Below are 54,549 nucleotides of genomic sequence, written 5' to 3' on the forward strand. Positions count from 1 at the left end.
GATATCAGTTTGGGAGTGTGACTAAGTTAGAGGTGGAATGGCTATCACCTAGAGATCCTGAACTTGGAGTTGAAAGTGGTAACTTAAGAGACTGGGTCATTTCAGCTCTAGGGAGAGTTAAGCCTCATTTTCCTTTGTACCAAAGATAGTGAAAATTATGTTCAATGGGAGAATTTTTGTTTTTAGGAGGATTAGGTGTGAAAAAATAGTGCACATTCATGTTGGACAGCCAGTGATGGATTGTAGTGGACATTTACCATGTACGTGGTGGATTCTTAGGGTCTTTTGAGCACCTTTCCTGTATTAGAGGAATTCCCAGTTATGATTCTTGCCTTCCTAAGGTAGAATCCACAACCTCCTTCCTCAGATTCTTTTGCATCTAGGGCCCAATCATGTGACCGAGACTCTGCCAATCAGATGAATGGGTATAAAATTTGATTTAGGAGGGGGGTAACATGAGGGAGGAGACATCGTGTGGGATTAACTTTTTGAGTGAGGGTGAGTGGTAGAAAGTCTGGCTTGGGGGGAAGAATTAGTTATGGTTCAGTTGTCTGGTGTTTCCTACAATGCTTGGGTCAAGCCAACAGTCCTATGGTGGAGTTGGGACATTGTTTCTGGCTAGGTAGCCTCCGAATCCAATTCTACAACATCTTAGGAAGCAGATATTGACACTATAGAAGGGAGACTTTACTAATAATGAACTGTTACAACATGAATGTGTGGTCAGGGGAGGTGATTTCCCCATTGATGGAGATATTCAAGTAGAGGTTGGATGGAGTCTTGTTTAAGATTCACACTTAGTGGAAAGGAAAGAGTGGACTTGATGTAAAAGCAATGGCATTTTAATTGTGGCAGTGATTCTTCAGCTACTAAATGCAGAGGGATCATCCCTTCTCTGAATTCCTGAAACATTTATTATCTGTGCTGTTATTCACTTTGACATTTAAGTCATGAGGCTGGCTTTGCAGTTAGACGGGGTGAGCTTGAATCTTGCTTCTGCCACTTAACGATCTGTTGACCTTAGGAGAGTTCCTTAGGTTCTCAGCCTTAGTTACTGCATCTGTAAAATACGAAGAATAATATGAAGCAGGTTTTTTTTTTTTTTGAGAATTAAATGTGGTGCTAAATATAAAATGCCACATGGTTGGTCCTTAATAAATGCTGGTTTGTTCTTTTAATGGTGTCATACCTTGTGCTGCCATATAACAGTTTGATGCATATATGATGCATATGTCCTCAATGAGGCTATATATTTATTTGTGTAAAGAATAAATATTACACTTCATTTGAATTCCCCTAAACACCTTACAGATGAGTCAGATTTACAGACTTCAGTTATGGTATGTTTTGCACAGCATCTTGTTTCTATTCCTTCAACTTCAGGCTGCCAGGTTGTTTCTTAACCTTGTTCTTTGAGTAATGGCTTGTCTTTTTCAATTGAGCACATGTCTTAAAAGTGGTTTTACCCTTAGTTTGCCATGTAGGGATTTAGCACCTATAAAGTTTCATATATGTTGAAGTCTCTTTTAAGAAATACAACACATAAAGGAGAATTGGCAGGGGCTTGTGCCACCTTGCATTAGATTGAGATAGCAGTACAGTGGAGCCGAAACAGCACATGGGCCGCATTTTCCTGAAGCGGACTGGAGCTCACTCACTCTGTGCTTTCCCTTACAATAAGCTCTATATGCTTCTGTAGTTGATGTTTCCAAATGAGTATGTTTTCCTAAATTTAAAGTCTAAATTTAACAACTTACATTCAACATCTGTAAAGTAATTTGCAAGGATATAAGCTGATTCGTTTTACGATATTCTTTCTTTTCCCCCTTTGGACTTTCTTTTATTATGCTAAAATAGTGGTGCTTTTAGGATTTACATTATTGTACTCTCCAATACAAAGTATGCAGTGTGTTAAAGTATACAGTACACCATTTTCATACATGTACAACATTGGTGGATGAAAAATGTCTCTTAGCAGTAATATTGGATTGTAGCCTCTGGTTTTATCAGCTGCATACTCCAGGACTATTATATAAGTAAAAATCTCTCTTGTGATACTGGAAAGTGATTAGAATGTGCAAACTGTTGTAGTAGCTTTCATCCGCCTTTTAAAGGGTGCCACCACGGAAAGTCCATTTAAGATGTTGGTAGGTTTAACAAAGTTGGAATGCTGGCACTGTTGAATTGAGCAGCAGTTCTTCAGACCTGGCTCAGAGCTACAATGCATTTAGTATATTAAAGCAGCTCACGTGACGACTTTTTGCGGGCCTTCCCAGGCACTGGAGTTTTTCTGTTAATTCGCCGCACTAGGTCATAAAAGATCTCATTAACATTTATTTATTTATTTATTTATTTTTAAACATCTTTATTGGGGTATAATTGCTTTACAATGGTGTGTTAGTTTCTGCTTTACAACAAAGTGAATCAGCTATACATATACATATGTTCCCATATGTCTTCCCTCTTGCGTCTCCCTCCCTCCCACTCTCCCCATCCCACCCTTCCAGGCTGTCACAAAGCACCGAGCTAATATCCCTGTGCCTTGCAGCTGCTTCCCCCCAGCTATCTACCTTACTACGTTTGTTAGTGTGTATATGTCCATGACTCTCTCTCGCCCTGTCAAAACTCACCCTTCCCCCTCCCCATATCCTTAAGTCCGTTCTCCAGTAGGTCTGCGTCTTTATTCCTATCTTACTCCTAGGTTCTTCATGACATTTTTTTCCCTTAAATTCCGTATATATGTGTTAGCATACGGTATTTGTCTTTTTCTTTCTGACTTACTTCACTCTGTATGACAGATTCTAGGTCTATCCATCTCATTACAAATAGCTCAATTTCATTTCTTTTTAAGGCTGAGTAATATTCCATTGTGTATATGTGCCACATCTTCTTTATCCATTCATCCGATGATGGGCGTTTAGGTTGTTTCCATGTCCTGGCTATTGTAAATAGAGCTGCAATGAACATTTTGGTACATGACTCTCTTTGAATTTTGGTTTTCTCAGGGTATATGCCAAGTAGTGGGATTGCTGGGTCATATGGTAATTCTATTTGTAGTTTTTTAAGGAACCTCCATACTGTTCTCCACAGTGGCTGAACCAATTCACATTCCCACCAGCAGTGCAAGAGTGTCCCCTTTTCTCCACACCCTCTCCAGCATTTATTGTTTCTTGATTTTTTGATGATGGCCATTCTGACTGGTGTGAGATGATATCTCATTGTAGTTTTGATTTGCATTTCTCTAATGATTAATGATGTTGAGCATTCTTTCATGTGTTTGTTGGCATTCTGTATATCTTCTTTGGAGAAATGTCTATTTAGGTCTTCTGCCCATTTTTGGATGGGGTTGTTTGTTTTTTTGTTATTGAGCTGCATGAGCTGCTTGTAAATTTTGGAGATTAATCCTTTGTCAGTTGCTTCATTTGCAAATGTTTTCTCCCATTCTGAGGGTTGTCTTTTGGTCTTGGTTATGGTTTCCTTTGCTGTGCAAAAGCTTTGAAGTTTCATTAGGTCCCATTTGTTTATTTTTGTTTTTATTTCCATTACTCTAGGAGGTGGGTCAGAAAGGATCTTGCTGTGATTTATGTCATAGAGTGTTCTTCCTATGTTTTCTTCTAAGAGTTTGATAGTTTCTGGCCTTACATTTAGGTCTTTAATCCATTTTGAGCTTATTTTTGTGTATGGTGTTAGGGAGTGATCTAATCTCATACTTTTACATGTACCTGTCCAGTTTTCCCAGCACCATTTATTGAAGAGGCTGTCCTTTCTCCACTGTACATTCCTGCCTCCTTTATCAAAGATAAGGTGTCCATATGTGCGTGGGTTTATCTCTGGGCTTTCTATCCTGTTCCACTGATCTATCTTTCTGTTTTTGTGCCAGTACCATACTGTCTTGATTACTGTTGCTTTGTAGTATAGTCTGAAGTCAGGGAGCCTTATTCCTCCAGCTCCTTTTTTCGTTCTAAAGATTGCTTTGGCTATTCGGGGTCTTTTGTGTTTCCATACAAATTGCGAAATTTTTTGTTCTAGTTCTGTGAAAAATGCCAGTGGTAGTTTGATAGGGATTGCATTGAATCTGTAGATTGCTTTGGGTAGTAGAGTCATTTTCACAATGTTGATTCTTCCCATCCAAGAACATGGTATATCTCTCCATCTATTTGTATCATCTTTAATTTCTTTCATCAGTGTCTTATAATTTTCTGCATACAGGTCTTTCGTATCCTTAGGTAGGTTTATTCCTAGATATTTTATTCTTTTTGTTGCAATGGTAAATGGGAGTGTTTTCTTGATTTCACTTTCAGATTTTTCATCATTAGTATATAGGAATGCCAGAGATTTCTGTGCATTAATTTTGTATCCTGCTACTTTACCAAATTCATTGATTAGCTCTAGTAGTTTTCTGGTAGCATCTTTAGGATTCTCTATGTATAGTATCATGTCATGTGCAAACAGTGACAGCTTTACTTCTTCTTTTCCGATTTGGATTCCTTTTATTTCCTTTTTCTTCTCTGATTGCTGTGGCTAAAACTTCCAAAACTATGTTGAATAAGAGTGGTGAGAGTGGGCAACCTTGTCTTGTTCCTGATCTTAGTGGAAATGCTTTCAGTTTTTCACCATTGAGGATGATGTTTGCTGTGGGCTTGTCATATATGGCTTTTATTATGTTTAGGAAAGTTCCCTCTATGCCTACTTTCTGGAGGGTTTTTATCATAAATGGGTGTTGAATTTTGTCGAAAGCTTTCTCTGCATCTATTGAGATGATCATATGGTTTTTCTCCTTCAATTTGTTAATATGGTTTATCACATTGATAGATTTGCGTATATTGAAGAATCCTTGCATTCCTGGAATAAACCCCACTTGATCATGGTGTATGATCCTTTTAATGTGCTGTTGGATTCTGTTTGCTAGTATTTTGTTGAGGATTTTTGCATCTATGTTCATCAGTGATATTGGCCTGTAGTTTTCTTTCTTTGTGACATCCTTGTCTGGTTTTGGTATCAATGTGATGGTGGCTTCGTAGAAGGAATTTGGGAGTGTTCCTCCCTCTGCTATATTTTGGAAGAGTTTGAGAAGGATAGGTGTTAGCTCTTCTCTAAACGTTTGATAGAATTCACCTGTGAAGCCATCTGGTCCTGGGCTTTTGTTTGTTGGAAGGTTTTTAATCACAGTTTCAATTTCACTGCTTGTGATTGGTCTGTTCATATTTTCTATTTCTTCCTGATTCAGTCTTGGCAGGTTGTGCATTTCTAAGAATTTGTCCATTTCTTCCAGATTGTCCATTTTATTGGCATAGAGTTGCTTGTAGTAATCTCTCATGATTTTTTTTATTTCTGCAGTGTCAGTTGTTACTTCTCCTTTTTCATTTCTAATTCTATTGATTTGAGTCTTCTCCCTTTTTTTCTTGATGAGTCTGGCTAGTGGTTTATCTATTTTGTTTATCTTCTCAAAGAACCAGCTTTTAGTTTTATTGATCTTTGCTATTGTTTCCTTCATTTCTTTTTCATTTATTTCTGATCTGATTTTTTTTTTTTTTTTTTTTTTTTTTGCGGTACGCGGGCCTCTCACTGTTGTGGCCTCTCCCGTTGCAGAGCACAGGCTCCGGACGCGCAGGCTCAGCGGCCATGGCTCACGGGCTCAGCCGCTTCGAGGCATGTGGGATCTTCCCGGACCGGGGCACGAACCCGTGTCCCCTGCATCGGCAGGCGGACTCTCAACCACTGCGCCACCAGGGAAGCCCTCTGATCTGATTTTTATGATTTCTTTCCTTCTGCTAGCCTTGGGGTTTTTTTGTTCTTCTTTCTCTAATTGCTTGAGGTGCAAGGTTAGGTTGTTTATTCGAGATGTTTCCTGCTTCTTAAGGTGGGCTTGTATTGCTATAAACTTCCCCCTTAGAACTGCTTTTGCTGCATCCCATAGGTTTTGGGTCGTTGTGTCTCCATTGTCATTTGTTTCTAGGTATTTTTTTATTTCCTCTTTGATTTCTTCAGTGATCACTTCATTATTAAGTAGTGTATTGTTTAGCCTCCATGTGTTTGTATTTTTTACAGATCTTTTCCCGTAATTGATATCTAGTCTCATGGCGTTGTGGTCGGAAAAGATACTTGATACAATTTCAGTTTTCTTAAATTTACCAAGGCTTGATTTGTGACCCAAGATATGATCTATCCTGGAGAATGTTCCATGAGAACTTGAGAAAAATGTGTATTCTGTTGTTTTTGGATGGAGTGTCCTATAAATATCAATTAAGTCCATCTTGTTTAATGTATCATTTAAAGCTTGTGTTTCCTTATTTATTTTCATTTTGGATGATCTGTCCATGGGTGAAAGTGGGGTGTTAAAGTCCCCTACTATGAATGTGTCACTGTTGATCTCCCCTTTTATGGTTGTTAGTATTTGCCTTACGTATTGAGGTGCTCCTATGTTGGGTGCATAAATATTTACAATTGTTATATCTTCTTCTTGGATCGATCCCTTGATCATTATGTAGTGTCCTTCTTTGTCCCTTTTAATAGTCCTTATTTTAAAGTCTATTTTGTCTGATATGAGAATTGCTACTCCAGCTTTCTTTTGGTTTCCATTTGCATGGAATATCTTTTTCCATCCCCTTACTTTCAGTCTGTATGTGTCTCTAGTTCTGAAGTGGGTCTCTTGTAGACAGCATATATAAGGGTCTTGTTTTTGTATCCATTCAGCCAATCTGTGTCTTTTGGTGGGAGCATTTAGTCCATTTACATTTAAGGTAATTATTGATATGTATGTTCCTATTTCCATTTTATATATTGTTTTGGGTTCGCTACTATAGGTCATTTCCTTCTCTTGTGTTTCGTGTCTAGAGAAGTTCCTTTAGCATTTGTTGTAAAGCTGGTTTGGTGGTGCTGAACTCTCTCAGCTTTTGCTTGTCTGTAAAGGTTTTAATTTCTCCATCAAATGTGAATGAGATCCTTGCTGGGTAGAGTAGTCTTGGTTTCAGGCTATTCTCCTTCATCACTTTCAGTATGTCCTGCCACTCCCTTCTGGCTTGTAGGGTTTCTGCTGAGAGATCAGCTGTTAACCTTATGGGGATTCCCTTGTGTGTTATTTGTTGTTTTTCCCTTGCTGCTTTTAATATGCTTTCTTTGTATTTAATTTTTGACAGTTTGATTAATATGTGTCTTGGCGTGTTTCTCCTTGTATTTATCCTGTATGGGACCCTCTGTGCTTCCTGGACTTGATTAACTATTTCCTTTCCCATATTAGGGAAGTTTTCAACTATAATCTCTTCAAATATTTTCTCAGTCCCTTTCTTTCTTTCTTCTTCTTCTGGAACCCCTATAATTCGAATGTTGGTGCGTTTCATGTTGTCCCAGAGGTCTCTGAGACTGTCCTCAGTTCTTTTCATTCTTTTTTCTTTATTCTGCTCTGCAGTAGTTATTTCCACTACTTTATCTTCCAGGTCACTTATCCGTTCTTCTGCCTCAGTTATTCTGCTATTGATCCTATCTAGAGTGATTTTAATTTCATTTATTGCATTGTTCATCGTTGCTTGTTTCATCTTTAGTTCTTGTAGGTCCTTGTTAACTGTTTCTTGCATTTTGTCCATTCTACTTCCAAGATTTCGGATCATCCTTACTATCATTATTCTGAATTCTTTTTCAGGTAGATTGCCTATTTCCTCTTCATTTGTTAGGTCTGGTGGGTTTTTATCTTGCTCCTTCATCTGCTGTGTGTTTTTCTGTCTTCTCATTTTGCTTATCTTACTGTGTTTGGGGTCTCCTTTTTGCAGGCTGCAGGTTCGTAGTTCCCGTTGTTTTTGATGTCTGTCTCCAGTGGCTAAGGTTGTTTCAGTGGGTTGTGTAGGCTTCCTGGTGGAGGGGACTAGTGCCTGTGTTGTGCTGGATGAGGCTGGATCTTGTCTCTCTAGTGGGCAGGTTCACGTCTGGTGGTGTGTTTTGGGGTGTCTGTGGCCTTATTATGATTTTAGGCAGCCTCTCTGCTAATGGGTGGGGTTGTGTTCCTGTTTTGCTAGTTGTTTGGCATAGGTTGTCCAGCACTGTGGCTTGCTGGTCGTTGAGTGAAGCTGGGTGCTGGTGTTAAGATGGAGGTCTCTGGGAGATTTCCGCTGTTTAATATTATGTGGAGCTGGGAGGTCTCTTGTTGACCAGTGACCTGAAGTTGGCTCTCCTACCTCAGAGGCAGAGCCCTGACTCCTGGCTGGAGCACCAAGAGCCTTTCATCCACACGGGTCAGAATAAAAGGGAGAAAAAGTAGAGAGAATTATTAGAAGTATGAGGAAAGAAAGAAGGAAAGGAGGAAAGGAAGGAAGGAAGAAAGAAGCAAAGAAGGAAAGAAAGGAGGGAGGGAGGGAGGGAGGGAGGAAGGAAGGAAGGAGGGAAAGAAGGAAAAAAAGACAGAAAGAAAGATGATACAGTAAAAATAAAATAAAGTATAATATAGTTATTGAATTTAAAAATATTTAGAAAAAAAAAAAAAAGGGACGGATAGAACCTTAGGACAAATGTTGGAAGCAAAGCTATACAGAGAAAATCTTACACAGAAGCATACACATACACCTTCACAAAAAGAGGTAAAGGGGGAAAAATCATAAATCCTGCTCCCTGAGACCACCTCCTCAATTTGGGGTGATTCGTTGTCTAAAGGAGGGAGGGAAGGAAGGAAAGAAAGAAAAAACGAAGGTAAAGTATAATAAAGTTATTACAATTAAACTTAATTATTAAGAAAAAGAATTTTTAAAAAAAAGTCATGGACGGATAGAGCCCTAGGACAAATGGTGGAAGCTAGAGTATACAGACTAGATGTCACACAGGAGCATACACGTACACCTTCACAAAAAGAGGAAAAGGGAGAAAAATCATAGATTTCGCTCCTAAATTCCACCTCTTCAATTTGGGATCATTCCTTGTCTATTCAGGTATTCCACAGATGCAGGGTATATCAAGTTGATTGTGGAGCTTTAATCCGCTGCTTCTGTGGCTGCTGGGAGAGATTTCCCTTTCTCTTCTTTGTTTTCACAGCTCACAGGAGCTCAGCTTTGGATTGGCCCTGCCTCTGCGTGTAGGTCGCTGGAGGGCGTCTGTTTTTTCGCTCAGACAGGACGGGGTTAAAGGAGCCGCTGATTCGGGGCCTCCGGCTCACTCAGGCCGGGGGTTGGGGGATGGGGGAAGGAGGGGCACTGCGTGCGGGGCCGGCCTGCGGCGGCAGAGGCAGCGTGACGTTGCACCAGCCTGAGGCCCGCCGTGCGCTGTCCCGGGGAAGTTGTCCCTGGATCCCGGGAACCTGGCAGTGGCGGGCTGCACAGGCTCCGCGGAAGAGGGGTGTGGAGAGTGACCTGTGCTCGCACACAGGCCCCTTGGTGGCGGCAGCAGCAGCCTTAGCGTCTCCCGCCCGTCTCTGGGGTCCGCGGTTTTAGCCGCGGCTCGCGCCCGTCTCTGGGGTTTGCGCTTTCAGCCGCGGCTCGCGCCCGTCTCGGGGGCTCGCGCCCTCAGCCGCGGCTCGCGCCCGTCTCTGGGGTTCGCGCTTTTAGCCGCGGCTCGCGCCCGTCTCTGGAGTTCCTTTAAGCAGCGCTCTTAAACCCCTCTCCTCGCGCACCAGGAAACAAAGAGGGAAGAAAAAGTCTCTTGCCTCTTCGGCCGGTGCAGGCTTTTCCCCGAACTCCCTCCCGGCTAGTCGTGGTGCACTAACCCCTTCAGGCTATGTTCAAGCCGCCAACCCCAGTCCTCTCCCTGAGCTCCGTCCAAAACCAAAACCCGAGCCTCAGCTCGCAGACCCGCCCGCCCCGGCGGGTGAGCAGACAAGCCTCTCGGGTTGGTGAGTGCTGGTCGGCACCGATCGTCTGTGCAGGAATCTCCCCGCTTTGCCCTCCGCACCCGTCGCTGTGCACTACTCCGCGGTCCCGAAACTCCCCCCTCTGCCTCCCGCAGTCTCCGCCCGCGGAGGGGCTTCCTAGTGTGTGGAAACTTTTCCTCCTTCACAGCTCCCTCCCACTGGTGCAGGTGCCGTCCTTATACTTTTGTCTCTGTTTTTTCTTTTGCCCTACCCAGTTACGTGGGGAGTTTCTTGCCTTTTGGGAGGTCTGAGGTCTTCTGCCAGCCTTCAGTAGGAGTTCTGTAGGAGTTGTTCCACGTGTGGATGTATTTCTGGTGTATCCGTGGGGAGGAAGGCGATCTCCGCGTCTTACTCTTCCGCCATCTTCAAGGTCCCCCCTCAACATTTATTTTTGATTTTGCAGAGGATTCTAAGAATGCACAGTTGTTTCATTGTCTTGCTAAATTTTGACCTTGCTCCTTTCCTACAACTCTTTCATCTTCCAAGTCACACTTATTACCAGCCAGAATCATTGGAACATCATCAGTGTCTTTAACTCAAAGAATCTGTTCTCTCAGATTTTGTAAATCATTAAATGTGGACTGTGCTGTGACGGAATAAACTAATGCAAAGCCTTGTCCGTTTTTCAATCCCTCATTGCTGTACATTGTTCCGTTCCTGCAGTATCCAAGATTTCAAGCATACACTGTTGTGCATCTACTTCGACTTGCTTTCTATAAGAATCTTCTATCGTAGGATCATATTCTTCAACAAAAATTCCTTGAACAAATTGTACAGTCAGAGCAGATTTTCCAACTCCTCCCGAGCCAAGAACGACTAGCTTTATACTCACACATGGTGCAAACTTGTAAAATCTAGTACCTGTCGCGCTGTCACCGGGTCCCCGCAGCCAGCGTCGCCTCGTGCTCCCTCCGGCTCGCTGCTACCAGCCCCACGGCGGTCCTGCTGCTACCCGCTGGCGCTGCTCCGGCTGGCTTACACGCCTGACTGGGCGAGGTTTGGCGGTGTCGCCTTGACATCAAGCGTTCAGCCTCGGGGCGCGCGGGTGCGCCTGTTTTACTATATTCTTGCTTTAACTCCTAACACACTAGTTCCTTTTAGAATTCCTGCACTCTGCACATTTGTTTTTTTTAAAGTAGACAGAGTATCCAGGTGAATGATGAATAGAGAGGTCCTCTGAGATGACCCCAAGTTTTGGATCGGGAGAAAGATATGTCATAGTTGTGTGTCCTTATTTCTGTCCCAGCCTCTTCAGCAAGAAACCCCCAAATCATGCTTTTTTGGAGTTTCTTTCTGATATTTCTCTTTTCCATTCAACATTCCTGCAATAGGCTCTTATTTGAGGAGGGAAAGTTGGAGGGTGCCCCTTCTCATGAGTTTGGGCAAAGATCTTTTACCTGGACAGTTTCTCCTATAGACTCTGTGATGCTACCACTCAATGTTCACACTGTCAGTCAGACAGGCCCACTTCATGGGCCATCACCTTCTGCATCTCAAAATTAACACTGTAGCTATGATGATCTGATCTTTTTTGCATGGGCTGTAGGGGAGACTGGTGAGGCAACAACTGTTACTTCCAATCCAGGAATCCACATGATTTTTAAAAATCTATGGTTGTTGCCAGTGGTAGAATCAGCACTTTCAGGTTCAGTGCTGCTCGTCACAGTCTACACCCCTGCTTTACACGGGTCATACTATCAGGGAATAGTTCCTGGATTGGGAGAGACTTGTCTTCTAGGTGGTCCTAGAATGGCCTGTTATTCTCCTTCTACTGGGATTGTTGTACTCTGTTGAGGGCTTATAAGGATGTCTCCTTTGTCTAGTCATTTCTCCACATCCTACATTCTTGGTTGCAAGGATATTCTTTTGTTTCTAGAATGGCAAATGCTGTCCAGCTGCAGATATGATTTTGGTAAGGCAGTTGGGAAAGTGTGAAGGGGCAAGTTATGTGAGACGAATGAGACAGATAGTGTACATTTTCCACAGTCAGAGGGTTGGACCAACCCTCCACGTGTCATTTAGGGATTTTTTTCAGTAGAGCTCTGTCTAACCACGTTTGGGGAAGGGTAGAGGGAGGAAATCAGGACCACGGACAGCGTTAATGCTTCTTTTCCTGGGGACCAAAGCCAGGTTGTTCAGAGAGAAGAGAAAATGAATGGGTTGGCATCTGGAGGAAGTGTGGTGGGTGGTCAGGGAGAGATGTATACATAACCTTGTATCTCAATTGTATATTACTGTGAATTACCGCTAGGAAAATCTCTCTCTGAATCTCTCTCTTTCCCCCTCTTCCTTTCTTTCTTCCTCTCTCTTTTACTCTCCCTCTCTCTCCTTCCTTCCATTACTTCCTTTCTCCATCCTCAACCTGAAGTTCTTTTACACAAGGGTTGAGTGTAGGGAGATGTGACTATAAAAGGATAGCGTGAGGGAGTTTGGGGAGGTGCTGAGTCTGTTGAGTATTTCAATATTGGTGGCAGTTACATGAATCTATATGTGTGTTAAAATTCATAGCACTATATACCAAAATAAGTCATGTTGATTTAAAAATAAATATTTCTTACCATAGTTCACTGTCGCCACTGTTCCTCAGATGAGGAAACTGGGCTTAAAGAGGCACAAAGTCAGAAAATGGGAGAGCATGGATTCAAACACAGGCTCATCTAATTTTTTTTTTTTTTTTTGCGGTACGCGGGCCTCTCACTGTTGTGGCCTCTCCCGCCGCGGAGCACAGGCGCCAGACGCGCAGGCTCAGCAGCCATGGCTTACGGGCCCAGCCACTCCACGGCATGTGGGATCTTCCCGGACCGGGGCACGAACCCTTGTCCCCTGCATCGGCAGGCGGACTCTCAACCACTGTGCCACCAGGGAAGCCCAGGCTCATCTAATTTTAAAGTTCAAAATCTTTGCACTCTTTTTTTTGGGGGGGTGGCTGTTGCTGCACGCGGGCTTTCTCTAGTTGCGGCGAGTGGGGGCTACTCTTGGTTGCAGTGCACGGGCTTCTCATTGCGGTGGCTTCTCGTTGCGGAGCACAGGCTCTAGGCGCGCGGGCTTCAGTAGTTGCAGCACGTGGGCTTCTGTAGTTGCGGCATGCGGGCTCAGTAGTTGCGGCTCACAGGCTCCGTAGTTGCGGTGCGTGGGCTCAGCAGTTGTGGCTCGTGGGCTCTAGAGCGCAGACTCAGTAGTTGTGGCACACGGGCTTAGTTGCTCCATGGCATGTGGGGTCTTCCTGGACCAGGGATAGAACCCGTGTCCCCTGCATTGGCAGGTGGATTCTTAACCACTGCGCCACCAGGGAAGTCCAAAATCTTTGCACTCTTTATTGCTGCATGCCTTGAATGTTCAAATGAATAGTCCAGAAAGCATAGGCAGGATCTGTTATCCGTCACTATAGTTTTGCCTTTTTGGGAATGCCATATAAATGGAGTCATACAATGTGTGACTTACTGAGGCTGGCTTCTTAAACTCAACATGATGCCTTTAAGGTTCATCCAAGTTGTTGCATGAGCAATAGTTTGCTTCTGTTTATTGCTGAGTAGTATTGCATTGTATGCATGCATCACAGGTTGTTTATCCATTCACCTGTTGAAAGACATTTGGTTTGTTTCCAGATTTTTATAATTATGAATAGAGCTGCTATTAACATTTGTGTACAGGTTTTAGCGTGAACTTAAGTTTTCATTTCTAGAAGGTAAACATCTAGGGGTAGGGTTCTAGGTCGTATAATAAGTATATATTTAATTTAGTAAGAAACTGCTAAACTATTTTCTAAAGTGACTGTATTTTGCATTTCCCCCAGCAATGTGTGAGAGTTCTAGTTGGTCTGCATCCATGCAAGCCCTTGGTACTTTTATTTTTAGCCATTCTAATAGATGTGTAGTGGTCGTTCATTGTGTTTTTAATTTGCAATTTCCTAATGACTACTGAAGTTGACATCTTTTCATGTGCTTATTTTCCACCTGTAAATCCTCTTTGGTGAGATGTCTATGTCTTTTGCCCATATTTTAATGGAGTTGGGTTTGTCAGTACTTAATATATTCTGGATACAAGTAATTTGTCAGCTTTGTGATTTGTAAATCACACCCAGGGGTCTTTCCTGACTCACTCTGAGGCAAGTTTCCAGCAGGGTGGCAGTTTCTTACAGGGAAAGGTCTTAGAGATGGAGCAGACCATGGGGTGGGCTCAGGAGCAGGGAGCAGTGGATTATGAGGACAAGGCAAAGAGTAAAGTCCTGGGCCTGTTATTCTAATTATAGTAAAAAAAATTTTTTTTTCTCAAGCAAGCTGGAGTTACACCCTATAAATGTGGTTTTAATGACCTCTTCACCCCACTCATCATAGATCCTTTCCTTGATGATGTTTGAATGGCAAAGCTTTTTATGAATTTAAAGCCTACTCAATATAAATCACTTATTAAAATAAATAGCAATTTTTGGAGAAAACCTTAAATTCCCAAAACTCTGCCTTGACTCCCGTATAAGACTCCAAAAGTCACTATAACAAAGTACCACTAACGAGATGATTTAAAACAACAGAAATTTATCCTCTCACAGTTCTGGCGGCTAGTCTGAGATCAAGGTGTTGGCAGGATTGGTTCCTCTGAGGGCTGTGAGGAAGAATCTGTCCCACACCTCTCCCGTATATTTTGTTTACACCTGTCAATCCTTGGTGTTCCTTGGCTCATAGATGCATCACTCAATCTCTGCCTCTGTCTTCACATGGCCTTCTCCTCGTGTGTCTCTCTCCTCTTCTCTTTTTTTTTTTTTGGCTGTGCCATGCGGCTTGTGGGGTCTTAGTTCCCTGACCAGGGATTGAACCCGGGCCCTTGGCAGTGTAAGTGCTGAGTTCTAACCACTGGACAGCCAGGGAATTCCCTCTTTCCTCTTCTTTTTTTAAAAAAAATTAACTAATTTGGCTGCATCAGGTCTTTGTTGTGGCGCGTGGGATCTTCACTGCAGTACGTGGGCTTCTCTAGTTGCGGCGTGTGGGCTCCATAGCACAGGGGCTCAGTAGTTGCGACACGCGGGCTTAGTTGCCCCGCGGCATGTGGGATCTTAGTTCCCTGACCAGGGATCAAATCCACGTCCCCTGCATTGGAAGGCAGATTCTTTTTTTTGCGGTACGTGGGCCTCTCACTGCTGTGGCCTCTCCCATTGTGGAGCATAGGCTCCGGACGCGCAGGCCCAGCGGCCATGGCTCACAGGCCCAGCCGCTCTGCAGCATGCGGGATCCTCCCAGACTGGGGCACGAACCCGTGTCCCCTGCATCGGCAGGCGGACTCTCAAACATTGCGCCACCAGGGAAGCCCTGGAAGGTGGATTCTTAACCACTGGACCACCAGGGAAGTCCCCCCCTCTCCTCTTCTTATAAGGACAGCTATATGGATTAAGGGCCCATCCTACTCCAGTATGACCTCATCTTAAGTAATTACATTTGCAATGACTCTATTTCCATATAAGGTCACATTCTGTGGTACTGGGGGTTAGGACTTCATTATATAGTTTCTAAAGGATGCAGTACAACCATAACTATTCCTTCATTATATCCACATGCCAAGCCACTACACAGGGTATGACTATGTGAGGGTAAAAGTTGTCAGAGGAGCTGTGGGTGTGGGAGACACAATCACCAGGTTCCTGGGGAAGGGATGAACATTGGGGTGGGGTGGGAAGAGCAGATATTTTCCCGTTGGGCTTTATGACCTCGGCCCCGACAACTGTGACCCCAGGAGGAACTGGCTCTGCAGCACTTCCCTATGTGCTGGCATCAGCTGTACGGAGGCCCTCTTCCCATGAGTTTGAGCAAAGCCCTCTTATCTAGACCATTTCTCCTTCTGACCCTGTGATGCTGAGACTCTCTTATTGCTCTCAGTGTTGGTTAGGCAGGCCCACTCCTTGGACCCTACCCTCTGCATCACAGAATAAACATTGCAGTGATGCTGATGTGCTTATCTTTTTTTGGGAGGCTGGGCCAGCAACTGCTATTTCCATGTCAGGGGTCCATGTGATGCTTGTTTGGTCTGCACTGCTGGCCAAGCTAGAGTCAGTGCTTGTCAGCCCCTTGGGGTCCAGTTCATCCTGTGGGTTCAGTCCAGCTCCTTGCAGTCTCCACCAGCCCTACCACTTCTTGGGGGCCAGGCTGGCAGGGTAGGCTGACTGTTCTCCCCATGTCTCCAGTTGTCCAGCTTCCTGGAAAGAAGGGCTGCCCTGTGGATGTGCTGTCCTCAGGGTCTGGGGGTCAACAATGGTGGGGCCCGAGCTACAGCTCAGTATGTGTGCTGGTTTCCCAAGCGAACATTAACCATAGGGCTTCTGCTCCTTGTATTTCACATTTAAAAACTCTTATTTAATTACATAAATATAAAACAAGAGTTAGGGCGTAAAAATTGTTTATTACCATTCCAGCATAAGTTCTTTCATTTCTGAGATCCTGCCAAGATTTTTCTTTTTTAAAAAAGTTTATGTACATATATCTGTTTTCTACATAGGGTTAGTGTTTATGTTTATCACGATTTCTTTATCTTACATCTACATTGACCAGTGGCAGAGCTGGAAGCCCAGGTCTGTGGGCTGACAGGCAGTGGGGAAGATGGATATGGGTCCCTGGTCTGGGCCAGGTGTAGCAGCTCCTTCTTGCACAGGCCAGGCCTATCGTCTTAGGCCTCTTCGGGACCATGGTGAAATCTGTATGAGGGCCCTTTAATGGCAGGCTTCTGAGAGTTAGCTGGAGTTCATGCTCCATTTGCCTTGTATTCGGGTATGCATGGCTGTGAGTGCACTCATCCATCTCAGATGCTGGCAGGTACGGCATTCAGAGCATTGCAGTTCACTTGCAGGAGGAAATTTTGGAGAACTTGACCTAACTCAGATTTCTCTTTTGGAAGACTGGAGACACCGTGTCATTTCCAAAGGAAGATGACAGTTGAATTGGGTGACTCTGATGTAGTTCAGGGGCCAGACTCACTCTGACATTCTAGGGGAACTTTCTTTTGGACTGGCATGGCCCTACTTCGTGGTGACTGTTGCAGTTGACAGACCCGTCCTGAAGACTTCCAGGGCTCATCCCTCCCCGCTGTCCTGAGCTCTTGTACTTGGGAAATTTTCCTCTTTTTCACTTGACAGATGCTCCTCTGGCTGCAGACACATTATTGAGAGGGATGGTGATGATGGGGCAGAGGTGGGTGTAAGAATGCAAGGTATCAACAGCCCAAGCCTGGGACCGTCTCCAGAAATAGTCATGGAGAGTTTGCTATGGCACATCAGTGCCCTGAATTGTAGTGGCTGAGGCACAAGGTTTGTGGGAAGAGAAGGGAGAGGAGGAGAAGGAGGGAGGAACAGAAGAAGGAGGAAGAGGTGGTGGTGGAGGAAGAAGGTAAGTCAGTGCTAGTATTACTCTGGATGTTAAATCCTGTTGTGCAGGTGAAAATGTTTTCTTTAATAATTCTTAACACCACACAATGGACAAGGGAATTGGTAGGAAAGATTATGAATTAGCAAGAAGGGAGCCCAGTGCTGGTGTTCATTCAAGCTAGAAAGGCGGAGCTGGACTCCTCCTTGCAGAGCAGAGCAGCTCTGGAGGAGAGAGGAGAGTCCCACAGACACACTGGAGGCTGCATCCTTATTGAAGTTTGCTGGGGATACAACCAGCAGGGGCTTTGTTGTTCTTGGAGAGCCTTCATGGGCACAGGCAGGGCCAGGCTCCTGTGGAATGCAGGGACTACCAGGGAGGGCTCTGGCTTTGGGGTTCTCCTGCAGACTGGCCAGGCTTCTGTGGCTAACTGCCATTTAGGACTTCGTTAATCCAGGACACATATGGGGAGATTCGAGTGAAGACACCAGGAGGCTTTGTGTCTGTACTTCCATAAGACTCAGTACCTGGGCCACTCCAGCACACAGAAGGGGGCCCCCAGAATTGCCCTGTGGGTTAGAGAAAGCAGATCCTGAGCAGCAGGCATTCTTCTCTCCTTTCTGTCACGTCATCCTGGTTCTCTCAGCACCCCAGTCAAGATACCCCAGAATCTGGCTAGGGATCCTGGCTCCTCACGGAGTCCTTAGACAGGGGTTTCATGTCTTCATTCTCTCTCTGGCATAGAACCACAACTCTAGTCCTGTCCCTTCCATCTTCTTCACTTCTCTCCTGGAGCCCTGTACGGCAGGATAGATGGGAGGGTTAGAAGCAGGACATGGCTATGGAAGGATGGCACCCAGAAGGAGGAGTCCAGTTCCACAGTCCTAGAAACCATGAACTCAGACATGTTCACTGTACTTGGGACTTCCTGACCCCATCCCCACCCAGGAGGACGCTGTCTCCCAAGTACTGAGTTGGGAGATGGAAGTGTAGGTATGTGGTTACCTTGTATGCTGATCTTCTCTTCCTGGGATTGCCTCTACAGATTTGGAGGTTATGACTGGGCAAAAGAAAGTGGTTGCAGGTCTTGTCATCCAGGAGTCTCAGCTTCACCTCCCTCAGAGTATGTGAGACTGGCTCTGTCACCCTTGTCTTCCCCCAGCCAGCTGCCTGGCTCATCCTCCTGGGTGGAATGAAGGTAGATGGGTAGGCAGGGGGATTGTCCCTGCGGTGTGGGTCAGCTCGGCTCTTGTTCGTAGCTGTGAGGGAGGAAGAGCAGGTGGATTGCCAGTCCCAGGGAGAGTGGAGGGAGTGGTGTGGTAGAAGGTCCTCAGGCAGGGCCTAGAGCTTCTCCCCAATGGGGTGGTGATGACATGGAGTGGAGGGGGCCCCAAGGAAATGGGTTGGCATAGAATGAGAAATGCACAGCTCAGGAGAATGGGTAAAGGAGGGGGCTGAGAAGTGAAAGAAAGATGGCACCTTCAGTAACATGTCACTGAGGTTGGTGAAAAAGCTGTTCTTCGACCTCCAGCTACTGCCATGTGGATTCTTTCTATTTCATGTCATGAGCTCCAAGAGTGACCCTAACATGCCTGCAGAGAGGGAGGAGAGAGGCAGGAAAAGGTGCTGGTCTCTGGAGAAGGGACCATTGTGAGCAAAGAGACCCCAGGCCCACTTGTTCCCCAGTGCAGGGCCACCTGAGGAACTCAGATCTTGCTCAGGGCAGAAGTTCCCCCCAGAGACCATAGCCGTTTCAGGAAGGCCCAGGCCCAGGCCGCTACATGGACTGCGAGAGCTCTGCCAGCACCAGGATAAGGCGGCAGGGTTGGCCTGCCTTGACCCGGGCTGCCCTGAATGATGCCCTGGCCTCTGGAAGTGGACATGACAAATGAAACTGGCCTGGTTCCTCCCAGTGTACATTGCTGATCATCCTGAGATGAGCAGGCACAAGAATCCCTGCTTTGGTGTGTATAACTCTGGTTCTTACAGCTCCTCACGTGAGAAGAGAGCTATTCAAAGTTTTCTTACCTTCCTTAACAGTGAGCACCTGTCAGCACAAATTCTTTTTTTTTTTTTAAGATTTTATTTTATTTATTTGGCTGCATTGGGTCTTTGCTGCTGTATGTGGGTTTTCTCTAGTTGCAGCGAGCAGGGGCTACTCTTCGTTGTGGTGCGTGGGCTTCTCATTGTGGTGGCTTCTCTTGTTGTGGAGCACAGGCTCTAGGAGCATGGGCTTCAGTAGTTGCGGCACTTGGGCTCGGTAGTTGTGGCATGCGGGCCCTAGAGTGTGCAGGCCTCAGTAGTTGCGGAACGTGGGCTCAGTAGTTGTGACTTGCAGGCTCTAAAGTGCAGGCTCAGTAGTTATGGCGCACAGGCTTAGTTGCTCCGCGGCACGTGGGATCTTCCCAGACCAGGGATTGAATCCGTGTCTCCTGCATTGTCAGACGGATTCTTAAGCACTGCACCACCAGGGAAGTCCCAGCACAAATTCTTTTTTTAAAAAAAATAAATTTATTTATTTATTTTTGGCTGCATTGGATCTTCGTTGCTGTGCACGGGCTTTCTCTAGTTGCGGCAAGCGGGGGCTACTCTTTGTCGTGGTGCACAGGCTTCTTGTTGCAGTGGCTTCTCTTGTTGTGGAGCACGGGCTCTAGGAGCGTGACCTTCAGTAGTTGTGGCTTGCGGGCTCTAGAGCGCAGGCTCAGTAGCTGTGGTGCATGGGCTTAGTTGCTCCGTGGCATGTGGGATCTTCCCAGACCAGGGCTCGAACCCATGACCCCTGCATTGGCAGGCGGATTCTTAACCACTGCGGCACCAGGGAAGTCCCCAGTACAAATTCTTGACTTATGAGAAACCCACCACAGGTGGCCACGTATTCCTCGTCAGGGATTATTTCCAGATGGGCCTTATAGGGGCGGGAGTGTGGCTTGGACTCAATGCCACTGATAATCTCCTCTGAAACAGAGAATCCAAATCCTCAAACACAGGCTCACCGAACTGTCAGACAGAGCGTTAGGTGAGAAAAATGAGATGAATGATGTGCGACAATCCCCTGCATCCTCACCCTTACCTCTAAAGTAGCTCAGACCTCTCCACGTGTCATTCTGTTGGCTTCCCCTTCTCCAGTGCACCCTGTCAGTCCTCATCATACTTTTGAGAACACAGTGGCTAGTCTTGATTCTGAGTTGTCGTGAAACATTTCTTCATCCCCATCCTGACGTCCACATGAGAGCAAGGCCAGAGAAGGACCATGAATCAGAATCGTGGATATTTTGAGGAAAGGTCGAGAGGAACTTCCAAAGCCATTTTCCTGTTCTTTCTCCACCCAGGACTTCCCGTCCCTGGGACATTGTCATCATCTGCAGGGAAAGGGTATGACTCTTCCAGATAGAGGTTCCCCCCGGAACACTTGCAATGGGATCTTGCAGGGTCAATTTAGGGTCCTCTTTGATTCAGCTTAGTAAGTTAAGAGTACCCAGAGGACAGAAAAGTTCCACCCTAGACTCACCAGCTCTAGCTTCAGGAGGCAAGAGAAAGAACAGTAGAAGGAATAGGACCTGCATTTTCCCAGGGATGCTGCCCATTGTAAGCTGCTTCTGTCACTCCCTCCCTTGCTCCTGCTTTTATAACTCCAGAATTAAAAGAAAAGGGGAGGGTAAAACAACAAGGTCCTACTGTATAGCACAGGGAACTATATTCAATATCCCGTGATACACCATAATGGAAAAGAATATAAAGAAGAATGTCTCTCTGTGTGTAACTGAGTCACTTTGCTGTAAGCAGAGATTGCCACAAACTGCACTTCAATTAAAGAAAAATAAGAGTGTTAAAAAAAACAACAACATAATCACATCTTTGCCTTTCACTCTGGCCTGGCTGTTTTCCTCATCAAAAATTCTCTCAACTATCCTCTCTGCTCTGCTGGTATTGAAGCTTCGGTCAGAGCCCAAGAGTCCTGACTCCTTGGATGAGGCATTCACTTTCTCATCTAATGAAACTCTCTTGAGCCAGAGAAGTAACACAAATGGAGGGGAGGTGGGGATTTTTAGATGCTGTAAGAATCTAGAATAAGGATGAGCAAACTTTTTTCTGTAAATAGCCAGATAGTAAGTATTTTTAGCTTTGCAAGCCATACTGTCTCTCTGGCAACGATTCCACTCTGTTGTCATAGCACAAAAGCAGTCATACACAATATGTAAACAAGCAAGTGTGACTGTGTTCTAGAAGATCCATCCTTCCTTCAATCCAAAGATTCAGTAGAAGAGTAGAATGTGGCAGTGAGAGAAGGAAGGAAAAAGGGAGAATTTGTTGACTACCCACAATATGTTTGGCACTGATAGGACTTAACACACATCATCTTATTTAATCTTTTTAACAGTCCTTTTGGGTAAGTAGTATTATACAAAATTATGGAACACACAACTGAAGCTCAGAATGTCACATAGCAGCAAGATCTAACACTTAATATGTCAGATTCTGAAACTCATATTTTCCATGTCACTAATCTGAATAATGAGAAATGGGAGTTGAAGGGTTAGTCCAATGACTGGGGAAAGGAATGCAATGTATGAAGGAAAACATGTGTGTTCTCTAGGGGGTGCTGGGGTTTCCGCTTGTGCACTGAGGGTCATTTTTAGTTACATAATAAAATGATACCTGCACCTGCATCATTTGAGATGTTACTCTGGGCTTTCGTTATTTTATTTGACACTGAGAAAGGGAAATACTGTTCTCAATTAGATGATAACATGCCATTGATTACAAGATTCATTACTGTTGTAAAAGAGGTTAAAATGTGAAATATTGTGCATCTTGGAATCAATGAAATACGGTATACTATAGGTGGAAGCTTTGTCCCATTCACCCTAGCATCAACCCTGAGAAATATTATTGTTTCCATTGTACAGAAGAGGAAACTGAGGCTCAGAGAATTTGAGTCACTTGACAAGATTTCATAGCCATGACTCCAATCACATGATCTTTCCATATAACATCTGGCTTTCCTGGACTGTAAAAATAAATCAAAAGAAGGATCAAGGATATCAAGAAGGATCTAGAGAGGATTTCTTCACCAGTTCCCATAATTTTATAAGATACAATTTTTATAATAAATCCCTTATTGTACATCACTCATAGTGCTTCTGCTTCCCTAACTGAACTCTAAATAATAGAGATATTTGTTTTGAAGAGGACGCAGGGAAACCTAAACTTAGCTTTTGAAAATTGGCCCGGGTTATCTATTAGTTCTCTAATCTGTTAAATTTAAAGGTACTACTTACCCTGTTGTAAGTGGTTAAAAATATTAGTTATAAGTTGTAAATGCTCATTTATGGCAAACAGCCGCAAATCTGTTACTTAAATTATTACCTACTGTAGGTATCTGTAATCAATGGGAAGACTTTAGATGACCAAGTACTCTCTTCAATAGAACGTATTAGTGGAAATAAGGAGTATAATGGGGTTGATTGATTGATTCTGAGAGTTCTTCCCAGAGTCAGGTTTGGAACCTTGCTCTCCCACCTGCCAGGCCAGTACTCTCCAAGATGTAACCCCTAAGAGCAGCAAGAGGGTTTAAGTTCACCTAGCCAACTTCTTCACCAGCAGCTTGCATCCCAACATCCCTGGCCAAGTGGCCATGGCTACTCAGATGGCAATGTGGACAGAAAGTACATAGAATTCAACCTCTTCCCTTTACTGCCCTACATACAAAACCACATGCACAAAGAAAATACATACCGTATGATATGTTCATATAATGCTTAAAGACAGCTGTCATGCACAGCTGCTTTGTTGCAACCCAGGGAAATTCCACTGTAAGTTAAGTCCCCTCAGCCCTGACCCTGGTTAGTTCTTCATTTGTTCCCCATGAGATAGCTGGTAGTCTATTCACCACACAAGACCCTATCCCCTGTGAACTCTACTCAGAGCCTGGGGCTGGGATCCTCTGTGGACCAGGTTCTCCTGAATTCTGTCCAGCCAGTGCTGAGATAACCAGATAAGGCAATGAAGCAAAGAAGCTCAATGGGAGAAGGGCCCATTCTCTGTCCCGGAGGGAAGCTTAAGTAAAGACCAGGTCCACGAGTGAGCTAAGGGACCCATCTTCCTAACGCAGCCACCATTCTTCTCAGACAGTGAGTTTTGAACAAAGGGTAGATGAGGGAGTCACAGGCCTGTGGTGTCATCCTTATCTTGAGACTGTTTTATGTTTCCTTTAGGAAGAAATGTGACCTTCTTTATCAGCTCTCTAAAACAGCTGATTGAGAGGATAGAGAAAAGAATACTTCTGTCCAAGTCAGAAACTTCCACGGCCTTGATGAGGCTCGTGATGAGAAAGTGATGAAATCGAAACAACCAACATCCCTATCTGGGTTTCATTTCATTCTAAGTTACTCCCAGGATTCCCCACAGTTCAAGAAGGAGTCTAGAGAAGGCTGGCCACTCCCACCCTGCAGTTTGTTAAATGCCAATTGTTAGGCTAGTCAGTACTTCCCCAGTCTCCACCAGGACTAAAAATTCCCTCAAAACAAGGGAACGAGGGCAGCCTTATTTCTTTTACTCTAAAAGTAGCAGGTAGGAATGTCATTGCACACATTCAGATGGTAGGAAAACCCATATGATGTATTTGCTTGAAGGCAATTAGAATCTGAGTCTAAACGCTCATCTAGCTGGATGGGGCAGAAACATGATCCCTGTCATGACTACAAGCTCCTGCCTGTGCAGAATCAAACTGGAATCAAGGAGGCCCACGTGGTCTGGACAAATGGAGAAACGTCTCTGCTATTTGAGCTGTCAGGGTTACTGCTGCCTCCATTTGGTCCAAGACGACCTAGACTTTTCAACCTTAGAGAGGTCTTGGCTGAGAGGCCACATGTAGAGTATGTGATTTTTTGCTGAGCAAGGACCTCCCTGTGCTGGGCTCGCCTCACCAGACACTCCCAGCAGCCATCCCTCCAAGGTCTTGCACTGTTATGCTGCACTGCCTGGGAGCTGAGTGTGAGTTCCAGCTCTGCGCTGGTGCCATCCTGCCCCAAACACACAGCACCATGTTCTTCTGTGGCATGGGGTCCATACTCTGGGATCATGTAACTCTCAAAAGTACGCCTTTTCACATCTTGTTGTGCACAAAGCATGCAGCAGCGTAATCTCCTAATGACCTGGGCACTTTTGCAAAGGAAGAGCAATGATGTCACACAGCTTCTGATTTAGAGCTGAAAAAGACCCTAAGACATACTAAGGACCTGGCTCCTTGATTGAAAGACAAAAAGGAAAACACAGAAACAAAACAAAAATAGCATTTAAAAAAGTTGTCCAGCCACATACGTGTTCAGTGTAAGTATAACATTTATTTTGAGGAAATGGTTCTGTGGCTTGAAACAGGTTTAAGAATCTTTGTTGCAGACTCTTATCCTCCTTTGAGTGATGAGGAAGACAAAGTCCCAGGAGGCTGTAGTGACCGACGGGAGGCACCACAGAGTTAGGACAGAGCCTGGACTGAGCCAGGCTCCCTGACAGCCAAGCCAGCAAGAGGCCTTCCATGTTTTCTTTCTTTCTTCTTTATTTTTCTTTTTTAAGATTTTATTTATTTAAAATTTATTTTATTGAAAAATAAAATGTTTTATTAATTTCTACTGTATAGCAAAGTGATTCAGTTATATATATATATATATATATATATATATATTCTCTCTCTCACCCTCTCTCTCTATGTATATATATATATATGTACACACACATACACATTCTTTTTCATATTCTTTTCCATTATGGTTTATCACAGGATACTGAATATAGTTCCCTGTGCTATACAGTAGGACCTTGTTGTTCATCCATTCTATATGTAATAGTTTGCATCTGCTAATCCCAAACTCCCAGTCCATCCCTCCCCCACTACCCTTCCCCTTGGCAACCATAAGTCTGTTCTCTATGTTTGTAAGTCTGTTTCTGTTTCACAGATAAGTTCGTTTGTGTCATATTTTAGATTCCACATATAAGTGATATCATATGGTATTTGTCTTTCTTTGTCTGACTTACCTCATTTAGTAAGATAATCTCTAGGTCCATCCATGTTGCTGCAAATGGAATTATTTCATTCTTTTTTTATGACTGAGTAGTATTCCTTTGTATATATGTACCACATCTTCTTTATCCGTTCATCTGTTGATGGACATTTTGGTTGTTTCCATATCTTGGCTATTGTAAATAGTCCATCAGTGAACATTGGGGTGCATGCATCCTTTTGAATTATGGTTTTCTCCAGATATATGCCCAGGAATGGGGTTTCAGGGTTATATGGCAACTCTATTTTTAGTTTTTTGGGGAACCTCCATACTGTTTTCCATAGTGGCTGCACCAATATACATTCCCACCAACAGTGTCAGAGGGGTCCCTTTTTCTCCAGCATTTGCTATTTGTAGACTTCTTAATAATGGCTGTTCTGACTGGTATGAGGTGGTACCTCACTGCAGTTTTGATTTGCATTTCTCTAATAATTAGTGATGTTAAGCCCTTTTTCATTGCCTGTAACCATCTGTATGTCTTATTTGGAGAAATGTCTATTAAGGTCTTCAGCCCATTTTTGTTTTCTTTTCTTTTTTTTTAATAAATTTATTTATTTATTTATTTTTGGCTGTGTTGGGTCTTCATTGCTGCGCGCAGGCTTTCTCTAGTTGTGGTGAGCGGGGGCTACTCTTTGTTGCGGTGCACAGGCTTCTCACTGTGGTGGCTTCTCTTGTTGTGAAGCATGGGCTCTAGGTGCACGGGCTTCAGTAGTTGCAGCACACGGGCTTCAGTAGTTGTGGCACGCGGGCTCTACAGCACAGGCTCAGTAGTTGTGGCACACAGGCTTAGTTGCTCCATAGCATGTGGGATCTTCCTGGACCAGGGCTTGAACCCATGCCCCCTGCATTGGCAGGCGGATTTTTAACCACTGTGCCACCAGGGAAGCCCATATTTTCTCTTTTTAAAAATATTTATTTATTTGGCTCTGCTGGGTCGTAGTTGTGGCAACGAGGATCTTTGTTGCCATGTGCGAGATCTTCGTTGCAGCATGCAGGATCTTTAGTTGGGGCGTGCGGCGTCTTTAGATGTGGCATGTGGGATCTTTTAGTTCTGTCATGTGGGCTCTTAGTTGTGGCATGTGAGATCTAGTTCCCTGACCAAGAATTGAACCCAGGCCCCCTGCATTGGGAGCGCAGAGCCTTAACCACTGGTCCACCAGGGAAGTTCCTGCCCATTTTTCAATGTGTTATTTTTTTTGTTATTGAGTTGTATGAGCTGTTTGTATGTTTTGGAAATTAAGCCTCTTTTTGGTTGCATCATTTGCAAATATTTTCTCCCAGTCTGTGGTTTGTCTTTTCATTTGTTTATTGTTTCCTTTGCTGTACAAAAGCTTTTAAGTTTGATTAGGTTCCATTTGTTTTTGTTTTTTTTTTTTTGCTTTTATTTCTATTGCCTTGGGAGAGTGACCTAAGAATATGTTGGTACAATTCACGTCAGAGAATGATTTGCCTATGTTCTCTTCTAAGAGTTTTATGGTGTCATGTCATATATGTAAGTCTTTAAGTCATTTTTTTAAATAAATATTTACAAATGTTATATCCTCTTATTGGATTGACCCCTTTATTGTTTTTTTTTAAAATTTTATTTATTTATTTATTTGGTTGTGCCGGGTCTTAGTTGTGGCAGGCAGGCTCCTTAGTTGTGGCTCATGGGCTCCTTAGTTGTGGCTCACTAGCTCCTTAGTTGTGGCTCACTGGCTTCTTAGTTGCAGCACATGGGCTCCTTAGTAGTGGCATGCAAACTCTTAGTTGTGGCATGAATGTGGGATGTAGATCCCTGACCAGGGATCGAATCTGGGCTCCCTGCATTGGGAGCACAGAGTCATAGCCACTTCGCCACCAGGGAAGTCCCAAGTCTTTAAGTCATTTTGAGTTTATTTTTGTTTATGGTGTGAAGGTGTCTTCCATGTTTTCTTTTTTTTTTTTTTTTTTTTAACATCTTTATTGGGGTATAATTGCTTTACAATAGTGTATTAGTTTCTGATTTATAACAAAGTGAATCAGCTATACATATACATGTGCTCCCATGTGTCTTCCCTCTTGCGTCTCCCTCCCTCCCACTCTCCCCCTCCCACCCCTCCAGGCTGTCCCAAAGCCCCGAGCTAATATCCCTGTGCCTTGCGGCTGCTTCCCCCTAGCTATCTACCTTACTACGTTTGTTAGTGTGTATATGTCCATGACTCTTTCTCGCCCTGTCAAAACTCACCCTTCCCCCTCCCCATATCCTCAAGTCCGTTCTCCAGTAGGTCTGCGCCTCTATTCCTGTCTTATCCCTAGGTTCTTCATGACATTTTTTCCCCTTAAATTCCATATATATGTGTTAGCATACGGTATTTGTCTTTGTCTTTCTGACTTACTTCACTCTGTATGACAGACTCTAGGTCTATCCATCTCATTACAAATAACTCAATTTCATTTCTTTTTAAGGCTGAGTAATATTCCATTGTGTATATGTGCCACATCTTCTTTATCCATTCGTCCGATGATGGGCGCTTAGGTTCTTTCCATCTCCGGGCTATTGTAAATAGAGCTGCAATGAACATTTTGGTACATGACTCTTTTTGAATTTTGGTTTTCTCAGGGTATATGCCCAGTAGTGGGATTGCTGGGTCATATGGTAATTCTATTTGTAGTTTTTTAAGGAACCTCCATACTGTTCTCCATAGTGGCTGAACCAATTCACATTCCCACCAGCAGTGCAAGAGTGTCCCCTTTTCTCCACACCCTCTCCAGCATTTATTGTTTCTAGATGTTTTGATGATGGCCATTCTGACTGGTGTGAGATGATATCTCATTGTAGTTTTGATTTGCATTTCTCTAATGATTAATGATGTTGAGCATTCTTTCATGTGTTTGTTGGCATTCTGTATATCTTCTTTGGAGAAATGTCTGTTTAGGTCTTCTGCCCATTTTTGGATGGGGTTGTTTGTTTTTTTGTTATTGAGCTGCATGAGCTGCTTGTAAATTTTGGAGATTAATCCTTTGTCAGTTGCTTCATTTGCAAATGTTTTCTCCCATTCTGAGGGTTGTCTTTTGGTCTTGATTATGGTTTCCTTTGCTGTGCAAAAGCTTTGAAGTTTCATTAGGTCCCATTTGTTTATTTTTGTTTTTATTTCCATTACTCTAGGAGGTGGGTCAGAAAGGATCTTGCTGTGATTTATGTCATAGAGTGTTCTTCCTATGTTTTCCTCTAAGAGTTTGATAGTTTCTGGCCTTACATTTAGGTCTTTAATCCATTTTGAGCTTATTTTTGTGTATGGTGTTAGGGAGTGATCTAATCTCATACTTTTACATGTACCTGTCCAGTTTTCCCAGCACCATTTATTGAAGAGGCTGTCCTTTCTCCACTGTACATTCCTGCCTCCTTTATCAAAGATAAGGTGTCCATATGTGCGTGGGTTTATCTCTGAGCTTTCTATCCTGTTCCACTGATCTATCTTTCTGTTTTTGTGCCAGTACCATACTGTCTTGATTACTGTTGCTTTGTAGTATAGTCTGAAGTCAGGGAGCCTGATTCCTCCAGCTCCTTTTTTCGTTCTCAAGATTGCTTTGGCTATTCGGGGTCTTTTGTGTTTCCATACAAATTGCGAACTTTTTTGTTCTAGTTCTGTGAAAAATGCCAGTGGTAGTTTGATAGGGATTGCATTGAATCTGTAGATTGCTTTGGGTAGTAGAGTCATTTTCACAATGTTGATTCTTCCCATCCAAGAACATGGTATATCTCTCCATCTATTTGTATCATCTTTAATTTCTTTCATCAGTGTCTTATAATTTTCTGCATACAGGTCTTTCGTATCCTTAGGTAGGTTTATTCCTAGATATTTTATTCTTTTTGTTGCAATGGTAAATGGGAGTGTTTTCTTGATTTCACTTTCAGATTTTTCATCATTAGTATATAGGAATGCCAGAGATTTCTGTGCATTAATTTTGTATCCTGCTACTTTACCAAATTCATTGATTAGCTCTAGTAGTTTTCTGGTAGCATCTTTAGGATTCTCTATGTATAGTATCATGTCATCTGCAAACAGTGACAGCTTTACTTCTTCTTTTCTGATGTGGATTCCTTTTATTTCCTTTTCTTCTCTGATTGCTGTGGCTAAAACTTCCAAAACTATGTTGAATAAGAGTGGTGAGAGTGGGCAACCTTGTCTTGTTCCTGATCTTAGTGGAAATGCTTTCAGTTTTTCACCATTGAGGATGATGTTTGCTGTGGGCTTGTCATATATGGCCTTTATTATGTTGAGGAAAGTTCCCTCTATGCCTACTTTCTGCAGGGTTTTTATCATAAATGGGTGTTGAATTTTGTCAAAAGCTTTCTCTGCATCTATTGAGATGATCATATGGTTTTTCTCCTTCAATTTGTTAATATGGTTTATCACATTGATAGATTTGCGTATATTGAAGAATCCTTGCATTCCTGGAATAAACCCCACTTGATCATGGTGTATGATCCTTTTAATGTGCTGTTGGATTCTGTTTGCTAGTATTTTGTTGAGGATTTTTGCATCTATGTTCATCAGTGATATTGGCCTGTAGTTTTCTTTCTTTGTGACATCCTTGTCTGGTTTTGGTATCAAGGTGATGGTGGCCTCGTAGAAGGAATTTGGGAGTGTTCCTCCCTCTACTATATTTTGGAAGAGTTTGAGAAGGATAGGTGTTAGCTCTTCTCTAAAGGTTTGATAGAATTCACCTGTGAAGCCATCTGGTCCTGGGCTTTTGTTTGTTGGAAGATTTTTAATCACAGTTTCAATTTCAGTGCTTGTGATTGGTCTGTTCATATTTTCTATTTCTTCCTGATTCAGACTTGGCAGGTTGTGCATTTCTAAGAATTTGTCCATTTCTTCCAGATTGTCCATTTTGTTGGCATAGAGTTGCTTGTAGTAATCTCTCATGATTTTTTTTATTTCTGCAGTGTCAGTTGTTATTTCTCCTTTCTCATTTCTAATTCTATTGATTTGAGTCTTCTCCCTTTTTTTCTTGATGAGTCTGGCTAGTGGTTTATCTATTTTGTTTATCTTCTCAAAGAACCAGCTTTTAGTTTTATTGATCTTTGCTATCGTTACCTTCATTTCTTTTTCATTTATTTCTGATCTGATTTTTATGATTTCTTTCCTTCTGCTAGCTTTGGGGCTTTTTTGTTCTTCTTTCTCTAATTGCTTGAGGTGCAAGGTTAGGTTGTTTATTCGAGATGTTTCCTGCTTCTTAAGGTGGGCTTGTATTGCTATAAACTTCCCCCTTAGAACTGCTTTTGCTGCATCCCATAGGTTTTGGGTCGTTGTGTCTCCATTGTCATTTGTTTCTAGGTATTTTTTTATTTCCTCTTTGATTTCTTCAGTGATCACTTCATTATTAAGTAGTGTATTGTTTAGCCTCCATGTGTTTGTATATTTTACAGATCTTTTCCCGTAATTGATATCTAGTCTCATGGCGTTGTGGTCAGAAAAGATACTTGATACAATTTCAATTTTCTTAAATTTACCAAGGCTTGATTTGTGACCCAAGATATGATCTATCCTGGAGAATGTTCCATGAGCACTTGAGAAAAATGTGTATTCTGTTGTTTTTGGATGGAGTGTCCTATAAATATCAATTAAGCCCATCTTGTTTAATGTATCATTTAAAGCTTGTGTTTCCTTATTTATTTTCATTTTGGATGATCTGTCCATGGGTGAAAGTGGGGTGTTAAAGTCCCCTACTATGAATGTGTTACTGTCAATTTCCCCTTTTATGGCTGTTAGTATTTGCCTTACGTATTGAGGTGCTCCTATGTTGGGTGCATAAATATTTACAATTGTTATATCTTCTTCTTGGATCGATCCCTTGATCATTATGTAGTGTCCTTCTTTATCCCTTTTAACAGTCCTTATTTTAAAGTCTATTTTGTCTGATATGAGAATTGCTACTCCAGCTTTCTTTTGGTTTCCATTTGCATGGAATATCTTTTTCCATCCCCTTACTTTCAGTCTGTATGTGTCTCTAGGTCTGAGGTGGGTCTCTTGTAGACAGCATATATAAGGGTCTTGTTTTTGTATCCATTCAGCCAATCTGTGTCTTTTGGTGGGAGCATTTAGTCCATTTACATTTAAGGTAATTATCGATATGTATGTTCCTATTCCCATTTTCTATATTGTTTTGGGTTCGTTATTATAGGTCGTTTCCTTCTTTTGCATTTCTTATCTAGAGAAGTTCCTTTAGCATTTGTTGTAAAGCTGGTTTGGTGGTGCTGAACTCTCTCAGCTTTTGCTTGTCTGTAAAGGTTTTAATTTCTCCATCAAATCTGAATGAGATCCTTGCTGGGTAGAGTAGTCTTGGTTGCAGGTTTTTCTCCTTCATCACTTTCAGTATGTCCTGCCACTCCCTTCTGGCTTGTAGGGTTTCTGCTGAGAGATCAGCTGTTAACCTTATGGGGATTCCCTTGTGTGTTATTTGTTGTTTTTCCCTTGCTGCTTTTAATATGATTTCTTTGTATTTAATTTTTGATAGTTTGATTAATATGTGTCTTGGCGTATTTCTCCTTGTATTTATCCTGTATGGGACTCTCTGTGCTTCCTGGACTTGATTAACTATTTCCTTTCCCATATTAGGGAAGTTTTCAACTATAATCTCTTCAAATATTTTCTCAGCCCCTTTCTTTTTTTCTTCTTCTTCTGGAACCCCTATAATTCGAATGTTGGTGCGTTTAATGTTGTCCCAGAGCTCTCTGAGACTGTCCTCAGTTCTTTTCATTCTTTTTTCTTTATTCTGCTCTGCAGTAGTTATTTCCACTACTTTATCTTCCAGGTCACTTATCCGTTCTTCTGCCTCAGTTATTCTGCTATTGATCCTATCTAGAGTACTTTTAATTTCATTTATTGCGTTGTTCATCATTGCTTGTTTCATCTTTAGTTCTTGTAGGTCCTTGTTAACTGTTTCTTGCATTTTGTCCATTCTACTTCCAAGATTTCGGATCATCCTTACTATCATTATTCTGAATTCTTTTTCAGGTAGATTGCCTACTTCCTCTTCATTAGTTAGGTCTGGTGGGTTTTTATCTTGCTCCTTCATCTGCTGTGTGTTTTTCTGTCTTCTCATTTTGCTTATCTTACTGTGTTTGGGGTCTCCTTTTTGCAGGCTGCACGTTCGTAGTTCCCGTTGTTTTTGATGTCTGTCTCCAGTGGCTAAGGTTGTTTCAGCGGGTTGTGTAGGCTTCCTGGTGGAGGGGACTAGTGCCTGTGTTGTGCTGGATGAGGCTGGATCTTGTCTCTCTAGTGGGCAGGTTCACGTCTGGTGGTGTGTTTTGGGGTGTCTGTGGCCTTGTTATGATTTTCGGCAGCCTCTCTGCTAATGGGTGGGGTTGTGTTCCTGTTTTGCTAGTTGTTTGGCATAGGTTGTCCAGCACTGTGGCTTGCTGGTCGTTGAGTGAAGCTGGGTGCTGGTGTTAAGATGGAGGTCTCCGGGAGATTTCCACCGTTTAATATTATGTGGAGCTGGGAGGTCTCTTGTTGATCAGTGTCCTGAAGTTGGCTCTCCTACCTCATAGGCAGAGCCCTGCCTCCTGGGCTGGAGCACCAAGAGCCTTTCATCCACACAGCTCAGAATAAAAGGGAGGAAAAGTAGAGAGAATTATTAGAAGTATGAGGAAAGAAAGAAGGAAAGGAGGAAAGGAAGGAAGGAAGAAAGAAGCAAAGAAGGAAAGAAAGGAGGGAGGGAGGGAGGAAGGAAGGAAGGAAGGAGGGAAAGAAGGAGAAAATGTAGAGAGAATTAGTAGAAGTATGAGGAAAGAAAGAGGGAAAGGAGGAAAGGAAGGAAGGAAGAAAGAAGCAAAGAAGGAAAGAAAGGAGGGAGGGAGGGAGGGAGGGAGAAAGGAAGGAAAGAAGGAGGGAAAGAAGGAGAAAATGTAGAGAGGATTAGTAGAAGTTTGAGGAAAGAGAGAAGGAAAGGAGGAAAGGAAGGAAGGAAGAAAGAAGCAAAGAAGGAAAGAAAGGAGGGAGGGAGGGAGGAAGGAAGGAAGGTAGGAGGGAAAGAAGGAGAAAATGTAGAGAGAATTAGTAGAAGTATGAGGAAAGAAAGAAGGAAAGGAGGAAAGGAAGGAAGGAAGAAAGAAGCAAAGAAGGAAAGAAAGGGAGGGAGGGCGGAAGGAAGGAAGGAGGGAAAGAAGGAGAAAATGTAGAGAGAATTAGTAGAAGTTTGAGGAAAGAAAGAAGGAAAGGAGGAAAGGAAGGAAGGAAGAAAGAAGCAAAGAAGGAAAGAAAGGAGGGAGGGAGGGAGGGAGGAAGGGAGGAAGGAAGGAGGGAAAGAAGGAAAAAAGACAGAAAGAAAGAAGATACAGTAAAAATAAAATAAAGTATAATATAGTTATTGTACTAAAAAATATTTAGAAAGAAAGAAAAAAAAAAAAAAAAAAGAACAGATAGAACCCTAGGACAAATGTTGGAAACAAAGCTATACAGAGAAAATCTTACACAGAAGCATACACATACGTGTTCACAAAGAGAGGCAAAGGGGGAAAAATCATAAATCCTGCTCCCAGAGACCACCTCCTCAACCTGGGGTGATTCGCTGTCTAAAGGAGGGAAGGAAGGAAGGAAAGAAAGAAAGAACGAAGGTAAAGTACAATAAAGTTATTACAATTAAAATTAATTATTAAGAAAAAAAAAATTTTTTTTTTAAAAAAAACCATGGACGGATAGAGCCCTAGGACAAATGTTGGAAGCAAAGCTATACAGAGAAAATCTTACACAGAAGCATACACATACACGTTCACAAAGAGAGACAAAGGGGGAAAAATCATAAATCCTGCTCCCAGAGACCACCTCCTCAACCTGGGGTGATTCGCTGTCTAAAGGAGGGAAGGAAGGAAGGAAAGAAAGAAAGAAAGAACGAAGGTAAAGTACAATAAAGTTATTACAATTAAAATTAATTATTAAGAAAAAAAAAATTTTTTTTTTTAAAAAAACCATGGACGGATAGAGCCCTAGGACAACTGTTGGAAGCAAAGCTATACAGAGAAAATCTTACACAGAAGCATACACATACACGTTCACAAAGAGAGGCAAAGGGGGAAAAATCATAAATCCTGCTCCCAGAGACCACCTCCTCAATTTGGGGTGATTTGTTGTCTAAAGGAGGGAAGGAAGGAAGGAAAGAAAGAAAGAAAGAACGAAGGTAAAGTACAATAAAGTTATTACAATTAAAATTAATTATTAAGAAAAAAAAAATTTTTTTTAAAAAAACCATGGACGGATAGAGCCCTAGGACAACTGTTGGAAGCAAAGCTATACAGAGAAAATCTTACACAGAAGCATACACATACACGTTCACAAAGAGAGGCAAAGGGGGAAAAATCATAAATCCTGCTCCCAGAGACCACCCCCTCAACCTGGGGTGATTCGCTGTCTAAAGGAGGGAAGGAGGGAAGGAAAGAAAGAAAGAAAGAACGAAGGTAAAGTTCAATAAAGTTATTACAATTAAAATTAATTATTAAAAAAAAAATTTTTTTTTTTAAAAAAAAAAAAACCATGGACGGATAGAGCCCTAGGACAAATGGTGGAAGCAAGAGTATACAGACAAGATCTCACACAGAAGCATACACGCACACATTCACAAAAAGAGGAAAAGGGAAAAAAATCACAGATCTCGCTCCTAAATTCCCCCTCTTCAATTTGGGATCACTCCCTGTCTATTCAGGTATTCCACAATGCAGGGCACATCAAGTTGATTGTGGAGCTTCAATCCGCCGCCTCCGCGGCTGCCGGGAGAGACCTCCCCCTCTTCTCCCTGCTCTCACAGCTCACAGGAGCTCAGCTTTGTACCCGGCCCTGCCCCTGCGCGCAGATCGCTGGAGGGCGTCTGTTTTTTTGCTCAGACAGGACGGGGTTAAAGGAGCCGCTGATTCGGGAGCTCCGGCTCACTCAGGCCGGGGGTTGGGGGATGGGGGAAGGCGGGGCACTGCTTGCGGGGCGGGCCTGCGGCGGCAGAGGCGGCGTGACGCTGCACCGGCCTGAGAGCCGCCGTGCGTACTCCCGGGGAAGTTGTCCCTGGATCCCGGGAACCTGGCAGTGGCGGCCTGCACAGGCTCCGCGGAAGAGGGGCGTGGAGAGTGACCTGTGCTCGCACACAGCCCCCCTGGTGGCGGCAGAGGCAGCCCCAGCGTCTCCCGCCCGTCTCTGGGCTCCGCGGTTTCAGCCGCGGCTCGCGCCCGTCTCTGGGGCTCGCGCTTCCCGCCGCGGCTCGCGCCCGTCTCGGGGACTCGCGCCCTCAGCCGCGGCTCGCGCCCGTCTCTGGGGTTCGCGCTTTTAGCCGCGGCTCGCGCCCGTCTCTGGAGTTCCTTTAAGCAGCGCTCTTAAACCCCTCTCCTCGCGCACCAGGAAACAAAGAGGGAAGAAAAAGTCTCTTGCCTCTTCGGCCGGTGCAGGCTTTTCCCCGAACTCCCTCCCGGCTAGTCGTGGCGCACCAACCCCTTCAGGCTATGCTCAAGCCGCCAACTCCAGTCCTCTCCCTGCGCTCCGTCCAAAACCGAAACCCGAGCCTCAGCTCGCAGCCCCGCCCGCCCCGGCGGGTGAGCAGAGAAGCCTCTCGGGTTGGTGAGTGCCGGTCGGCACCGATCGTCTGTGCAGGAATCTCCCCGCTTTGCCCTCCGCACCCGTCGCTGTGCACCACTCCGCGGTCCCGAAGCTCCCCCCTCCGCCTCCCGCAGTCTCCGCCCGCGGAGGGGCTTCCTAGTGTGTGGAAACTTTTCCTCCTTCACAGCTCCCTCCCACTGATGCAGGTGCCGTCCTTATTCTTTTGTCTCTGTTTTTTCTTTTTTCATTTGCCCTACCCAGGTACGTGGGGAGTTTCTTGCCTTTTGGGAGCTCTGAGGTCTTCTGCCAGCCTTCAGTAGGTGTTCTGTAGGAGTTGTTCCACGTGTAGATGTATTTCTGGTGTATCCGTGAGGAGGAAGGCGATCTCCACGTCTTACTCTTCCGCCATCTTCCCGCCGACCCTTCCATGTTTTCTAACGCCTGCCTTTGTATTTCCTGGCATCCCTGAACAAGACTTGCGCCTCTAATCAGACACCTACCTCCCCAGAGAGAAAACCTCTGGGCTCCTGTGGCAGGCACTCTCTGACAAGTATTCAAAACACTGTCCTGGTGAGCTGGTATGTCTGCTCATGGGCACATTTGGATGGAGGCAGGTAAGCACCTTAAACATGCTGATTCCTTCAAATTTTCTTGTCCATAGATAGACATATCCTCCATCTTCTACCTTCAAGGAAACAATCCTTCCCTTGCTTAAAGATCTCTGTAATGGAAATAAAAAAATAAAATAAAACATCTCTGTAATGACTACCAAGGAAATGCCTCTGCTCATCAAATGCCTCTCCCACCACCCCTTCTTCCCTCAAGACCCATAAGAAGAGACAGGTCCCAGGGTGGCTAGGGAGGGAATTGCCCAAAGGACTCAAGTTCTTGCTAATTTGTTTCAAGAATGTGTATTGGGATGACTCTGCCTTCCCTGCCCACCACCATACTTCTGCCAGTACCATTCCTTGTAGACTTGCAGAACTTCCAGTATTTATTTTCTGTCTGGGTAGCCCACACAATACTGCTATAAACTTTCCTCTTAGAAATGCTTTTGCTGCATTCCATAGTTTTTGGATCATTGTCCTTTCATTTTCAGTGTCTCATGGCATTTTAAAATTTCCTCTTTGATTTCTTCAGTGACTCATTTGTTGTTTATAGCATATTGTGTAGCCTCCATGTGTTTGCATTTTTTGCAGTTTTTTTCCTTGTAGTTGATATCTAGTCTCATAGTGTTGTGGTTGGAAATGATGCTTGAAATGGTTTCTATTTCCTTAAATTTACTGACATTTGTTTTTTGGCCTAGCATGTGATATATCCTGGGGAATTTTCCATGTGCACTTGAAAAGAATGTGTATTCTGCTGCTTTTGGATGAAACGATCTATCTATCTGTCTATGAAGTCCATCTGATTTAATGTGTTATTTAAGGCCAGTGTTTCCTTATTTATTTTCTGTCTGGATGATTCGTGCATTGATGTAAGTGGGGTGTTAAACTCCCCTACTATTATTGTGCTACTATCGATTTCTCCCTTTATGTTTGTTAATATTTGCTTTATGTATTTAGGTGCTCCTATGTTGGGTGCATATATATCTACAATTGTTATATCTTCTTGGATTGATCCCATGATATCTTCTTGGATTGATCCCATGATCATTAAGTAATGTCCTTATTTATCTCTTTGTTTTAAAGTCTGTTTTATAAGTAGTGTTTATTTTAAAGTCTATTACATCTGATATAAGTATTGCTATCCTGGCTTTCTTTTTGTTTCCATTTGCTTGGAGTACTTTTTCTATCCCCTCACTTTCAATCTGTGCGTATCTTTAGATTTGAAGTGAGTCTCTTGTAGGTAGCATGTAGATGAATCTTGATTTTCTATCCATTCAGCCACTCTGTGTCTTTTGATTGGAGCATTTAGTCCATTTATGTTTAAAGTGGTTATTGATAGGTATGTACTTATTGCCATTTTGTTCATTGTTTTGGGGTTTTTTTCGTGGTTCTTTTTTGCTCCTTTCTTCTTTTACTCCCTTCCCTTGTGATTTGATGACTGTCTTTAGTGTTATCTTTGGATTTTTTTCTTTTTTTGTGTGTGTGTATCTATTATAGATCTTTGATGTGTGTCTTTTTTTGTGTGTATCTATTATTGATCTTTGATGTGTGGTTACCATCAAGCTTATATCTGTCTATCTATCTGTCTATCTATCTATCTATGGTTATTTTAAGGTGCTGGTCTCTTAAGTTCGAACACATTTTTACAACCTGCATTTTTACTCTCCTCCCGTATTTATTTTTGACATCTTTTTGTTTTGTGTATCCCTTAACTACTTATTGTGGATAGAGATGATTTTACTACTTTTGTCTTTTAGCCTTCCTACTAGCTTTATAAGTGGTTGATTTACTACCTTTACTGTATATTTACCTTTGCTAATGAGACTTTTCCTTTTGTAATTTTCATACTTCTAGTTGTGGCCTTTTCTTTTCAACTTAGAGTAGTCCCTTTAACATTTCTTATAAAGCTGGCTTTGTGATGCTGGAGTCTTAGCTTTTTGTTTGTCCGTAAAACTTTAGATTTCTCCATCAAATATGAATGATAACCTGCCCGGTAGAGTATTCTTGGTTGTATGTTTTTCCCTTTCATCACTTTAAATATATCATGCCATTCCCTTCTGGCTTGCAAAGTTTCTGTTGAAAAGTCAGTGGATAGCTGGGAGTTCCCCTTGTTGCTTTTCCTTTGCTACTTTTAATATTAATATAAAACTAATATTTAGTTGTTGGCATTTTAATTACAGTGTGTCTTGGTGTGGTCAACTTTGTGTTGATCCTGTTTGAGACTGTCTGTGCTTCCTGCACATGGATATGTGTTTCATTTCTCAGGTTAGGGAAATTTTCAGCTATTATGTCTTCAAATATGTTCTCTGGTCTTTTTTCTCTCTTTTCCTTCTGCGATCCCTATACTGTGAATGTTAGTATGCTTGTTGTTGTCACAGTGTTCTCTTAAACTGTCCTCATTGAAAAAAATTCCTTTATCTTTTTTTCTGTTCTGGTTGAGTGATATTCACTATTCTCTCTTCCAGTTTGCTGATCTACTCCTTTGTATCATCTAATCTACTGTTGATTCCTTCTACCGTGTTTTAAAATTTCAGTTATTGTGTTCTTTAGTTCTATTTGATTCTTTTTTACATTTTCTAACTCTTTGTTTTATATATCACATAGAGCTCTTTGATTGTGATATGTTGCAGTGATATTTTTCCCAAGTTGTTGTCTGTATTTTGACTTTTCTTACACTTTTTTGACATACAAACTTAAAAAAATTGTATTTTACATATCAAAATTTATTTATCAATCTCTTCTTTTAATGTTCCTGGATTTAGCTAGAAGGGCTTTCTCTACTCTAACTTTATAAAGGTATTTATCGATATTTATTTATTACTATGTTTTTACTTCATACATTTGTGTCTGTTATCTATTTTGAGTCTGTTCTAGCGGTTTACGTGAGATATGACTCCAGTTTAACAAATGACTAACTAATTGCTCCAACATCATTTATTAAAGAGTCCATCTTTTCCCCAGTGATTTGTAATGCCACCTTAGTATAAACTGCATTTCCATATGTAGTTGGGTATGCTTGTGAATTTTCTATTCTGTTTAATTGGTCTCTCTGACACTACACTGTTTTCAGAAAAGAAGTTTTATAGGATGTTTGTAATATCTGACTAGCTATTCTTTCATGCTTATTTTCCACATAAATTTAAGAAAGTATCTAGAACTTTTATAACACTAGGAGAAAAAATAATATTTTTATTGGACACATTAAAATTTTATATTGACTTTGGGAGAATCAGTACCTTTTTGGTGTAGATCCACCCTATTCAAGAATTAAGAATATTCTGCTATTTCTCAGGTCTGTTTTTGTATTTTTCAGGAGTACTTTAACATTTTGCTTGAATAGGTTTTTCACAGTTCTGATTAAGTTTTTCTTAAGCATCTTATGTTTTTTGTTGCTACTGCAACAGATATTACTTTACAGTTCGTATCTTCAAACTGGTGGTTCTTTATATATGTGAAGGCTATGGAGTTCCTTCTAATTTTGAAACAATCTCAAGAATAAAGAAAAGTTGCAATTGTAATACAAAAAACTTTTGTTTTCCTGAACTATTTGAGACTAAAGTTACTGATATGGTACTCCATCAACTTCCCAAATACATTAGAGTGTAATCCCTACAAACAAGGACACTCTTACATAACCACAGTCCAATGATCAAACCTAGGGAATTAACATTGATGCCACCAATACCATCTAATCCTCAGACAGTGAGAAACCTGGCTCACTAGCCTTAATATGTTTACATATTTGATTAATCTCCACAGAGATTTATATAACAGATCTCTCACTCATCTTCTCCAAGTGTGTTCCCTGCTGCCCACAGCCAGGCTCTGGTGATCCACATCAGGCAGCCCCCTTGTACCACCCACCTGACCCTATTTGGCCTGCTCTGACAAATCCCACCAGGTCATTCACTTCTGATGGACCCGGGGATGGTTTGTTTTGGTCCAGTGAACATCAAGCCCAGGACTTTCATTCAAAATTGTGGGATAAGAAAAACTCTTTGTTGCAGAATATTTACATTTAAAGAGGCGATTCTAAGCACTTTAAAAAGACAACACTGAAATGGTGACAACATAGGAAATGAGGTTGCCGTTTGGGGTACTTGGGTGTGTCCAGGTCTATCCGCCCCTAAAGCAAGTCCAGCCTCTACCTCACAATGGCGCCAAGCAGACTCCCTCCCCGAAGTTCTTACCATCCTGTTCTCTTACCACAGATTCTAGGTCTAGTCCAGCAACTGTCAGCTTCTCAAGGGCAAGAGCTGTGTCTTTCATATCCCTGGACCTAGCCTTTAAAATAATTATTCATGATTTCATCACAATGAAAAAACAGCCAAGAGTGGAGAAATGGAGATATTCTTGATTCAGTCACTGAAGGGCTTCTGGGGATCCAACCCCTCTGCTGGTGTAATAGGGAAGAACCCTTGTATTCTATTAAGTTAGTCACTAAAGAGATGTTACCTGTAAAGCCTTAATTATACATAATGGCCCATGTCTGGGGATGCTGCCTCTCAGGAAATGAGCATTAAGCTAAAATACCTTTGTTTAGCTCACCGGAAACATCCTGAACGGAAGAAATTAACACATCCCCTCCAGAGGCTGACTGGAACCAAGAAATGCTTGACTTTACTCCCTCCCGTTTTAGTATAAAAGAAACCTGAATTCTAACTCAGGCCAGATGGGTCTTTGGGACATGAGTCCACCATCTTCTCAGTCTGCTGGCTTTTCAACTAAAGTTGCTATTCCTTGCCTCAACAACTCATCTCTATATTTATTGGCCTGTTGTGCAGTGAGCAGTATGAGCTTGGACTCGGTAACACTGGCTGCATCACAGCCTTCACTTTTTTGTTCTTTCTTCTTACTTTGTGACTCGGCAGTGGGAGTACAAGTGTGGTGACAGTGCCATTCTCACCTAACCCATGGCAGAGAATGTCGATGATCACATTGCATGCTGACACCCTGCTCAGGGGAGCACCGGTGTGGGAGGTCTGTGTGGGCACTGAGCCTCTCCTACTTCCTTCCCCTGTGTTTTGTGTCTGGAAAGACAGCAGCTCTGACATGGACAGAACTTTGGGGATGTTGCAGCCACTCCTGCTGCTGATGGCCTTTCTTCTTTCCCCCGGGCTGGAATAGGTGAGTGACAGTCCCTATTCCTGAGCCCATCTCACTTAACCCCCTGTACTCTGACCCTTCTGCCCAGCTCAAATTTCTGAACCTCAGCTCCCTTCCCAAACCCAGACTAACAAGTTCGATGCTGCACAGACACTCAGCAAAGATGGATGGCAGGAAGGAAGGGTGTTCACTAAAAGCTCTCGTGGGTCTTAGCCTCTCTCTTACCACTGGGAAAGTGCGTTGTGCATTTGGCAGAGGATGTGAAGCTACAAAACACAAGGAATTAAAATCCCTCACTCCATCCCAGGAAAGGGCAACTCAGACAAACAGTCTGCAGTATGGGAGTTGTCAGTGGACCCAGCTTAAGAACCAGTGAAATTTCTCAGTGCCCTCCACCCCTCACTCCTGCCTGGGAGCAGAGCTCAGGGTGCGATTGTTCAGAAGTGGCTAGATGACAGCACCCAAAGCTCTCTGGGTGCCTTGACTCTGCCCCAGTCCCCAAGCAGCCCATTTTCTGCCCAATCTCCCCTGCCTCCCAGGCCCTCGGCTGCCCCACTGCCTTTGGCAGTGCCATTCCCCCATCCTTGTGGCCTTGAATCCCATCTGCACTATCCCCACCAAACCTTAGCCAAAAGCTAATTGGAGGCTATTCACTCTTACAGCCAAAAAATCATTTACTGAGATCCTAGGTTGTGTTAGGCCCTAGGGCAGGAGGATTTCAGAAGATCCAACTCTATAAGCTCCTAGTGCAAACTCAGGTTAATTTCACAACATTGCTGAGAAAGCTCCCAGGAGCTCTGCCCTCATGTCATTGAAGAGCACAGGGAACAGTGTCACTCAGCCCCAGGACCATCTGTCGCCTCAGTTTGCCCTCAGCTGCAGCCCTGCCTTGTGTCACCTGCCCGTCACAGCTCCTGGTCTGTATCTCCCGTGACTTCATGCTCCCCACACTCCTACTCTGCTCTCTGTGCAGCTCAATCATTGTCACCTTGGGGGCCCACAACATCAAGAGGCAGGAGAGGACACAACAACAACAGGGTCAAGTTATTTTCCATGTAGAAAAAATGTGTCCTTATAGGACACCATAGAGACATTTATTGTCCTTGCATGACTTATTGAGAAGAAAAAAGAAAATAGTCTTTCCCCCAATTTCTGCCATGAAACTTCCATCATAAATCAAGTGTTCATATATGTATGTATCAGTGTCCAAATGTGTGTGGGATCTCTACTTCTTATCCAGTAGTCTATGTCTCTATGCCCCCATCAATACCACACTATCTTCATTACTATGACTTAATTTGCTAAAGCAAGATCTCCCATCTTCTCATTCTTCATGACTACTTGGCTAATGTTTGCCTTTGGTTTTTCCACATCTATTTAGAACCAATTAAGTTTTGTTAAGTAACTCTTGGGTGCAATGAATCTGTAGATCAGTTTTTGGAGAGTTGACATTTGAAAGTATTTTCTCTTCCAAATTTGAACATGGAATATCTTTATGATTAGGTCTTCTTAGTGTCTCTTAATACAATTCAGTAGTTTTCACCAGAGGTCATGCACATCTCTTTTTAGATTGATGTTTAGTTATTTGATACTTTTCATGATTTAAATGTTAACTTTTGGGGCTTCCCTGATGGCGCAGTGGTTGAGAGTCCTCCTGCCGATGCAGGGGACACGGGTACGTGCCCCGGTCCGGGAAGATCCCACATGCCGCGGAGCGGCTGGGCACGTGAGCCATGGCTGCTGAGCCTGCCGTCCGGAGCCTGTGCTCTGCAACGAGAGAGGCCACAACAGTGAGAGGCCCGCGTACCGTAAAAAAAATAAAATAAAATAAAATAAATGTTAACTTTTTCAAAATCTCATTTTTAATTAATGTGTTATGTTACATCAATTGTGTTTTGAATGAAAAGCCACTCATCCTAGGATAAATACAAATTAAAATGATATAACAGTTTTGCTTATTGACTGATTTGACTTACATCAATATTCAAATAACATTAGCCTGTAATGTTCATTTCCCATATTGTTTTTTTTTTAAAAACTTTTTGAAGGCACGGAAGATGGCAAAAGAAGGCACGGAAGATGGCGGAAGAGCAAGACGCGGAGATCACCTTCCTCTCCACATATACATCAGAAATACATCTACACGTGGAACAACCCCTACAGAACACTGGCAGAACCTCCCAAAAGGCAAGAAACCCCCTACGTACCTGGGTAGGGCAAAAGAAAAAACAGACAAAAGGATAGGGACGGGACCTGCACCAGTGGGAGGGAGCTGTGAAGGAGGAAAGGTTTCCACACACTAGAAGCCCCTTCGCAGGCAGAGGCTGGGGGTGGCGGACGGGGGAAGCTTCGGAGCCACAGAGGAGAGCACAACAACAGGGGTGCGGAGGGCAAAGCAGAGAGATTCCCGCACAGAGGATCAGGGCCGACCGGCACTCACCAGGCCGAGAGGCTTGTCTGCTCACCCGCTGGGGCGGACAGGGCTGGGAGTTGAGGCTCAGGCTTTGGTCGGAGTGCAGGGAGAGGACTGGGGTTGGTGGCGTGAACACAGCCTGCAGGGGGTTAGTGCGCCACGGCTAGCCGGGAGGGAGTCCGGGAAAAGGTCTGGAGCTGCCGAAGAGACAAGAGACGTTTTCTTGCCTTGTTGTTTCCTGGTGCGCGAGGAGAGGGGATTAAGAGCGCTGCTTAAAGGAGCCCCAGAGGGCTTCCCTGGTGGCACAGTGGTTGAGAGTCCGCCTGCCGATGCAGGGGACACGGGTTCGTGCCCTGGTCCAGGAGGATCCCACATGCTGCGGAGCGGCTGGGCCCGTGAGCCATGGCCGCTGAGCCTGCGCGTCCGGAGCCTGTGCTCCGCAACAGGAGAGGCCACAACAGTGAGAGGCCTGCGTACCGCAGAAAAACAAAAAACAAAAAAAAGGAGCTCCAGAGACGGGCATGAGCCGTGGCTATCAGCACAGATCACAGAGATGGGCATGAGACGCTAAGGCTGCTGCTGCCGCCACCAAGAAGCCTGTGTACAAGCACAGGTCACTCTCCACACTGCTCCTCCCGGGAGCCTGTGCAGCCCGCCACTGCCAGGGTCCCATGATCCCGTGATCCAGGGACAACTTCCCTGGGAGAATGCATGGTGTGCCTCAGGCTGCTGCAACGTCACGTCAGCCTCTGCTGCCGCAGGCTCTCCCCACATCCATACCCCTCCCTACCCCTGGCCTGAGTGAGCCAGAGCCCCCGAATCAGCGGCTCCTTTAACCCTGTCCTGTCTGAGCCAGTGACCTACACGCAGAGGCGGGGCCAAATCCAAAGGTGAACCCTGGGAGCTGTGCGAACAAAGAAGAGAAAAGGAAATTTCTCCCAGCAGCCACAGAAGCAGCAGATTAAAGCTCCACAATCAAATCGATGTACCCTGCATCTGTGGAATACATGAATAGACAGCGAATCATCCCATATTGAAGAGGTGGACTTTGAGAGCAAGATAGATTATTTTTTCCCCTTTTCGTCTTTTTGTGAGTGTGTACGTGTATGCTTCTGTGTGAGATTTTGTCTGTATAGCTTTGCTTTCACCATTTGTCCTAGGGTTCTGTCTGTCCATTTTTTTCTTTTTAAAATTGTTTTCTTAATAATTATTTTTTATTTTAATAACTTTATTTTATTTTATCTTACTTTATTTTGTTTCCTTTTATCCTCTTTCTTTCTTTCTACTTTTTCTTCGGTTTATTCTGAGCCATGTGGATGAAAGGCTCTTGGTGCTGGAGCCAGGAGTCGGTGCTCCAGAGAGTCCCATACAGGATAAATCCAAGGAGAAACACACCAGGATACATATTAATCAAACTATCAAAAATTAAATACAAAGAAAGCATATTAAAACCAGCAAAGGAAAAAGAACAAGAACACATAAGGGAATCCCCGTAAGGTTAACAGCTGGTCTTTCAGCAGAAACTCTGCAAGCCAGAAGGGACTGGCAGGACATATTTAAAGTGAAGAAGGAGGAAAAAAATACAACCAAGATTACTCTACCCAACAAGGATCTCATTCAGATTTGATGGAGAAATTAAAACCTTTACAGACAAGCAAAAGCTGAGAGAGTTCAGCACCATCAAACCAGCTTTACAACAAATGCTAAACGAACTTCTCTAGGCAAGAAACATAAGAGAAGGAAAAGACCTACAATAACGAACCCAAAACAATTAAGAAAAAGGGAATAGGAACATACATATTGATAATTACCTTAAATGTAAATGGATTAAATGCTCCCACCAAAAGACACAGACTGGCTGAATGGATACAAAAACAAGACCCATATATATGCTGTCTAAAAGAGACCCACTTCAGACCTAGGGACACATACAGACTGAAAGTGAGGGGATAGAAAAAGATATTCCATGCAAATGGAAGCCAAAAGAAAGCTGGAGTAGCAATTCTCCTATCAGACAAAATAGACTTTAAAATAAAGACTATTACAAGAGACAAAGAAGGACACTACTTAATGATCAAGGGATTGATCCAAGAAGAAGATATAACAATTATAAATATTTATGCACCCAACATAGGAGCACCTCAATACATAAGGCAAATACTAACAGCCATAAAAGGGGAAATCGACAGTAACACAAGCATTGTAGGGGACTTTAACACCCAACTTTCAACAATGGACAGATCATCCAAAATGAAAATAAATAAGGAAACACAAGCTTTAAATGATACATTAAACAAGATGGACTTAATTGATATATATAGGATATTCCATCCAAAAACAACAGAATACACATTTTTCTCAAGTGCTCATGGAACATTCTCCAGGATAGATCATATCTTGGGTCACAAATCTAGCCTTGGTAAATTTAAGAAAATTGAAATCATATCAAGTATCTTTTCCAACCACAACGCTATGAGACTAGATATCAATTACAGGAAAAGATCTGTAAAAAAATACAAACACATGGAGGCTAAACAATACACTACTTAATAACGAAGTGATCACTGAAGAAATCAAAGAGGAAATCAAAAAATACCTAGAAACAAATGACAATGGAGACATGATGACCCAAAACCTATGGGATGCAGCAAAAGCAGTTCTAAGAAGGAAATTTATAGCAATACAATCCTACCTTAAGAAACAGGAAACATCTCAAATAAACAACCTAACCTTGCACGTAAAGCAATTAGAGAAAGAAGAACAAAAACCCCCAAAGTTAGCAGAAGGAAAGAAATCATAAAGATCAGATTAGAAATAAATGAAAAAGAAATGAAGGAAACGATAGCAAAGATCAATAAAATTAAATGCTGGTTCTTTGAGAATATAAACAAAATTGATAAAGCATTAACCAGACTAATCAAGAAAAAAAGGGAGAAGACTCAAATCAATAGAATTAGAAATGAAAAAGGAGAAGTAACAACTGACACTGCAGAAATACAAAGGATCATGAGAGATTACTACAAGCAACTCTATGCCAATAAAATGGACAACCTGGAAGAAATGGACAAATTCTTAGAAATTCACAACCTGCCAAGACTGAATCAGGAAGAAATAGAAAATACGAACAGACCAATCACAAGCACTGAAATTGAAACTGTAATTAAAAATCTTCCAACAAACAAAAGCCCAGGACCAGAAGGCTTCACAGGCGAATTCTGTCAAACACTTAGAGAAGAGCTAACACCTATCCTTCTAAACTCTTCCAAAATATAGCAGAGGGAGGAACACTCCCAAACTCATTCTACGAGGCCACCATCACCCTGATACCAAAACCAGACAAAGATGTCACATAGAAAGAAAACTACAGCCCAATATCACTGATGAGCATAGATCCAAAAATCCTCAACAAAATACTAGCAAACAGAACCCAACAGCACATTAAAAGGATCATGTACCATGATCAAGTGGGGTTTATTCCAGGAATGCGAGGATTCTTCAATATACACAAATCAATCAACGTGATACACCATATTAACAAATTGAAGGAGAAAAACCATATGATCATCTCAGTAGATACAGATAAAGCTTTCGACAAAATACAACACCCATTTATGATAAAAACCCTTCAGAAAGTAGGCATAGAGGGAACGTTCATCAACATAATAAAGGCCATATATGAAAAACCAACAGCCAACATTGTCCTCAATGGTGAAAAAGTGAAAGCATTTCCACTAAGATCAGGAACAAGACAAGGTTGCCCACTCTCACCACTCTTATTCAACATAGTTTTGGAAGTTTTAGCCACAGCCATGAGAGACGAAAAAGAAATAAAAGGAATCCAAATCGGAAAAGAAGAAGTAAAGCTGTCACTGTTTGCAGATGACATGATACTATACATAGAGAATCCTAAAGATGCTACCAGAAAACTACTGGAGCTAATCAATGAATTTGGTAAAGTAGCAGAATACAAAATTAATGCACAGCAATCTCTGGCATTCTTATATGCTAATGATGAAAAATCTGAAAGTGAAATTAAGAAAACACTCCCATTTACCACTGCAACAAAAAGAATAAAATATCTAGGAATAAACCTACAGAAGGAGACAAAAGACCTGTATGCAGAAAATTATAAGACACTGATGAAAGAAATTAAAGATGATACAAATAGATGGAGAGAAATACCATGTTCTTGGAATGGAAGAATCAACATTGTGAAAATGACTCTACTACCCAAAGCAATTTACAGATTCAATGCAATCCCTATCAAACTACCACTGGCATTTTTCACAGAACTAGAACAAATAATTTCACAATTTGTATGGAAACACAAAAGACCCCGAATAGCCAAAGCAATATTGAGAACGAAAAACAGAGCTGGAGGAGTCAGGCTCCCTGACTTCAGACTATACTACAGAGCTACAGTAATCAAGACAGTATGGTACTGGCACAAAAACAGAAATATAGATCCATGGAACAGGATAGAAAGTCCAGAGATAAACCCACGCACATATGGTCACCTTATCTTTGATAAAGGAGGCAGGAATGTACAGTGGAGAAAGGACGGCCTCTTCAATAAGTGGTGCTGGGAAAACTGGACAGCTACATGTAAAAGTATCAGATTAGAACACTCCCTAACACCATACACACAAATAAGCTCAAAATTGATTAAAGAACTAAATTTAAGGCCAGAAACTATCAAACTCTTAGAGGAAAACATAGGCAGAACACTCTATGACATAAATCACAGCAAGATCCTTTCTGACCCACCTCCTAGAGAAATAGAAATAAAAACAAAAATAAACAAATTGGACCTAATGAAACTTCCAAGCTTTTCCACCGCAAAGGAAACCATAAACAAGACCAAGAGACAGCCCTCAGAATGGGAGAAAATATTTTCAAATGAAGCAACTGACAAAGGATTAATCTCCAAAATTTACAAGCAGCTCACGCAGCTGAATAACAAAAAACCAAACAACCCAATCCAAAAATGGGCAGAAGACTTAAACGTTTCTCCAAAGAAGATATACCGATTGCCAACAAACACATGAAAGAATGCTCAACATCATTAATCATTAGAGAAATGCAAATCAAAACTACAATGAGGGGCTACCCGGGTGGCGCAGTTGTTGAGAGTACACCTGCCGATGCAGGGGATGCGGGTTCATGCCCTGGTCTGGGAAGATCCCACATACCGCGGAGCGGCTTGGCCCGTGAGCCATGGTCGCTGAGCCTGTGCGTCCGGAGCTTGTGCTCCGCAATGGGAGAAGCCACAGCAGTGAAAGGCCTGTGTACCACAAAAAAACAAAAACAACAAAACTACAATGAGATATCATCTGACACCGGTCAGAATGGCCATCATCAAAAAATCGAGAAACAATAAATGCTGGAGAGGGTGTGGAGAAAAATGAACCCTCGTTCACTGTTGGTGGGAATGTAAATTGATACAGCCACTATGGAGAACAGTATGGAGGTTCCTTAAAAAACTACAGATAGAACTACCATACGACCCAGTAATACCACTACTGGGCATATACCCCGAGCAAACCATAATTCAAAAGGAGTCATGTACCAAAATGTTCATTGCAGCTCTATTTACAATAGCCAGGACATGGAAGCAACCTAAGTGTCCATCGACAGAGGAATGGATAAAGAAGATGTGGCACATATATACAATGGAATATTACTCAGCCATAAAAAGAAATGAAATTGAGTTGTTTGTAGTGAGGTGGATGGACCTAGAGACTGTCATACAGAGTGAAGTAAGTCAGAAAGAGAAAAACAAATACGGTATGCTACCACATATGTATGGAATCTAAGAAAAAAAAAAGGTCATGAAGAACCTAGGGGTAAGACGGGAATAAAGACACAGACCTACTAGAGCATGGACTTGAGGATATGGGTGGGGGAAGGGTAAGCTGTGACAAAGTGAGAGAATGGCATGGACATATATACACTACCAAATGTAAAATAGATAGTTAGTGAGAAGTAGCCGCATAGCACGGGGAGATCAGCTAGGTGGTTTGTGACCACCTAGAGAGGTGGGATAGGGAGGGTGGAGGGAGGGAGATGCAAGAGGGAAGAGATATGGTAACATATGTATATGTATAACTAATTCACTTTGTTATAAAGCAGAAACTAACACACCATTGTAAAGCAATTGTACTCCAATAAAGATGTTAAAAAAAACCTTGCAGTTTTTATTGGAATATAGGTCAGCAACAATGCTGTTTTAGTTTCAGATGTACAGCAAAGTGATTCAGTTATACTCATACATGTATCTATTTCTTTTTCCAATTCTTCTCCCATTCAGGTTGTCACATAATATTGAGCAGAGTTCCCTGTGCTATACAGCAGATCCCTGTTGGTTATCCATCCTAAGCATAGCAGTTGTACATGTCAATCCCAAGCTCCCTAACCATCCCTCCCCCGACCCTTCCCTCCTGGTAGCCATAAGCTCCTTCTCTAAGTCTGTGAGTCTGTTTCTGTTTTGTAAATAAGTTCATTTGTATCACTTTTTAAGAGTCTGCATACAGGTGATAACTTTCCTTCCTGTTTGATTTACTTCTCTCAGTTTGACAATCCCTAGGTCCATCCATGTTGCTGCAAATGGCACTATCTCATTGCTTTTAATGGCTAACATTCCATTGTATATATGTACCACATCTTTATCCATTCTTCTGTCAATGGACACTTAGTTTGATTCCATGTCTTGGCTATTGTAAACAGTGCTGTAATGAACATTGGGGTGAATGTATATTTTCAGATTATGGTTTTCTCCTAATATGCCCAGGAACGGGATTGCAGAATCATATGGTAGCTCTATTTTTAGTTTTTTAAGGAACCTCCACACTGTTCTTCATAGTGGCTGTAGAAATATACATTCCCACTTACAGTGTAGGAGGTTCCCTTTCCTCAACACCCTCTCCAGCATTTACTGTTTGTAGATTTTTTGATGATAACCTTTCTGACAAGGGTGAGGAGATACCTCATGGTAGTTTTGATTTGCATTGCTCTAATAATTAGTGATGGTGAGCATCTTTTAATGTGTTTGTGCCCATCTATGTGTCTTCTTTGAGAAATGTCTATTTAGGTCTTCTGCCCATTTTCTGATTGGGTTTTTTGTTTTTTTGATATTGAGCTGCATGAGCTGTTTGTATATTTTGGAGATTAATCCTTTGTCAGTTGCTTCATTTTCAAATATTTTCTCCTATTCTGAGGTTGTCTTTTCATTTTCTTTATGGATTCCTTTGCTGTGCAAAAGCTTTTAAGTTTAATTAGGTCCCATTTGGTTTTTTTTATGTTTCTTTGTTTTTATTTTCATTACTCTAGGAGGTGGTCAAAAAAATCTTGCTGTGATGTATGTCAAAAAGTGTTCTGCCTATGTTTTCCTCTAAGAGGTTTATAGTATCTGGTCTTACATTTAGGTTTATTCCATTTTGTGTTTATTTTTGTGTATGGTGTTAAGGAGTATTCTAATATCATTCTTTTACATGTAGCTCTCCTGTTTTCCCAGTACCACTTATTGAAGAGACTGTCTTTTCTCCATTGCATATTCTTGCCTCCTTTGTCATAGATTAGGTGACCATAGGTGCGTGTGTTCTGTGCACTTTCTATACAGTTTCATTGATCTATATTTCTATTTTGTGCCAGTACCATACTGTTTTGATGACTACAGCTTTGTAGTATAGTCTGAAGTCAGGGAGCCTAATTCCTCCAGCTCCATTTTTCTTTCTCAAGATTGCTTTGGACTCACTTGGAAGATGGTGGAAGGGTAAGACGCAGAGATCACCTTCCTCCCCACAGATACGTCAGAAATACATCTACACGTGGAACAACTCCTACAGAACACCCACTGAACGCTGGCAGAAGACCTCAGACCTCCCAAAAGGCAAGAAACTCCCCACGACCCTGGGTAGGGCAAATGAAAAAAGAATAAACAGAGACAAAAGAATAGGGATGGGACCTGCACCAGTGGGAGGGAGCTGTGAATGCGGAAAGATTTCCACACATTAGGAAGCCCCTTCATGGGCGGAGACTGTGGGTGGCGGTGGGGGGAAGTTTTGCACCTGCGGAGGAGAGCACAGCAACAGGGGTGCAGAGGGCAAGGCGGAGAGATTCCCGCACAGAGGATCGGTGCTGACCAGCACTCACCAGCCCGAGAGGCTTGTCTGCTCACCCGCTGGGGTGGGCGGGGCTGGGAGCTGAGGTTCAGGCTTCGGTTGGAGCACAAGGAGAGGACTGGGGTTGGTGGCGTGTACACAGGCTGCAGGGGGTTAGTGCACCATGGCTAGCTGGGAGGGAGTCCGGGAAAAAGTCTGGACCTGCCGAAGAGGCAAGAGACCTTTTCTTCCCTCTTTGTTTCCTGATGTGCGAGGACAGGGGATTAAGAGTGCTGCTTAAAGGAGCTCCAGAGACGGGCGCGAGCCGTGGCTAAAAGTGCAGACCCCAGAGACGGGCATGAGATGCCAAGACTGCTGCTGCCGCCACCAAGAAGCCTGTGTGCGAGCACAGGTCACTATCCACACCCCCTTTCCGGGGAGCCTGTGCAGCCCGCCACTGCCAGGGTCCCAGGATCCAGGGACAACTTCCCCGGGAGAACGCGCAGCACGCCTCAGGCAGGTGCAACGTCACGTAGGCCTCTGCCACCACAGGCTCGCCCCGTACTCCATACCCCTCCCTCCGCCCAGCCTGAGTGAGCCAGAGTCCCCGAATCAGCAGTTCCTTTAACCCCGTCCTGTCTGAGTGAAGAACCGACGCCCTCCAGCGACCTACACACAGAGGCGGGGCCAAATCCAAAGCTGACCCCAGGAGCTGTGCGAACAAAGAAGAGAAAGGGAAATCTCTCCCAGCAGCCTCAGGAGCAGTGGATTAAATCTCCACAATCAACTTGATGTACCCTGCATCTGCGGAATACCTTAATAGACAACGAATCATCCCAAATTGAGGAGGTGGACTTTGAGAGCAAGATTTATTATTTTTTCCTCTTTTCCTCTTTTTGTGAGTGTGTATGTGTATGCTTCTGTGTGAGATTTTGTCTGTTTAGCTTTGCTTTCACCATTTGTCCTAGGGTTCTATCCATCTGTTTTTTTTGTTTTTTCTTAAAAGAAGTTTTTTTCTTAATAATTATTTTTTATTTTAATAACTTTATTTTACCTTACTATATTTTATTTTCTTTTATCCTCTTTCTTTTTTTCTACTTTTCTCCCTTTTATTCTAAGCCGTGTGGATGAAAGGCTCTTGTTGCTGCAACCAAGAGTTAGTGCTGTGCCTCTGAGGTGGGAGAGCCAACTTCAGGACACTGGTCCACAAGAGACCTCCCAGCTCCACGTAATATCAAACGGTGAAAAATCTCCCAGAGATTTCCATCTCAACACCGACAACCAGCTTCACTCAACGACCAGCAAGATACAGTGCTGGACACCCTATGCCAAACAACTAGCAGGACAGGAACAGAACGCCACCTATTAGCAGAGTGGCTGCCTAAAATTATAATAAGTCCACAGACACTCAAAAACACACCACCAGACGTGGACCTGCCCACCAGAAAGACAAGATCCAGCCTCATCCACCAGAACACAGGCACTAGTACCCTCCACCAGGAAGCATATACAACCCACTGAACCAACTTTAGCCACTGGGGACAGACACCAAAAACAACGGGAACTACAAACCTGTAGCCTGCAAAAAGGAGACCCCAAACACACTAAGATAAGCAAAATGAGAAGACAGAAAAACACACAGCAGATGAAGGAGCAAGATAAAAACCCACCAGACCTAACAAATGAAGAGGAAATAGGCAGTCTACCTGAAAAGGAATTCAGAATAATGATCGTAAAGATGATCCAAAATCTTGGAAATAGAATAGAGAAAATGTAAGAAACATTTAACAAGGACCTAGAAGAACTAAAGATGAAACAAGCAATGATGAACAACACAAATATGAAATTAAAAATACTCTGGAAGGGATCAATAGCAGAATAACTGAGGCAGAAGAATGGATAAGTGATCTGGAAGATAAAATAGTGGAAATATCTACTGCTGAGCAGAATAAAGAAGGAAGAATGAAAAGAAATTAGGACAGTCTCAGAGACCTCTGGGACAACATTAAACGCACCAACATTCGAATTATAGCGGTTCCAGAAGAAGAAGAGAAAAAGAGACTGAGAAAATATTTGAAGAGATTATAGTTGAAAACTTCCCTAATATAGGAAAGGAAATAGTTAATCAAGTCCAGGAAGCACAGAGAGTCCCATACAGGATAAATCCAAGGAGAAACACGCCAAGACACATATTAATCAAACTGTCAAAAATTAAATACAAAGAAAACATATTAAAAAAAGCAAGGGGAAAACAACAAGTAACACACAAGGGAATCCCCATAAGGTTAACAGCTGATCTTTCAGCAGAAACTCTGCAAGCCAGAAGGGACTGGCAGGACATATTTAAAGTGATGAAGGAGAAAAACCTACAATCAAGATTACTCTACCCAGCAAGGATCTCATTCAGATTTGATGGAGAAATTAAAACCTTTACAGCCAAGCAAAAGCTGAGGGAGTTCAGCACCACCAAACCAGCTTTACAACAAATGCAAAAGGATCTTCTCTAGGCAAGAAACACAAGAGAAGGAAAAGATCTATAATAACAAACCCAAAACAATTAAG

The 54,549-nt window shown here is 42.8% G+C and overlaps 1 protein-coding gene and 1 pseudogene across 1 annotated transcript; both read right to left on the minus strand.

Moving 5' to 3' along the window:
* Nucleotides 1-2,065: 2,065 nt before the first annotated feature.
* LOC116748600 lies at nt 2,066-11,303 on the minus strand (annotated as a pseudogene).
* Nucleotides 11,304-17,589: 6,286 nt separating this feature from the next.
* Nucleotides 17,590-18,654, minus strand: LOC116749161 (mast cell protease 2-like). Its single transcript, XM_032623216.1, is given in 5 exon segments — nt 17,590-17,684; nt 17,687-17,732; nt 18,169-18,365; nt 18,368-18,422; nt 18,643-18,654. Coding segments are annotated over 5 exon segments (405 nt in total).
* Between the last annotated feature and the right edge of the window lie 35,895 nt (nt 18,655-54,549).

This window comes from Phocoena sinus, chromosome 2 (assembly GCF_008692025.1).
Source record: "Phocoena sinus isolate mPhoSin1 chromosome 2, mPhoSin1.pri, whole genome shotgun sequence".
NCBI lineage: Eukaryota > Metazoa > Chordata > Mammalia > Artiodactyla > Phocoenidae > Phocoena > Phocoena sinus.